Raw genomic sequence first — 72,089 nt, 5'->3', positions numbered from 1 at the left:
TGTCTTTTCGGGCATCAACAGAAACCGGTTCCAACATGTTCCTCTTTGGTCGAGACGCCCCAGTTGCCCAGTATCAATTCACTATTGCGCTTCCGCGCAGTGATGCATAAAATGTATTGATGAAGAAGAGCTGACGCCGTTCCGTGGCATGCTCAATTGCTCATTGCACGGTGAGATGGTGAACAGAACTGATGTACAGAGGAAGAAGCTCAATGCTTGGAAGAAGCTCAATGCTTCAGCGTTAGTTGAGCGTCTCGGCAAGCAGGCGCGGCCGTCTCGTAGCCAGCCGGGCCTCCCTCCTCTCTGCTACCAAAACGACGATTGAGAAAGCATGACCGACCATTTGTTGCTCACAAAAACCAGAGTGCAAAATCGATGCTTACAGCCGCCAAAATGCCAACCACACAACCTACGGGCAAGGTTCCACCAAAGCTACTTACTGCTCCTTTTCACAACCAAAAATTTCGGTGCCAAATAGAATTACCGCCGAGCTACCACACCAACTTACGCAGACCCTCATATATACCAAATTGGAGTGGGCCAGTATCTTTTACTGTAAATTTTGAACGAACAATTTGCGTTGGAAGATCAACAAATCAATGGACTTGACTCTTGAGTAGTGCCTAAGTTAATCTAATTTCCCCCAATCATAAGTGCTATCTTTATGCTTTTCGTATATATGACATGAAACATAATCCTATGTCATCAAACCATATAAACATGATTGAATGGATTAGCTTGTGGTCATCTCATACTGAATTTGAGCTGTCCTGTAAAGATGTACTCTAAGTAGATTCAGAGATTGACTTCTTTGAAATGCAAACGGTTGAGAATAAGCGACAGGAACAATTGTTGTGATCTTTTGCACACTATTTAATGCACACTTAATAGAAAAGAAAAATCGATGTACCTAACTATGGGCCTGTTTGGTTAGCATTGCTTATAAATAAGCAACTTATAAATAAGCAAATAAGTTGCTTATAACCCAAACACTCTTGCTTATAGACTTGCTTATAAGTTGCTTATGCATAAGCAAATAAGCAACTTTTGGGTTGCTTATAGTTGCTTATGGAGCACTTTACTCCTCCTACCCTCATTCTCTCTCCTCTCTCCCCTTTCTCTCTCCTCTCTCTCGTCACCACCGCCTGCGCGCCGCTTCCGCCGGCCGCCGGCCGCCTGCGCGCTGCCCGTGGCCGCTCCCGCCCGCCGGCCGCCTCCGCGCCGCCCGCCGCCGCTCCCGCCTGCCCGTCGCCCGCTCGCCGGCCGCCTCCGCGCCACTCGCCGCCCGCTCCCGCGCCACCCGCTGCCGCTCCCGCCCGCCGCCGCTCCCGCCCGCCCGCCGCCCGCTCGCCGCCCGCCTCCGCGCCGCTCGCCGCCCGCTCCCGCGCCGCCCGCTGCCGCTCCCGCCCGCCGGCCGCCTCCGCGCCGCCCGCTGGATCTCTCGCCCGCCCGCTCGCTGGATCTCCCGCCCGCCCGCTGGATCTCCTTGCTCCTCCTCCCGCGCCGTCGGCTGCTCCTGCCCGCCGCCACCGCTCCCTCCCGCCCGCCGCCCGCCCGCCTCCGCGCCGCGCGCCCGCCGCTCGCGCCCCGCGGCCGCCGCCGGCCGCCCGCCGCTCGCACCCCGCCGCTGCCCAAACCAAGGGGTAGGAGCTGGGCCATTTTCAGGGGTAGAGGAAAATGGGATAGCAGGGGCAAATATGTCAATCCTAATCATACAAGCAACTCAAACCAAACACCTAGACTTATAAATAAGCAACTACAATAAGCAACTTAAGCAACTTATAAATAAGCACCCATAGGCCTGTTTGGTTAGCATTGCTTATAAATAAGCAACTTACAAATAAGCAAATAAGTTGCTTATAACCCAAACACTCTTGCTTATAGACTTGCTTATAAGTTGCTTATGCATAAGCAAATAAGCAACTTTTGGGTTGCTTATAGTTGCTTATGGAGCACTTTACTCCTCCTACCCTCATTCTCTCTCCTCTCTCCCCTTTCTCTCTCCTCTCTCTCGTCACCACCGCCTGCGCGCCGCTTCCGCCGGCCGCCGGCCGCCTGCGCGCTGCCCGTGGCCGCTCCCGCCCGCCGGCCGCCTCCGCGCCGCCCGCTGCCGCTCCCGCCCGCCCGTCGCTCGCTCGCCGGCCGCCTCCGCGCCACTCGCCGCCCGCTCCCGCGCCACCCGTTGCCGCTCCCGCCCGCCGCCGCTCCCGCCCGCCCGCCGCCCGCTCGCCGCCCGCCTCCGCGCCGCTCGCCGCCCGCTCCCGCGCCGCCCGCTGCCGCTCCCGCCCGCCGGCCGCCTCCGCGCCACCCGCTGGATCTCCCGCCCGCCCGCTAGCTGGATTTCCCGCCCGCCCGCTGGATCTTCTTGCTCCTCCTCCCGCGCCGTCGGCTGCTCCTGCCCGCCGCCACCGCTCCCTCCCGCCCGCCGCCCGCCCGCCTCCGCGCCCGCCGCTGGCCGCCCGCCGCTCGCGCCCCGCGGCCGCCCGCCGCTCGCACCCCGCCGCTGCCCAAACCAAGGGGTAGGAGCTGGGCCATTTTCAGGGGTAGAGGAGAATGGGATAGCAGGGGCAAATATGTCAATCCTAATCATATAAGCAACTCAAACCAAACACCTAGACTTATAAATAAGCAACTACAATAAGCAACTTAAGCAACTTATAAATAAGCACCCATAACCAAACAGGCCCTATATTCATGAAACTCATATGCTTACTTTTGCTGAGCTAACAATATGTGGCTGATCTCAAATACTCAAGATACAGATGTACACCTCCGCACAAAATAACTTTGTAGGATCTGCAAGTTCAACAATCAAGCTTATTAATCTGTATTCTATAGCGAAAGATTGCAGCTTGAATTGAATGCTTTGCGACCATGACAGTTACAAGGAGCATAACTTTCTAATACCATCTGCTAAATTTAATTACTCAAAGCTCCTAATAAAATATAATGCTCCTGTCTATCTGATAGTTCTCTGCTACCCAAGAAATTTAGTCTGTTATGTACATGTTATTATGGCACTGAGCGAACTTGCATGCACCAAGAACCTGGCTGAAGGATTTCAACAACTTCAGTGTTTTCCGGAGCTCATCGCCTTCCTTCTCCTGGACAGGACAGGTGACTGCACGCAAAGCATGGGCTCATCTGATGCAGCGACATCCTCAAGGATATGTCACTATGAACAGCACAAACGGAGTTAATTTATGTTATATCAGATACATGGTGTTATTAGGACTGTGCACTTTACTGTGTTAGGCATTACATACTTTGTTCAATCCTTTACAAGTAGATCAGGAACCTAATCAAGTTATTGGGGTAAGCAGCTGCAATTTAATCAAGTTGGGGCAAGCAGCCGCAATTAGCAGCACTTGCTGTGGCGTCCGAGAGAGGCCGAGGTCGACGGCGTGGGCAATCAAAGGTGCACCTAGGCAGCATGTCCTGGTGAAGCCGAGTTGTGGAGGCGCTCCTCAATCTCGTGGAGGTCAGGAACAGCGTCCGCCTTCTCGGCGATGGTGGCAGCATGCCAGCATGCGGGAGCACGCTGGACTGTGCGGTGGGATGTGATGAGGAGGAGCGGAGGCGCTGCAACTGTAACCCCGCGGCCACCGCTTGTGCTCCGAGAAGAGCTTGAGGAGGCGTGGTGGCGGCAGGAGCATAGTCGAAGCCGCGCCGCTTCCCAGCGGCGAGTTCTCTAGAAGGACGACGGAGGAGGTGGAAAGCAACGTCGCGAGATTGGACCATAGGGTGATCCGACGGCTCAAACCTTAGGACGACGTAGCCGAATGAGGCGCGAGATTACATGAAGCAAGTTTCGTTACGTAGAGATGGTTGGCTTGGGACATGTCAAAGGGACCAAACCTTTGGGAAAATGCGTTGACGAGAAGGGGAAAGACAACGCAAGGAGAGGACGCGAGCAGATTACTGCACAATGGAACAGCTAACATGAGCAGAACTGCTGACGTGTATGCGGGAAATTCAGATGCAGGAGTCGCAGTAAAATTAATCATGACCCTCCTTTTGTCGTTACATGGGCCGCGGCTCTCTTTGGGTCGTGCCGAATTTCACCGCGCTTCCCTTGTAGATACATGATTCGAATGACGGACCTCGAAACTCAACAGAGGTTCGCGGTGCCCCGTCTTCCTCCGCCGCGACTATTGTGTACGCGAAAAATATGCTCTTGTCACCTTCTGCGGCCCATGGCGGCCCACGTGGCCTTCTTCCTCCTTCCGCTACTGCGCCGCCGCCTTGCTTCGCCGTCGAAAGTTAGGGTTCGAGCCTTCGAGGTTTTAGAGCTTCGGATTCTGGGTTGCCGCCGGTAGGGTTAGAAGGTTAGGCTTCGGGGTTCGGATTGCCGGAGGTGGGGTCTCCAATGAGCTTCGGTTGTAAAGGGAGGGCCTTGAGCGGCGGCGGCGATGGGTTGTGGGCGGGGTGGCGAGGCGACGGATGCGCCGGTCGCGGGTGGTGGGAGATAGCCGGTGGGCGGTGGAGGAGGTGGGGGAGTGACGGTGAGCTCCCCAGTGGAGCCGCGTTAGGATGGCGGCGGCTGGCGGTGCAGGAGGACGGAGTGGGGGCGACTGAGAGGAGATGGGTGGGAACCGGAGGTGAGGGCGGTGGCCGACGGCAGCGGATCTGGCAGCTCCTGTCGCCGGAGATGGAGGTGGATGGCAGTGCGGGGGAGAACGAGCTGAGCAGAGACGGGTGAGTCTGAAGGCGACAGCGTGTTTTTTCACCTTCGGTGACATATAGTCGCGCTCGTCTTCCTCTCCCGATAACAAACACTATTGAATCGTATTATTAGTTGATCGAGCGCCAAGGAAGCAGCACTCCGGACCGGAGAAGAAATGGTGGCGGCTCCGCTGGGCGGCGCCCGGACGTCGACAGCAGCTAGCGGCGGCGTTGGCGGCGCGGGCAGGGGCTTTTCTGCCTTTCTCGACGGCGCGGCTCCCTCCGGCGGCCGATTTCGTCGCGCGACGGTCAGGGGCAGTTGTGTAGTTAGCCGGGCGGTGGAGACACGTACGTATCGTATTCGTATATGCGGCCGGTGCGCGCGTCTTGCGTGTCGCCGTATGCGTACACGGGCGATTAGTACCGTATCGGGAGTTGACGTACGTGTCGCTACGTTTAAAGGCGCCGGCGGAGCGATGGGCTTCGCCTCCGCGGAGGCACCACACACGTCGACGAAACGAACTATGTACAGCTGATGGCATACACACTGATGACTGTTGTATGGCTGAACTGTACATGTAAATTTAAAATTGTACAATAAAAAATACAAACGTGTACAGAACGAACGAAACGAAACGAAACGACCGAGAACGAGTGTGCTAGACATTAGCACAGGGCATTTTTTTATGCCGTTTTCCCCTTCACCTAAATCGATCAGCAGTTCAGCACCCAACGTCCTGGACAGTGGGTGGACACCATCATCCTAGCTTGTGGGCTGTGGCCAAATTGTTTTTTTTTGAAAGAAAGCCTGTGGCCAAATTGTAATATATTTATTAGTACTACCATTAACTTGAAACAATAATATCTCTAATTACAAATTAGTACACTTTCATAGTCTCCGTAGCACTATTTTGAGTTTTCGATAACTAACTTTTATCGTAATATATTTATAGATTTTTAAGAAAAATTTACTGATTGTATGAAACTAAATTCTAAGATAAATTTAATTACTTATATAACTTTAGATATCAAAACCGGTAATGCTAGCAACCGGCCATCCGGACGCCGATGAAAATATTGGACGCTACGTGGCAAATGCTCGTTCACATGCTCCACGCCTCCACCCACCTTATCTCCAGTCAGCCTTCTTCCTTCTCCACACCACTCATCTCTCATCACGAGGCTCTCGCACGGAGCTGGAGCTCGGGTGGTACGGCCCTTCACACGCACGCGGCCCTCCTCCAAGTAAGCTCACTGGTACCTCCAAGCTACTCCGCGCCGCCGCTTGCCATGCGGCTGCTGGAGGAGCTGCTCCACCGGGGAGGAGTTGCTCCACCGTACAGCAGCTCGAGCGCCGCACGGCTGGGCGCCGGCCGCGGCTCCCCCATGGCCAAGGGCGAGCCGCGCCAGCCGCCAGAGGAGCTGCTCCGTTGGGGAGGAGCTGCTTCGCCATGCGGCCGCGCGAGCGTCAGGGTGTGGCCGGCCGCCGCTCCCCTGTGGCCAGGGGTGGCCAAGGGTGCGCCGCACGGGTTCTCGCTATGTCGTGCTCCGCCAGCCCGCGCCGCATGCTAGGTTGTGCCGAGAGAGCATGTTTCAAACGTACATTTCAAGTGTTTCAGATGTTTCAGGAGTATGTTGTAAGTGTTTCATATGGATGTTACAAAAGTAGATGCAGATGTTGCATATGTTGCAATGGCTATACACGTATGTTGCAAGAGGCTGTTCCAAATGTTTCATCATTTTTTCAGACGCATGTTGCTTTTCAAGTGTTTTCTGGCATTTGCAAGTGTTTTTAGACGAATGTTGCAAGTGTTTTAGCTTTTTCGGACCTATGTTGCAAGTGTTTCATCTGGATGTTGCAAAAGTAGATCTGGTGTTGCATATGTTGCCATAGGACCCCACCTGCCGTAGCTGCTAGGGCGCCGCCAAGCGAGTGCAGATGGTCTCGCGTCCATGCGCGTGCGAAGCAGGGGGGTCGGGGGCGGTGCATACGCGGGCTTCTGAATTGATCATGTTGCGTGCAACATGGACGTAATGTTGCGGTGGGGTTTTTCCTGGGTAGATCTGATGGCTGTGGTTGCCTCCGATCAACGGTTGTGGCAACATCCGATGCTAGAGCCCGGATCGGATGTTCGGGCACTAGTTATCTAAACTAGATATAAAGTGTTTATTTTTTCTAGATTAAACAAAGTAGTTAATGAAGTACAATGTTGCATTGGGAGATGGTCGAAATTAGGTTCATCAATATGTTTTGCTGGTCTTTCCTTTGGCTCCCCTTCTCTTCACCTCTACAGTAGCCACCACTGAATCCTACGCCACCGGCATAGGTGGACCCATAAGGTATGCCGGGTGGGCCTCGGCACACCGGCCCCGGCACACCTTGCGGCCCATGTATTCGACAAGTAGGTACACTCGGAGCAGCGGAGGAAAAAAATGATGATTTGTTCGCTTGGGCATGGCGCAAGCACTGCGGAGGCAAAAAAAGGATGGTTCGCCTAGGCCTGGCATGTGGACCGCAGACTGATGCAAAGAAACTATGATTGGCCTTCTGCCTTTGCCAGATGATTCACCTTCCGTGGCGCAGGACTGATTGCACATTGTGCGATGAGACGATTCGCCTTTGGCGGACGACAGCCTCTCCTGGCGCGGGCGGATGCCGGACAGCCAGGGCAGCGGGGTGCGAGCAGTGCGCCATGCATGGCGATCCGATGATTCGCCTTCCGCGGATTGCGCGACGATTCGTCTTCGGCGGCCTCTCCTTTCACGGGCGAACGGCCAGGGCGCGAGCAGTGCGCGGTGATCGCCTGCCTGTAGTCCGCGGATTGCGTCATTGCAGAAAGTTTGGCAGTGTGTGGCTATGCGGATTGCGGATCGCAGCCCCTGATCGGCGACGCTGCTGCCGCTGACTCGTGGATTATTGGTCCGAGAATTCCGACGGGCGACGAAGGTTTAAGATTAATCTATCTTTTATTTTTTTCTTATTTGAAAAAACTTATGTTCTTAAATATTTTTATTTATTTATGTATGAGTACTTTTTTATTTCAGTTCATGAATTTATTGAACGGACCATCAATCCATGAACATTCTTAAATTCATATATTGTGAGGCTGTGATTTGTAAGTTTTCTACCTGAAAGTTTAAAACATGATTCTATCATGGCATGTTTGTTTTGCTAGAGTGTCCAATTAGTTGTTATACTTACATTACATAGATATTATTTTTTTCAGAATGGTTGGATTATGAAGAAAGGCGGAGATATTGCGTCTCTTTTTCAGAAATACGCAGCAAAGAAGGCAGAAGCTGCTTCAAACACTATCCCAGTTGAAACTATTGTGGAAGAACATAATCAAGAGCAGGATGGAGTGGTAGTTGAAGAAATCGCGGATCCTGTGCCCTCGCCTCCGCCATTGCAACCACCCGCATCACAGCTGCCGGTTTATGACATCATCACCTTCCACATGATCCAGGTGAAAGGCAGCCCATTGAAAGTTATCATGTTAATGATCAAGATGCAATTCGAAGAGCATGTATTATTAAAGGCCCATTCAAACCTATTAATCATGATTTTCGATCAAGAAAAATTGGAGGTAGGGATCGCCAATTCAATTTTGTATGGATGTATAATCATGAATGGCTTGAATGTAGTATCAAGAAGGATTTTGCGTTCATTACAAAACTATATGCAACATCATTACTATGTATTCCTCAATCCATGTTGTGCTCATTGATCTTAGTGATGATATTTCACATAAGGATGATTGGATAAAGATACATTTTGTACTTGGAGCATTTGAAACCTTTGAGTTTGTTTTCTTTGTGCACTTAATGTTTATTATTCTTGGATACACAAATGAGTTATCCGAGTGTTTGCAGAGAAGGGATCAAGATATTCTTAATGCAATCTCCCTTGTTAATGTGGCAAAGAACAAAATGCAACAGTTGAGGTCTGATGGTTGGGACCACTTCCTTGAGAGGGTCACTTCTTTTTTATTAAACATCATAAAACATGATGTTGAAGTTCCTGCTATGGATGGTGATTATGTGCCGTATGGAAAATCAACAAGGTATGCCCATGCACGAAATCAAACAAATGATGATCATTTTAGAAGAGAAGTATATATTGGTGTCATTGATTAAATTAGTCAAGAGCTTGATAATCGGTTTGATGAGATCAATATGGAGCTACTTTCTTGTACGTCAGCCTTCAGTCCTTCCAATTTATTTGCTTCGTTTGATGCACAGAAGGTACGTAGATTGGCTGAATTTTATCCTAAGGACTCCTCCAAGAATGATTTGCTAAAACTTGAATTGCAACTTGATAATTATATTGATGACATGCAACGAGATGATAGCCTCAAGGGTCTAGACAACATCGTTGATCTCTCAGTTAAGCTTGTTCAAACACGAAGGCACAAAGTGTATGATATGGTTTACTTACTTCTCAAATTGATATTGCTTTTACTAGTGGCAACAACGAGTGTTGAAAGGGTATTTTCTGCAATGGTTAAAGTGAAAACAAAGTCAAGCAATAAGCTAGGTGTGATAGTATTTTGGACGATTGTCTAGTCACATTCATTGAGCGGGATATTTTCTTCTAAGTGAATGAGGAAGATATAATCAAGACATTCATATCATTTAATTAAAAAGCAGCGGGTAAACAAAACAGGTAAGTTTCTTTTATACTATATTTTGAACTATTTGTATTTCATTCGAACTATTTATATTTATACTGTGATTTGTTATTTTTTCTATCTTAATATTTGAATTTAAAACCTATCATGTTATTTAGTGCACGTGATTTACCGAATTAGAATATAATTTTATCAAATTGTAAATGATTTTATCGAATTATATAAGATTTTTTTAGCATAAAAATCCTAGGTCCGCCGCTGTCCTTTTCCCTCTCTGGCGTCTCACAAGCGACGGGGAGGATTGGGCCGGCCCCCGCTCTTTCCTTCTGTACATGTTTAGTTGTTTTTTGTTGTTCCCTTGTGTGCTCGGATGAGTGTTCCTCGTCCTCTGGCTGCCGTCGTCGTCGTCTCGCTTATGCTCGCCGCCGTCGTCCTCGACAGCCAGGTTCTACCCAATAAAGGTGCCTCCTTCATCCCCTTCGCTTCCGCCCGTGCCGTTTTGCTGGATCCCCTCCCCTTCGACCCCTTCCTTTCGTCTCTGGATCCGGTGACTTCCTCCTCCGCCGTCGCCTCCATCTCCGCCGGAGGTTACCATGGAGTAGCTGCGTGCTCTGCTCTTTCTTGTCCCTTGCAGGTCTTTGTGGTTGTTCGATTCGCACGCCATCCATTGGCTCTGAAGACGCCGTTCATCTACCCGCCGGTGCCGGTTGCATCTCTATCTTTGGGTTGCCGGCGACTGCCTCCTCTGCCGACGTCTTCATCCACCTTAAGCCTCCTTAGTGAGGCCCCTCCGCCCTGGCTCCAAGCGTCTGTTGATGGTTCCCTTGGGATGCCGACCCCTCTGGTAGCCCGCGCCGGCGAGCTCGTCAACGACGACGATGATGCCTTGCTGCCTGGATCTGCGGCGTCTACGTGCGTTCGCGTCTCTCGGGCTATTTGGGGCCTGAATGTAATTAGGTCCTCTTTTGAGGACCTATCTGTAGTTTTGCTACTCCTTCAACATATACATATGGTTTTATCAAGAAATGTTTTGCTTATAAAAATGAGCTACACAGTGAAAACAAAGCAATGAGGCAATAAGGGCTTAAGAAATTAAAAATGCTCAATACTGTACACTTGGCCATTAAGTTTTAATCAAGTGATAAAGCTTTTAATAAAAGAAAATCTTCTGACATGTGATCAGCTTAGATCGATAATTAAGCTTGCATGCATGCAATTTTCATGGTGCCATAAGAACGGAGGTTTTTAAGGAAGCGAACTTGCATTGGAACCTGCCTACTCAGGTTCAAATTCCACTACATAGTATAAATACTTGTATTTTCTTTAATTTTTACACTTGCAGTGAGGTACCTGCGTACTTTACAAATTTTGTAAGATCTGTCGGCGTAGTACTCTTTGGAATAGTGTTCATCGGGATGAGCATGTGTGTCTGTTATGTTTTCCGAAAAGAAAGAATTTTGAAAAAGAAAATTTCCTGTATACCATTAGAAATTATACACATCCCTTCTGTGCCATTGAAAATTTGAGCAACCCTTGAATACTATTAATTCTAATTTTGATCCCCTATATGCAACTGCCCTCACATTTTATATCACGGAGTTAAAACTTTGAGTTCTATCTCCTCTTTGCTTCCTCCTCCGGTCCTCCATAGTCCCTCTCGCATTACAAATCAACAGTAGCCAATAACATGCTTCCTCCAATCGCCAATAAAATGGATTGATAATTTTAAATCGAGGAGCTGGTCGAGTCAGAGTCCATCTTGTCCTTCTAGGTGCTGGCGTCGAGGCCGCCGACCCTGGCTGCGCTTGCCAAGGCCGGCTGGAACTCCCACTTGCGCGGGGCAGCCATCCTCAACTTCAGTGTCGGCCGGCACCATGGCCGCGCTCGTGGACCTGCTGCTGGACTTCGCCACCGACGGAGGCGACGACCTCGCCTTGCTCGCGAAGCTCGCGGAGCAGCCGGCCGGGCCACGCCGTCGTGGCGAGCTCGGAGCTAGTGCGCAGCTCATGCTCTTCCTCGGCGAGTCAGCGTCACGGTCGGCCGAGGAGCGTTGCTACTGGCGTCGCTGCACGGTGGGAACAGGGGCGAAGCTAGCTCCAAAATTACAGTGGTGCACAGCTTAAGCAGCATAAAAAAATACTACCTTCGTCTTTAAATATATGACGTTGAGAACAAGCTAAATGAACTAATTTACTTGTCCTAAACGTAAGTATATTTAAGAACGGAGGGAGCATGTGGTAGTATTGTTGGAAAATTAGGCAATTGTATGATTAAATTCCGAAGGAAGAATAAAATCTAGCATTCAAATCTCTAACATACTAGGCAACAGCAAGCACAACATCATGTTCTCATAAAACATGCTGAAGTAACAGATCAGATCACGGCGTATGTACTTTGCGGGTGCAGTCGTGATGGGAAGCGGTGCCGACGGAACGACCACGGTGTTGCCGATGGAGCGCAGTAGACGACGCTGAAGACGACGAGCCGCCGCAACGCCGGACTTGGACGGAAGACGAGCCGTGGTGAAGACCTTGAGCAGTCACGCTGAACGCTTCCCAAAAACCTTATTTGCCCTCTCCCAGTGCAGGATCACAAGAGCGAGAGGTTCCGGAGACCTGCTCTCCCGTTCATCGGTGCATGCCGACACTCGGGATGGAGTAGATTACGGTGGCGGCGCAACAACGAGAAGAGGCAAAAACCTAACTAGTACAGACCACCTTAGGGATACCCTAACCTTGGGTCTTCCCGTATAGTAGTCTATATTGCGTCTTTTCCATGAGGGAGGTGGTCCATACAGGAAGGAAAAGCCCCAACACCCTCATCTATTAGCAATATGGGACTAATAGATGGTGTACCCTGTAACGACCTTGGTTAATCAGTCGAGCTAATCTTAATCCGAGTCCCTAATCCCGCTGACTCAGCTCTTCCTGAGCAGGAGCGCTCGATCCGATTCTCAGTCCCGACCCCTGAGAACCCAACCAAAACCGCCGGATCCCTTCTAAGTCCCAAAGGCAGTGTTCCTTTCAATCTTGGAGCTGTGGAACAACCGAGACTGACTGATGGACCCGCAATCTTTCTCCCCGGGTCTCCCGAGGCAGACGCGCCCGAGCAGCATGCGCCCGCTTCAGAGCTCCCCCGCCGCGTGGCTCGATCTCTCCGACGCCCGCCGCCTCGCCCAATCGCCGGTCGCGACAGGATGGATCAACGCGCCCTTCTCCCCAATCGCAGCGGAAGCCCCCTGCAACCCTTTCTGCCTCGCCTCGTCTCGCTTGCGCCCTCGCCGGCCGCGCCAAGGTGCCCCGTCGCCGTCGTGGCAGAGTTTTGCCGCTGCTGCGTCAGACCGCCTCGCGACCCGCGCCCATCATCTCGCCCGGATACCCGACTGCAAGCCCCGAGGACCTCCGGCTTTTTCGCCTCTCCACAGTCGCGCCGCCCACGAACTCACTTCACAACGATTCCGCTCTCGCCAACCACGACTCTGGCAGCGACAACTCCTTTTTCTTGCTTCGCTAGTGATGTGCCCCGGCAATGCCGCTGTTTCGCGCTCGCCCGAGCCGCCGCTCACCCTGTCACTTCGCCTATTGCAACCTCACTTGCGGCGCCTTTCCCCCTGTCACACACCCATCAAATCCGCCGCTTGACAAGACTACGCCCGCCTTCGCCAAATCTAAATCCCGACAAAACTGCGCCTGCATCACCTTGTCTCCAGTGCCCAATGGACGAAGACCCTACCACCAAAGCTCTGTTCCACCGCCCATCGCCGCTCAATCGCTGCCGTGGTAGCGCACTCCATCCTTTTCTTCCTGGTCTTCGTGCTGCTCAAACTCTCTTTCTTCCGTGCAGCTATAAAAGGCATACCAGAGTCCCACTAGAGTTTCCTTCGCCATTGCTGTTTCGCCGCCCCTACTCTGAGTGCACTTGAGCCCTGCCACTTGAACTCTTGAGAAGTTCCCCTCTTCGCTCAAACCCGCTTCTCCTCAATCCACCCAGCTGTCTGTTCCTTCGCGCTGTGCTAGAGCTTTCTTGTTGCCCACAAGAAGCACCGCCGCTGCCGGAGCACCGTCAAACCTCGCCGCCGCCCAAGCCTTAGTGCTTAAGTCCTTCAGCCCAAGTCTATTCCTTCCCGACCCCAAAGCTTCACCAGTAGACCTGAAGGTAAGCTGCCGACCCCTCTCCGGTTTGCCCGACCCCTTTTTCCATCTCGCTCGACCCTGTCTGTTCGCCGACCCCTACCCACCTCGCCCGAGGGCTCGGCTGTATCTTTTCCCTTGACCCGAGGGCATCTGTGTAATATATCGGGGACTCCTCGGTGTTAAGTTTGAAGTTTGAGGACCCCGGCATAGTTATTCCTCAAGTTTAAGGGTCAAACCACAAGTTTATCCCCATCCGACCCTTTTGTTCTGTTCTCCACCAACTAAAGTGAACTTCCCCACATTTTCTGTAGCCTTGCTACAAGTATCTGAGCTTTAACTTGCAAGTGTTGCTGAAATAACCATCTCTACGCTAACTTCTGCATTTGCATTCGTATAGAGTTACATCTCGCCGACGGCGTCTACGAGCTACACCCGGCACCTGAAGACGGAGCTGTAGCAGAGCCGCCAATCCCAGAAGCCGAAGCAGCCCCAGCTGAAGACCAGTTTCCCCCCCTCCGCTTGAAGGCAAGCCCCGAAGCATGAACCCAACTTTCTAAACTTGCACATGCCTTCCTTCTTATGAATGTGCATTTACGTATAGGAGTTGTTTGCAACCCTAGATGCATGACACAGTTCCTTTGATCTGAACACTAGTCTGTTGGGTCGAGTAGTTGCAATGCTTAAATAGGAATAGGTAAAAGCTGAGTGATTTCCTGTCGCTCGCGAGTTATAGGAGTTGGTTGTTTTCCTTCTGTTACAACTATAAGGACAATGGACGGGGCAGGGTTTTGGTTAACTCTTTTGGTGGTCGGCTGATCACCTCGTCTGTTTATTGAATCTGTTAAAGCCCGACAGTGGTGGTGTTCGTGATCAAGTGTTTGAAAGTACTAATCTCATACCCAGTATGGGATGGGGAAGCCTAGTACTTGATTGAACCTGGACGTGAGCGGTCGCTCCACTGTCCTTGGAATGAAGTTTCCCTGCAGCCGCATGTGGTGGCAAGTGTGGTCACAGAACGGCAGAGGCCGGGTCTGTGGAACCTTGCACCAAAGGAAGTGGACCCGACATGGGTTAGGAAATTGATGGGGAAGGCCGACAAAGGAAGCGATCCTCGGTGGTACGCGGATGTCGTGAGGTTAGGTTCACCATGCATGGTTAAAGAACTCGAATCGATTTGTCTGCCTCTCATAGTTTGAGATTGCTTGATCGCAATACTACACTGAGTAATGAAGGAGTCTGATGATGATATGATCTTGATGATGAGCTTATATACATAAAGTTGGATCTATGCTTTCTTAGTGTAAGATGCTAACATAGACTGGTTAATGAACTTAGAATCTAAGCTAAAACTGGAAAGCAAGAACCTAACATAGTGCTTTTGGCAAACAAACCCTCAGCCAAAGAGCCTTGCATGTCTAGAAGTGGTGGAATAGTTTTCCCACCGGTCGGTTAAGTCTTGTTGAGCTTAGCAGCTCAGACTTGTTGTGGCTTCTCTTTTCAGGTGAAGTTGCAGCTTCAGAGCTTGCTGCTAGCACTTGGCCGCCTCAGCTCCCTCCGGGTTGGACGGTCGAATGGGATCCTTCCTCGGACAGCGGGGAATGGGATCACTGATGTCCTGGCTGGCCTCACCAGGGACATCCGACCCCCGACGACCCCCGACGATTAGCTTCCGCCGTGTTTTTGCTTTCCGTTGTTTTCTTTCAACCTTTGTAAAACTCTGATTTTAACTAGTATGTAATACACTGTTAAACTAATGGTGGATCTATTGTATTCTCTGGAACCACTCACCTTCGTGTGGGTTATGCTAATTCGGTCCTGTTAAGTGGTTAAATCGGATGAAATCCGACGGCTCTTCGAGTTAACTTGATTAAGGCATGAAGATCGCATGTTAAGCGACTTATCCGTGCTTTAGTTGAGTTAATCCGAGGTGTTCCACCACATACCCCCTCTTTACGCTAATGAGCCTTTGAGATTTATTCAGAATTATCATTTATATGGGCAAGCCCATATATCTAACAAGTATATGGTAAATATAAGTGTGGCTAGTGGTAAAAATTTTCTATGCACCAGGCAAACTCAACGTAGCTTTGCCGAGGTGGGAATAAGATGCTCGCGCTGCTGGGCAAGCTTCCAGGCCTGGTGCCGGTGCACGACACGGGATAGGCAGAGCATGACCTCCATGGCTCATACGAGGGGAAGGGGAAAGTTCTTTTTTCATCCATGTCACTTACGCTCGGGGCCACGGCTCCATCCATCACGAGCAACGGTGAAATTTAACGAAATGGCATATAAGGGATGAAAAAATAAATTCCAATGGTAATGAAGAGAGGGTTGAATTTTCGATGACATGTAGGGTTTGAACGGCATACAAGGAATTTTCTCAAGAAATAATGTCCGAATTTCAAGAAAAAATAAGGCAAAGAGGGGAAGAAAGTTTCCCGCCACTTGCGGGCGCGAGAAAATAACGGTACTTGTGTACTTGGCAACCTCTGGTCCACCAACCACCATACCTTCACCTCCACTCCATTCTTGTCGGATCCAAAACCTCCCACCAAGCCAAGTTTCGACGAGCGATCATGTCCTCCTTCGATTCCATCACGGCCGTCGTAGGCGATGACGACGGGCTACCGCCCGTCCCCTTCGACCCTGCCGTCATCGAGGACGGTGGCGAGCAGCAGGGCCTCGGCATGCGCCGCGGCCACCGCTTCGCCGCGTCCTATTCGTCCTTCGGCACAGCCGTGTCCGAGGACGACCTGGGCGGTGTCGGAGGCGATGGCGGCGGGTACGGCGTCTTCGGCATGCCTCCTGACTCCAACGGCGGCGCCGCGTACAGGTTCTCCGGGGACGTGGTGAACGGCGTGGAGCATGTCATGGGCGCCCTGGATGTGATGGATGGCGCGGCGCACGGCGGCGTGGGCGGGGGCATCGGCGGCCTCGACGAGGACCTGTTCAGTGGGCCAGCCGACGACGGTCCCGTCCTGCCACCGCCGGAGTCCATGAGGGAGGAGGGCATCCTCCGCCGAGAGTGGTGCCGGTTAGTGATCTGATCGGTTCTTGTCCCATTGCATGCCATCTCAAATTTCCATTCGAATGCCGAGCGCGATTTCTGAACTGAAGATTGCAATCTGCCAATGAATGGCTTGATTTGCAGCCAGAATGCGTTGATGCTGGAGGAGAAGGAACGGAAGGAGAGGGAGCGGCGCAGCGAGATCATCGCGGAAGCAGATGAGTTCAAGAAGTCCTTCCTCGAGAAGCGCAAGCTCACGAGCGACACGAAGCGAACGCAGAACAGAGACAGGGAGAAGGTACGCGCACACACATAACGATCAAATGACGCAATGTATCCTGGATCCTGATGCTTGTGTGGAACCATCAGCTGTCCCTGGCGAACCAAGAGAAGTTCCACAAGGAGGCAGACCGGCAGTACTGGAAGGCGATCTCGGAGCTGGTGCCGCACGAGATCCCGGGGCTGGAGAAGAGGGGCAAGAAGAAGGAGCAGGATCAGCGGAAGCCCGGGATCGTGGTGGTGCAGGGTCCCAAGCCCGGCAAGACTACCGACCTCTCCCGCATGCGCCAGGTGCTCATGAAACTCAAGCAGAACCCACCAGCTCACATGGTGCCGCCTCCGACGCCGGCCAAGAAAGAGGAGGAGAAGAAGGATGGGGATATGGGCGCCAAGAAAGATGGTAATGATGCCAACAAAGACGATAAGCAGACAGCTGGAGACGCCGGGAAGAAGACGGATGCCAGTGATAAGGCTGACCTGAGCGCCAGTGCTGCTGGTGCGACCCCGGCGGCAACTGAAGCGCCGGCAAGCAAGGCAATAGAGCAACTGGTGAAGAAGTGATTGCCATGCGCCTGCTATCTAGTCGTCGTATCATAGTAATAAGAACACCGGCCTGGAATAATGTTCTTGGTTGAGCCGTGGGCAAGTGCTACATTTTTGTGCAGTTTTCTGAGCTAGAAATAGCTAACGAATTTCTACTAGTTTCAGTTTGGTCCTTAAGAATTAGAGGCTGGTATAGCTGTAGATTTAGATAATCTTTTTTCCTCTCTGATCCCTGAAAAGGGTGGAATCATCATATTTTTTTTGTTGTATTCTATAATAAGATGGCATTTGTGACTAGATTTAATTTCTTTTTTTGAAACGACTTAAGTTATCCATAGATGATATCTTCAGGTGATGTGCTTTTAGTTTTTTATTCTACTGTTTTTTTTCTGTACAAGTCACAAACTTTTTTTTATTTTTAACCCTTTTTTTCTTTATTTTTAAAAACAACCTCACCCGGGTGTAATTTGCGCGGGGTGACCCTTTTGGCCGCGCCAGACCGCCTGGCGCGGCAGGAACACGCTGCCACGCCGCATGCACTGGCGCGGCGAGTCGCGGCGCCAGGTGGGCGCTGACGTGGGCGGGGCGTTCGCCGCGCCAGCCCGCCTGGCGCGGCAGGGCCAGCACTAGGGCTACGCGCCGGCTCCCTTCCTCCTCCCTCCCTCCTTTCTTCCTCCTCCAGACACACCACACAACAGCACCTTCCAGCGCCGGCCCCCGCCGCCCCACCCCCAAATCCATCCAAAATCCGGCGTTTTCGGTGGGGGAAAGTAGTGGAAATCGATCCCTGCTTCGTGTGGAAGGTATTCCCCTACTTATTCTCGTATTTTACTGTTGCATTTGGTAGATCGGAGGATGTTTAGGTGACTTAGGGTTAGGTTAGTGATTTGAAATTTCAATGAAATGCAATGGTGTTTTGTGTTAGATGATACGTAGTTCATACGCAATTGAGTCTCTGCCCGCGATATTGACGTGTAGAACTTGTTGAATGCTTCGATTTAGGTATATATTCATCCAATTGTGTGGTTTACATGACATGTATTTTTTTATATCTTTAATTAATTAGTCCCATTTTTGTTTCAGTGTTTGTATTTTGTAGATCGAGTGTTTACATTTTATCAAAATGATGTATATAGTTAGTATGGATTACGTGTGTAAAGTTTATTTGTGTATTAAATTTGTTGCACTTGATTTCCAGGTGAGATGGCGTCGTTTGGTTGTGAATACAAACGGCGTAGGTGGTATGTGCGTTATGTGGGCGAGTCCAATGGTGCTGGTCCCGTACCTCCAGCCCTTCCGGTACCTCTTTGTAGATGTGGCGCGCAAGCAGAGGTGAAACAATCAAGGCATCCAAAGACAGCCGGAAGAGCCTTCTATGTATGCAAATGGACTTTTGATCCACTGCCTGCCGCACCTTGTGATTTCTTTCAGTGGATCGATGGACCCGACAAAAATGATCCTAGGATCCGCCTATTCCCATATCATAGCACAGAGCTTAAACCATACCATCAGTTTAGGCGTTGGGTTCCTCCTCCACCAAACCCACCTGGATGACCGAGGAGGAGAAGCAGGAGGCTGCTTGTAGGCGTGTGAGGGATCCTCCCATGTGCAAGTGTGGTGTTCCTGCTAAGCTTATGCGTCCTAACTTAGGGGATCCACCTAAGTTTACTCCATTCTTTCAATGCTCCCTAAAGACTCATGTAAGTATATTACGAGAATATTAGTATGTCGTTTAGCTAGCAGTTATAATTTTGCAGTATATTGTTCATACTTTAACTTGATGTTATTGCTTGGAAGTTGGATCAGCGTTTTGTAGTTACTTTACATATGAGTAGTTCACGTCATGGGTTTTTTGCAGGATGGGTGGCCGTTGTGTGATTTCAATGAGTATATATACGGCCCAATGGCAATGTGGCCAACAGAGGAGGAAGTGCGGGAGTTTGAAAGTGAAAATGCACCGTGGCCATGTGTGTCCTCTCCTAGTGATAGATGCAAGTGTGGTATATTGGCAACAGAAGGTGTGGTGCCTTCTGAACTTGGATATGGTTCGTTATGTGGAAATGCACATGGCGATTACTGGGTTAGTAACTACTCGTCTCTTATGTTTTATGAAGGTTATAACTTGTTTTAAATTTGTAAGAATATTGAATTGTTGTTGCAGGAGGGAAGGACATGTGATTGGGAAGATTTTTGTGGTCGATATGATTTGTTATTAAAGTTGGGAAATACATCGGAACCATGGAAGTCAAGGAAACAACAAGAAATTAAAGAAAAGATTAGGAAGAAGTATGATGTGCCTATTCCTGATGACGACTTGCTTTGGGGGAAAATATATCAAGATATGGTGCATGAGACTGGAGTGGAACCTAAAGGACTTTATGCAAGGGAAACTATTATTAAGTATTGGAGGCAAAATAGATCCAAGTATCCACGACCTCTAACTGAAAATGAGAAGAGAGAAAATAGGAGGAAGTTGCAGGAGGAGAGGGAGTTGGAGAAACAAAGGTTGAGGGAGGAAAGAGATCGCTTAGGTTATGTGGTTGATCCGAATGTGAAATACCCTGAGGGTTCATGGGAAGAATATTTGCAGCAAGTTAGGGCAAGAAAAAGAAGGATTGAAATGGAAGAGTTACAACAAAAAGCGGAAGAGGCACAGATGGAGACAATGAAGGCTCTTGTTGCCGATTTACCTGTTGGTAAGGTTAATGTCGATAAGAAAGGCAAGGGAGTTGTTGTTGCCGGAGATGATGATGATGATGATGACGACGACGACGAGTTACTATATGAAGGTGACTCGGACTAGATGAACGTGTTGATGTAGCTGGATCATGTTTCTTTGTAGCTGTGAAAACTATGTTCTTTTATGAGAAAATTATGTTTATGTTTATTCTGGGAACTACAATTAGTTGTCAAAAACTATTTTCATTTCCGAGAGAACTATGTCCAAACGCATCAAAGTTTCCTCTCCGAGCTAGTAGTCAGCGCTAGAGTGTGAAAAAAATAGTAGTAGCTTCGATGGGATCGATGATTTGGATGGAGGACGAGGAGGAGTGGGCGGTGGAAGAGGAGGAAGGCATAGCGCTGGTAGAGCGGGTGTACTTGAAGGTATTTGTGATGCAATAATAGTAGAAGACGAAGTACGAATGGGGAAATACGTACCCCTAACATTTAATGCACGTGTGTGTTATTCTTATCCATGATTGCGCACCGGTCTCATCTAATCCTATCACAGAACACTTTGTGGGCGTCTTGTCAGTACCATGTGCCTTGTGTTAAATGTAGCCAGAATTACCGGGCCTACTAATAAATATTATTCTCTATCCTAACCACGGGCTTGCTGCGCCACTCCGCCTGGCGAAGCAGAAATGTGCTGGTGGCAGGGGAGGGGGCTTGCCGCTGAAAGTTCGGTTGGTGGGGGTCGTCCCGCGGCAAACGAAATGAACCGCCAGTAGGGTTCGGGTGGGGCCTTGCCGCGCCAGGCGGGCTGGCGCGGCAGGATTGAGGTGCCGCGCCAACTTCACCAAACTTTCAGTAGGTTTCGGGCGGGGGGGGGGGGGGGGGGGGGGGGGGGGGGGGGGGGGGGCCTTGCCGCGTCAGGCGGCCTGGCGCGGCAGGATTGAGGTGCCGCGCCAAGTACACCAAACTTTCAGTAGGTTTCGGCCGGGGGGGGGGGTCTTGCCACGCCAGGAGGCCTAGCGCGGCAGGAGTAAGGTGCCGCGCTAGCCGGCCTGGCGCGGCAGGAGGAAGTTGCCGCGCCAACTGCACCAAATTTTCAGTAGGTTTCGGTCGGGGGGGGGGGGGGGGGGGTCTTGCCGCGCCAGGCGGCCTGGCGCGGCAGGAGTCAGGTCCCGCTTTCGGGCGGGTGGTCAGTAGGTTTCCGGGGGGGATGGGGCGTCAATTTTAGTAACCTTTTAGTAGGTTTCGGCCTAGGAGGGTGGGGCGTCAGGAGCGCGCTGCACAATCCGAAACGTATTTTTGTTCTGAACATTTACGAAAAAATACACGAACTACAAGTACATCATGGAGCAAACATATAACATTGTACGGAAATAAAAAAACGTAACAACCAACTTAGTCTTTTACAAACGTGACATGAATAAACCTAACAACCAACTTAGTCTTTTACACATGTGACGGTTCCAAAAGTCTTGGGACATGCTAGGTTCAGTGTCATGACCGCCGCTCATCCGGAGGGCTAAAAGGATCTCTTGGGCGACGCTCCCTCCTTGGATTCGTGGGCAGCACATTGGCGCTGCCAACGTCGGTGTGGTCCCGGGAACAACGACGCCGGCGTGGCAACCGGGTACGAGTTGCAGGTTCCTATGGAATAATTGGGCACAAATCATAAAATTTGTATGACACTTCGGGAGCGAACATTAAAATGTATAATTGAATTTGGAGAAACTTGTGAATATACCTGGCTGGACTCTCCCTGCGTCTGAGTCATAGGTGGAGCATCGTGAGAAATCTCCAGTTCCTCACCATATGTAGGGTCATCATCCTCAGACTGCTCACCTTCAGAGTCCTCGCTTTCCTGAGGGGATGCGGGTTCCTTACCTCGCGATCTCCTGCTAGGACCTGCCGCAGTGGACGGTGTTGCAGCCCTGGGGGTAGTCGCCAATGCAGTCCGACGTGATCCTGAAGAAGTACCCTGGACATTGCCCCCGTCGTGCGCATCTGAGGATGTCATGTAGTTCATCCTCATAGCCATTCACCTGCAACTTTTATGAACCCTCTGCCATATATTCACGACTATGTTATTGATGGTTACAAAGATAGTACGAGTATAAGTGAAAATTAGTTTGGGCTTATACCTCTGCAAAAGCACGAAGCAGACTATCACCTTCCCCGACAGCGTGCTCCATAATCACGCCCGCCTCGTTTGAGAGCCTTGCAAGCTGCTGTCCCTGCACGCAGGAGTTTTCATTCCATAAGTGATCAATGTGACGATACTATAATTACAAACCGAAATCTTACCATGTAGTCGTGGAGAGGTGCACGCTCAGGCTGTGTCCCATGGCGTGTCACCGTGTTGTACGCGTCAGCTATGTCAGCGTCATCATCAGACGGTGCATCCTCAATGGGCACATTAGTCCAAGATGGTTTCACTTTGGTTCTCGTCGAAGTACAGTACCATCGTATGTACTCATTGTTTGGTCGCCAGTACGGTCCACCTTCAGGATCGCATCCTTGCTTGTTCTGCCACAGGAGAAGGTACTGGGCATGCTTCAACCTCCAATCATTCTCCTTGTACCGCTTTCTGCGGTCGATACTGCATCAGAAATTAGTGAAGTATTAGTATAACATGTTAATTGCGTTAATTGAATAGCCTCCAATAGTTATTTATTCCTGCGTACCTGTGCAGCTGCCGCGAAGTCGATAATTCCAAAGGACGGCACGGTTGCATCCTCCCAAACTGCCGCATCACCCTATGCGGCATATGAAACTCTACCACGTAGTACAATATCATTGGGGTCGTGCACCTCCACAGCTCTCTGTCTCTGTAGCACGTCGGTGAAAAGACGATATGGCTAAGCTGCTCACGGTCATACGGTTTCCATTCCACCTTCAAAAATTTTCACGCAATACTTATTTCATCTACCATTATACGCAAGTTAGCTTAAAAAACTATGGTTAGCAAATTACCTGGTGCTGCGTGAGAACATCAAACTCGTTCGTGTAGGCCCTGTAGCGCCTATCCGGATTGCCACGAACGGGCCGCTCATGCTTCCACACGTGATAGAACGTGGGAAGAGCATTGTCTCGATGCCATGGCTGGAATTGCAAGTAAGTCCAATTGGTCACATGATACAATAGTTTTTCGAACATTAACGTAGAAAAAGGAATTAGCCGTTGTGACTTACATCGACACGGAGGCGGGAAGGTCAACCCACGGGCATTCACTCCCAAATCCAAATCTAGAGCATATAAGTGCACCCTCCAACATTGGAATCTCTCGCTGTGCGCCGGCAAGCCTCACATAACTGTCTGTACAGCCAGGCAAGAGCCGCTGAGCCCCAACTGTAAGTGGCTATGTTTTCCCAAACCTGACCTAGAATGGGGAGAACCATCCACGATACTGTGTTCCCAGCTGCATCTGGAAGGAGGAATGTACTGACAAAGTGCCATAGCCACACTCGAGCATAGCGCTGCACGACCTCGTCATTTGCTCCCGGAGGACACACATCAAAGTGCTCCCTCAACCATGTCGAGCTGACACCGGACGTCTTCTTCGAGCTATCTCCGCCCTCTGGCTCTGGCGGCATAATCCCAATATGCATCTCGACCATATCATGCCAATTCTCATTCTTTATAATACCTGTCACTGGCTGCCCATCCAGTGGAAGGCCGAGTATCATAGCCGCATCCTGCATTGTGATGGTCATTTCTCCGAAGGGCATGTGGAACGTGTGAGTCTCCGGACACCACCTGTCGACCATAGCGGTCAACAGTGGTCCGTCCATTGGAGGGAGACCCCCCACGACCTGAACAACGATATCCAAGAAACCTGCTCTCTGCAGGTACTGGGCGTACCGCTCATCCCACCTAAGTGGTGAGTGCACCCTAGCCCTGAGTGGTGTCAAATTCTGCAAAACATTATAAGATTATTACAAAATGAGAAGTCAATCCAATTGTGAATAACGGGCTTCTAAAGTGGTAAGTAACACAAATATGATACAAATGACATTTGCAGTATGAAATTGTTTACACTGTACACAAGCGAATAGTAACGATAGGCACATCCTTAATTTATAAGAACATTTCATACGAAAATCTTGCAATTCTCATCCTAAGGTATGCATTCATCAGCAAAAATTAGCAACCATTGTTATACCTCATTTAGGTCCGCGAGGTGGTGCGCACGGTGGTGCAAGTCGTAAGCAGCCTCAAGAAGAGGGTACCCTGGGGCCGCCATCCTAAAGAAACAACAAAAATGATCGTTAGGAACCATGTTGTACGACTCCTTCCAGTCGCCCCAAAGCAGGGCAACAGCGTGTTGCTTCGCCCGCCAAGCCTTCGAATACTTCACACGGTACCCACTAAAGATGAAGATGGACTCCACGAGTGATGGCACCGATGTCTCACTGTCTTTACGGATAATGCCTAGGATACGCCGTCCAAGGTACTTTTCTGTGCACTGTACATGCTCTCGCTTCGGCTGTGACGACCGACAAGTATGCGGTTGCACAACATTTGAAATTCTCCATTGTCCGGTGCTTGAAATTAGCCGAGACCATACACGCCAATGGCATCCTTGCTTGCACATCACATTGTATCTTAAGTTCTTGTCAGAGTGAACTACGCTAAAAGGTCTATGTAACCTCACCGCGTAGTCAGCCAAGAAAAACTTCAGCTCCTCAAGACTATTGAACTTCATCCCCTTCTTAATCACTGGACTCTCACCAATGGACGTCCCTTCGGCATTCACCATACTAGATTCACATATTGCTTTGTGAACCATACTTATGTCCTTATCATTGGGAATGGATGGCAGTTCGACATCACGTTCTTTTAACAACCGCAACTCATACTGGGTGTAAGAAAAACAATCGTCCATACGACGAATGCCTTCTACATCATGTACGGTTGTGGTGTCAAATTGCAGTCCATCCTCTTCATTTTCTACCCCGACGTTCTCATATTCATGCCCACTACTCTCAAATAGTGATTCCTCCTCTACCTCCACACCTACTACCCCATCTTCCTCCAATTCACAATCTTCGGAACCCATAGAGACATTATCAACATCTATATTTGCTTCATCCCTCTCAAAAATGTTATTGGGAAAATCATCATTGGCAATAGCCAAGTCAAAATCACGTTCTGTTTCACCTAACACGTGATGCAACATTTCTGACTCCTGGGTACCATTCTGTTTCACTACCGGCACTTCCTCCCTCATGACAACATTTGGGCCAGGCATACGAACAATTTCGACTATAACCTCCAAACATGCAACATTAGCTTCGTGCACAACATCCTTATAGTGCTTCCAATTCGCATCGGATGCTAACTTCATGAGAACATAATGAGCTCTAGCTTTCCCACAATCAAAACGACCTCTCAAACTGATCTCATCCACTCTACATCCATACTTCGTCATTACACGGTCAACTAAATCACTAAAACTTGGAGGACCATCAAAGAATTCAATTGACTCATTCATATTCTCTAACTCCCCATTTTGTTTCACAACACCACCATCAAAAAATCGAACTAAACGATCCATCTACAAAATACAAACATTTCACCATGTCATATACACTACACATTGCACATATTCAACATATCAACTACACACATTACATATATTGGACAAATTGCAAACAAAAAATACACATATACATTGCACTATACGATTCAATGAATATATCCTTAAATCGACAAGTTCTACACGTCAATATCGCGGGCAGAGACTCAATTGCGTATGAACTACGTATCATCTAACACAAAACACCATTGCATTTCATTGAAATTTCAAATCACTAACCTAACCCTAAGTCACCTAAACATCCTCCGATCTACCAAATGCAACGGTAAAACACGAGAATAAGTAGGGGAATACCTTCCACACGAAGCAGGGATCGATTTCCACTACTTTCCCCCACCGAAAACGCCGGATTTTGGGTGGATTTGGGGGTGGGGCGGCGGGGGGCGGCGCTGCAAGCTCGGGCTCGGGTGTGTCTGGAGGAGGAAGAAAGGAGGGAGGGAGGAGGAAGGGAGCCGGCGCGTGGATCTTGTGGTGGCCCTGCCACGCCAGGCGGGCTGGCGCGACGGCTGCTGCGCCAGGCGGGCTGGCGTGGCAAACGCCCCGCCCACGTCAGCGCCCACCTGCGCCGCGACTCGCCGCGCCAGCGTGGCAGGGGCCGCCGCGCCAGTGCATGCGGTGCGGCAGCATGGTCCTGCCGCGCCAGGCGGTCTGGCGCGGCCAAAAGGGTCACGCCGCGCAAATTTTACCCGGGTGAGGTTATTTTTAAAAATAAAGAAAAAAAGGGTTAAAAATAAAAAAAAGTTCACAAGTCACCAATGGCCAAAATTCCTTGGTGTCCTCTTTCACCAATGACCAAAATTCTTCCTGAGTCTACGATGCAGATAATTCTTTCTAACATTTCCTTGATGTTCTCTTTCACTAATGGCCAAAGTTCTTTCAAGAACAGGATAGAGAAACCATAAGGGACAAGAGCAGTGTGTTTCTCATATATTTAACAACAGCCTCTAACTCTTCAACAGAAAAAAAGATTTAGTTAGTTCTGCATTTTCTTCAACCGTGACTTGCTCACACTAATCCCTGGTATTACTATGAAAGTTGACATAGCGAGGATCTTCTCTGCCAAACAACTTCGAAATTTGACCCCATCCTTTCATTGTTAACCTCAATTTACCTGTGACAGATGTCCACCTAAGCATTGCGTTTGAAGCCCTCTTCTCATAATCAAGGAGTTTCAAATATTTTCTCGTTCAAATACGCATGAGAGTTGTGTATCTTTGTATTAAGAAGAAAATAAAATACGTTACAACGCAGAACCTGAGTTCACACGCAAACATGGCAGGCACATGACTATTTTCTTCCTTCTTTTGTGCATCGGGGTGGCCCACTGATTGCTAGCTATGCCTAGGTATCTATCTCCATAAATCCTCGGAGTTGCATGGAGTTGAATAGCATCCCGACGTGGGTGCTGAGTTGGGTTAAGCTTGGCTCGAGTGCTTTTCGTCTGTAGTCTTCATCCTGAGAAATAACATAGGGGACATCGCAAGTCATACTTCATATGGATAGCCTTGGGTCATGAAATGATTATAATACATTTCTGGGGAAGGTGCCTTCAGTAGCGGTTGAGCAACCGGTATTGCTATTTCGGTACTAAAGAGGGACATTTAGTACCGGGTCAAATAACCGTTACCAAAGGGGTGTTAAAAATAAAAAAAGAAATCCGCGGACCGAAGCCCCGGCCGCACCCCGCCGCCGTTCGTTCGAGCGCCGGAGCCCCGGACGCACAGCACCTGAGCCCCGCACCAGAAGAGAGAGAGATGGAGAGAGGCGGCGTACTTAAGCTGCTCAGCCTCTGCCGCCGCCGCTCCTCAGCCTGTCGGTTTCCACCACCGCCAGATCTGAGGGAGAGGTGGCCGCTACTCCAAGATCCACGCGCTCCTTGCTCTGCCATGCTTGCCGACGCGCCGCTGCCGTGCCCTCCCGCTGAAGCTCCGCCGCTCCTTGCCCCGCTGCCGCTCCTTGCTCCGCCACGCCCTGCCGACGCTCCGGCTCCTCGCCGCACCGTCCCTTCTTGCCTTCGCCGCTCCTTGCCCTGCCGCCGCTCCTTGCTACATGTAAGAGGTGAGGGACAAGCGGAGGGGGTAGGAGAGGGGCGGCGACAGGAGGGGCGGCGATAGGATCTGTGTGGGGGAGAGAGGGAGGGGATTTAGCTAGGGAGAGAGAGGGGATTCAGTAGGGAGAAGAAGAGAGAGAGGCGCGGGTGTGAGGTCAGATGAGGGGGGCGATTGGATAAAGTGTGTGGAGGAGGGTGAGCGTGGGGTCAGAGAGAGAAGGGGGGCTGACGCGTGAGGGGAGGTACCCCTTTAGTACCGGCAGGAGGCTTCACCCAGTACTAAAGGTCACCTGTGTTGACGCCAGATTTTGACACGTATGAAATTGGCGTCAAGAAGGGAAGGAATCAGCTGATGCGGCGAAACACGGAGGTCACGATTGGGAATCGGCCGATTGGTGCTACAGTTGAGGATCGGCCGATTGGCGCTACAGTATTTCGGTGAAGGGAGTTGATGGAAATCGGCCGATTGGGAGGCTGGAGCAGTTGGGCTAATATGGCCCTAAAGTGAACGATGAAGATAAAAAGGAGATCGGCCCATGGGAGCACGGCCCTAAAGTGAACGATGAAGATAAAAAGGAGATCGGCCCATGGGAGATCGGCCCAACTCCGATACGAATTATGCTTGTAAATATTCATTTTCGTTTAAAGTTAGAGATAGGGCCCTAGTCGGTTAAGAGATTGGTTGTAACAAGCTATAAATAGCCGCCTTCATAGATCTGTAATCATCATCAAATCAATACAACAACCTACTATTTCCTTGCACTTTATTTTTAAGCAGGCGACTTCGCTAATACTTTTCCTCTTTTCACGAGTTCATACGGGTTGGCGGGGCTGCATCAACTTGATCTCCGGCCGATTCTGTAAGTTCCGCTTATCGAGTAATATCTAAGCTTTAACTTCGGGCGCATCGTTGTCGTTTCGTTTAGATTTATTCACAAGTTATCGATATTCACTAGAATTCTAGGTTTTACCTGTTGTTCTAGTTTTATCACCAGTTATCCAGCTTGGAATTAGAACTTTTGGCTTTCTTATATCTTGTTGCTTAATTTACCGCTTTCCACATAGCTGATTATGATCTGTTCCTAGTATTTCTACTGTAGCGTTGTTTAGTTTACTCTAGCAGTTTTCCTTATCAACGTTGCTTGGTAATCGGCTCTATTATAGCCGATTTCTTTATTACAACAAATTGGCCGATTCGCTGATAAGCTCTCTCGAGATCGGAACCTCAGCCGATCGAAACCTCTGGGATCTGACACGTTTCTTTCCTTGCCAATCAACAGGTCAGATTGGCTGGCACGCCGCGCGAACCGTACCAGGACGATCACCCGAACAGGAGTTAAGCAGATTCTCCCGGGTCGTGTGTCCGACGCTAGAGATTCAATCGGCTGATTTCTAGCGTCAACACACTTTTGGCACGCCCGGTGGGACAAGGACAACCACTACCATGTCGAAAGCTGTCGAAATCTCTGAAGACAACGTCATCGAGGTGACAGAAGCAGACCTCAAGGATGACCAGAAGGAAGAATTGGAGAAGCAAATAGCACAGTACGGGAAGACATGTTACAATCCTTTAGTCGTACCAGGAGCGGGGAAACCGTTAGGAAAGCTCCGTTTCCAACTCCCCGCCAAATCACAATCGCCGAGGACTCGGGCAAGATGTCCGAGATGGTTCAACAATCCGTCTACCAAGCTTTCATTGATCAATCCCCGGTGATTTCTAATACGGTATACAATGCCGTCATCAGCTCCTTGGCCAACGGCGTGTCCCAAGGATACCAGGGGCCGGCATACGCCCCACCTATCACAGCCCCGGCCAGGAGTTCTCCAAATATAACCTACTCGGCTCCTCAGCCGATCCAAGCTCAGACTGGAGGTTCCAACGCTCTTTCATCGTCAATGCATCTGGGGCATAACGGCGCACCATATCTCCAGCCACATGCACCACCCCAATCCATTCAGTTATCCTCTGTGCAATTGTCTTCTCTGAATTCAATGCCTCAGGGGGCACCATCGGCGACGGCCGTCCAAGATCAATCGGCTGGCCATGGAAGCTCTTCGATCCAGGCACCTTTCCAATCGGCCGTGCGGCCGATGATGCCACAGTATTAGCTAGCCGCGCCAGAGATGGGCAGGGGGGCAGAAACAACGGAAGCGCTTCGGGGCGCTGCACCGATTGTACTATACGATGAAACGGCTGGTTCACTAAGACAACCGATGCCAACTACATAGTCGGCCGCGTCGCAACAGGCGCCGCACGCTCTCGTCCACCACCCGGTCATCCCGCTGCCGATCTACCAACACGTGCCTGTTCTCCAGCCGGTAGTTCATCAACAACAAGCAGACTGGACGGCACGCATTGCAGAGGTGATTCAAGAGCAATTCGGCTTAAAGCCGAAGGTGCAAACCTACACATACAGAACGCCATACCCGCCTACCTATGACTTACTGCCGTTTCCCCATCGGTACAAAGTTCCTGATTTTACCAAGTTTTCGGGGCTTGATGATACCTCAACTGTGGAACACGTAAATAGATTCATCATCCAATGTGGGGAGGCAGCTGCACAAGACGCTCTACGGGTACGCCTCTTTTCGTCATCCCTGTTCGGGTCGGCCTTCCAATGGTTCACTACATTGCCACCCAACTCCATAATTACATGGGCCGACTTGGAGAAGCAATTCCACAAATACTTCTACGCGGGAGTACATGAGATGAAACTCTCAGACCTAACCAGCCTCAGACAGAGGAGTGATAAGCCGGTGTCCACATACGTGCAGAGATTCAGAGAAATCAGGAATAAATGCTACACCCTAGTTCTAACCGATGCACAATTGGCCGATATAGCCTTCCAGGGTCTCCTGCCTTATATCAAAGAGAAATATGCTTCGCAGGAGTTCGAAAGCCTGAGCCAAATCGTACATCGACTGTCCGGCCAGGAAGTACGTCCCTTTGATCCATGGAGGAACTTACAGAAGAAAGTGGCATACTTAGAAGGAGCTGAGTCCGAAGAAGAAACAGAAATCGGCCTGGCGGAGTGGGTCAAAGGGAAGAAGCCGATATCATGTCCGTTTGGGAAAAAGGAGCCGGAGGCATTCGGTTTTGACACATCAAAGGCTGATAAAATCTTCGATCTCCTCCTCCAGGAAAGACAAATCAAACTCTCACCATATCATACGATCCCGTCAGCCGAGCAGCTAAAGAAGATGAAATATTGCAAGTGGCATAATGCCACCTCCCATGATACGAACGAATGCAAAATCTTCTGACAGCAAATACAATCGGCCATCGAGCAGGGCAGGCTCAAATTCGAGGTCCCAACAAAGCCAGTAAAGCCGATGAAGATTGATCAGCACCCCTTCCCCACCAACATGGTTGATACAGGAAGGAACTCACTCCAGACCAAGGTGCTAACATCTGAATCGGCTAAAAAGAGCGGTGCCGTAGACCCCAGAAATCAATCAGCGCCTGAAGACATCAAGGGGAAACAATGGATGGAGGATGAAGGCGAGGGATCGGGAGATACACGCAGGCCCATCACCTTCCAATTTTTGCTCAACAAGTATCAACGGCAACAAGAAAGTTCAAGATTATGGGAAGAGATGATGCGACGACATGAAGATCACTGGCGATGCCCGTTCTTCATCCACTGCTGGGAGAGTAACCTTAGGTTGCCGTCGACGATAATTGCCCTAAGTGCAACGGCCTGTATCGCAACAATCGGCCATTCAGAAGGTCTCGCTCCAGAGATGGAAGGCCAGAGCTGATCAGCAGAAACTGGCGCGAGCAAGAGGACCGACGCCCTTCAGTGCGTGATCGGCTGAGGGGCAGAAGTGACCGATATGATCGGTCGGAAGATAGGCGTGAGCGAAACGATAGGCCGAGGGGCAGATTCGATCAGCGCGACCAACCAGAGGGCAGGGCCAGTCAGCACAACCAACCAGAAGACAGAGTCAGCGCTCACGATTGGCTAGAGGAGATGGCCGATGCTCGGGTGTCAGACGAGAACCCCTTGGGACAGGAACCAGAATGGGAACGCTCCAAACCATCGGCTAAACCGGTAAACCCCAGGTGGTGTCCTGACAGATTGACTAAATCTCAAAAATGAAGAATCCAGTGTCTCTGCCAATAGGAACAACAGGAGGAAGAGCAACAACACATGATAGATAGGAAACACGATAGGCCTCGGATTTGGTGCCCCAAAAGAAACGACAAGGAAGACGATGACAACCACGAATCGGCGGCCAGCATGGTTTTCATTCTGCTGATGGAATTCATGACTCCCGCCGACCGACATAACATGTCGGCGATAGAAGAACAGATGGCGCAATTGGCTTTGGAGCCGATGACAGCCACATTCGAGAAACCCGAGGATGAAAAACGGCAACACCTCAAGGTATTATTCCTCAAAGGACATGTCAGCGGCCGGCCCATCACCAGATTACTAGTAGATGGAGGAGCTGCTGTCAACATCATGCTGTACGCCATGTTCCGGAAGCTAGGGAAAAGTGACAACGATCTGACCAAGACGAACATGATGCTCAAAGACTTCGAAGGTAACGTGTCTCCCGCCCGCGGCGCACTCTGCGTCAACCTCACCATCGGCAGTAAGACTCTCCCCACCACTTTCTTTATTATCAATGGCAAAGGGTCCTACAACATGCTACTCGGCCGGGACTGGATACACGCAAATTGCTGCATCCCGTCTACGATGCACCAATGCCTCGTACAATGGGTCGGCGACAATATTGAAGTGGTCACCGCCGATTCCGCTTACAGCGTCGCGGTGGCCGATGCGCAGCAATGGAGTTGCGAGAACGTCAAGTGCACATCCGGGAGAATTTGGGACACTGATTTCCTAAAGCTGTCCGATTTTGGTCTACAGCCGATCCGAGCAGTCGGCTCCGAAGGTTCAGATTAAATGGATCAGTTCGTCCGGGAAGACGGGAAGCTAGGGCACGGGTTCATGTCGGCCGATTCATTAGAGATGATAGATTTAGACGATGGCACCAGGCCAAGGCTGATGTACATTAGTGCTAATTTGGATCCGGAATACAAATGTAAATTGACAGATTTATTGAAAGAGTTTAAAGATTGCTTTGCTTGGGAATACCATGAAATGCCCGGATTAGACCGATCCATTGTCGAACACCGGTTGCCCATAAAGCCAGGATATCGGCCGTATCAGCAACTCGCACAGCGATGTAATCCTAAGATCCTACCCGATATAAAGGCTGAAATCACAAGGCTAATCGAAGCAAAATTTATTCGGCAATGCCGTTATGCCGAGTGGATCTCCAACATTGTGCCCGTGTACAAGAAGAACGGGAAGCTACGCGTGTGCATCGATTTCAGGAACCTCAATTAGGCCACGCCGATGGACGGAATACCCGATGCCGACGGCCGATGTACTAATAGATGCCGCCGCGGGTCACAAAGTCATCAGTTTCATGGATGGAAACTCCGGATATAATCAAATACTAATGGCTGAGGAGGACATATCAAAAATGGCTTTCAGGTGCCCGGGTCACCTCGGTTTGTTCGAGTGGGTGGTAATGACTTTCGGTTTAAAGAACGCCGGCGCTACGTATCAACGAGCCATGAATTACATATTTCACAAGCTTATCGGCATACTGGTAGAAATTTACATCGACGACGTCGTGGTTAAATCAAAGGGACACCAGGAACATCTGGCCGATTTGCGGCAGGTATTGGAATGCACGAGAAAGCATGGGCTGAAGATGAACCCGAACAAGTGTGCTTTCAGCGTATCCGCCGGACAATTCTTGGGATTCATGGTTCATGAGCGTGGGATAGAGATCAACCGGAAGACCATAGCAGCCATCAATAAAGTCATGGCTCCACAGAATAAAACTGAATTGCAATCCTTGATTGGCAAAGTCAATTTTATCAGAAGATTCATATCCAACCTATCCGGACGTATCCAGGCCTTCACACCATTATTGAGATTGAAACCTGACCAAGAGTTCATATGGGGAGAAGAGCAACGCAAGGCACTACAGGACATCAAGCAGTACTTGGTCTCGCCACCAGTATTGGTCCCACCACAAACTGGTAAGCCATTCAAGCTGTATTTGTCGACCGATGAGTGAGCTATCAGGTTAGCGCTAGTCCAGGAGTTTGAAGGAAAGGAACGGGTAATATATTATGTTAGTAGAAGACTTCTGGATGCCGAAACAAGATATCCCCCGGTAGAGCGGCTATGCCTATGCCTTTACTTCTCATGCACCAAACTCAGACACTACTTATTATCGGCAGAATGTGTAGTCGTATGCAAAGACGACGTAGTAAAATACATGCTGTCATTGCCGATTCTGAAAGGACGGATCGAAAAATGGATTTTGGCTTTATCGGAGTTCGATCTACGATATGAATCGGCAAAAGCCATCAAAGGTCAGGTTATGGCCGATTTCGTCACCCAGCACTGCGGACCAGAAATCGCCGTCATGGAACTAGTACCGTGGACCTTATATTTTGATGGTTCATCATGTGGGGTCGGATCGGGAATCGGCATCGTTCTCATATCGCCCCGGGGGGCAAGTTATGATTTCTCTCTGCCGATAGAAGCATCTGCTATCAGTGACTCCAAGCACATGTAGAAGCTAATAAAATACAAGAGCCTATCAAATTATAAACTAACTGCATCACCAAAGTCATTATAACTTGAAATCAATATTTAGTTTTGCACTTCATAAACTATAGCCTATCAATTTCTAACCACAATTGGAATGCAAATCTAAGGGTACGACGAAATTGGAATCAAGTATCTTCAACCCAGATCCCAAAATGCAGAAATCCCCTTCCTTAGGATGATTGGGGAAAGTAATGGCACAAACTAGGGGACTAACCTGACCATACCTCTTCCTCCTGTCGCTGCTAGGATGCGTCATTCCCGCCACGGGCCATTGCAGATCTATGCCCCGATGCTAGCTCTAGTCTTTGCCACAGCCAACAGGAGCACGGTGCCGGCGAGTCTCTTGTAGTAGTGTACGCCGTGTCGAGAAATGAGAAATATATTCTTGATGCTTTGTCCTACAACTGGCATATGGACCACACATATTAGAAGCAAAATCTATAAAATGTATCCTTTCTAAAAAAATGTACATAGTTCATGTCTAATTGGTAGTGCTGTCTCATCACTTTCAAGAGGTCACAGGGTTCGAGCATTTCTATGGCACTCTTTCCCTTTTATTTTCCTTCCCTTTTTTCATCTCAAAGACTCAAACTAACATAACTTACCAAAACTTCGGCCACCAACTCACCTGAAACTTACATGTGGGACCTGATTGCGGTAAAGAATTCCCATTCGATCGGTAACACGTTCGACCCATGGGAGGAGAATGTTTTCCTTTTTATTTTACCACCCTATTTATTAGCTTAAATTACATGTGGGACCCTAGTTGGTGTATGACATTTTCGCCACTACTAGAAATAGTAGCTTCCATGACGTTTAACGTATGATATTCTCAAACTTCATCATTGAACATGCCAGATCTATGATGAAAATCTCAGGTTTGTTATAGATCATCGGCAGGAGCCCTCAACCACTATAGAATTATGACAAAAAAATGCACGTCATAGAACAACATCTCATATCGTCACAAAATGGTGCGCCACCAACATCTCATATCTGTAACGCTAGCGACTTGTCATAGAACCGGTGGGCCACATGTAGTGTGGGAACCCATAGGTCCACTTGTGATGCCAAACGGTCTAGTGTGTCGACGTGGCTACCACGTGTAGCGACGAGGACTTGTCGATCCACGTGTTAGGGCCGTGGGTCAAATATGTCAACGCGGGGTCCACTAGATCGGTGGACCCAGTCATCCACGTGTACGAGTGCGAGCCCAGCAGGCCCACGTGGCTAACATGTGTAAGTGTAGGTCCCGGTTGATGGGTCTAACATGTCTACATGATAGCCACGTGTGGTGACTGGGACCCAATGGTCCACGTGTCAAGGGTGTGGGTCAAATATGTCAATGCAGGGTCGACTAGAGAGGTGGGACCTAGCCGTCCACGTGCACGAGTGTGGGCTAGCAGGTCGATGTGGCTACCATGTGTAAATGCTGGTCCTGTTGGGTGGGTCCCGGTAATCCATGTGTACGCTTAGTGGGTGCAGAAGGTAGTCGTGGCAGCCACGTGTAGATATGGGGCCTGCTCGCTCGGTCCTGTGTGTCCACATCATGGCCACGTGTGATGGTGGAGCCCGTAGATAATAAGGCCTTGACCTATTTCAAAGCCAGGCCCAAGATGAAATTTTTGTGGAGCCGCTCCAGGTTTGGGTGAACCACCAGGATCTACTCAATTCGGCCCATGAAGAGAAACAGGCCCATATTGAATAACAGGTTTGCCGAACGAGCACTAAAAAGCGAACAAAATTTTGCTGACGCACGGGTTCGAATACAGGCCAAAGGCAATGCGGTAGTTGCTATCCACCACTGTGCTACAGAAGTGTTCTCTACTAACTCCACACTCGCATTCTTTTTGAACACTCGAATACTCACACATGGGTGCGATGGTTCCTATTCCCACGCACACTCACCAAGAAGATGGTGCCATTCCCGAGATGCAATGTCGCGTTAACTTCCCGCTAGTCGGCGGCAGTTCCAATAGGGGTTTTCAAGAACTCCTCCTCATCGTTGTCACCAGTTCCCATGTCAGTTCACAGAGGGGACTTCAAGAACTTCTCCTCTCGTCATCCTTGCCATTTCCCAAAGAGGGGTTTTTAAGAACTCCTATTGTAGCCCTAGCTCGGCCCCCTTCCCCACCTCCTCCTCAAGCAACGTACGTTGCGCCGCTCTGCCTCTGCAGCCCTCCGGCTCACCGTCGTCCACACGCCACAGCTCCGTCCATGCCAACGCATGAGCCCTCGGGTAGCCTCGTCACTCTCCGCATCGTGCGATGTCAATGCCGGTAATCATGGTGGCGAGGTGGCACCCCCCGTCGCTCGCGGTGCTCCCTACTGAGGTGGCTATTGAGATCGCCAGCCACCTCGTGGCGACCTTGGAGTGGCCCATGGACGACCTCCGCAGCCGATGGATGACCTGTTCGTTCATGCGCCACATGTGCAGTGACCGTGCCATCGGTCGGGGTGTGGCACTAGACCGGTTCAGATGTGCAATGTTGTGGAACGAATTCGACGGGTACAACACCCTCGTTGCTAGCTTGATCCAAGTCAGAAGCCCGAAGGCCTGCTTCCTCACTGGGATCCAAGTCGTATTCGGGGAAAACCATAGCCCCCCCCGCCATGCCTCGATGATCTTGACCGCGCCGCCGCGGGCGGGCACAATGTGGCAGCCTATGTGGTCGCCCTCTCCCTCTACAGGGACAATGGCGGTGCTGGCGATGATGACACTGCAAGGCAGTACATGAGACGGGTCGAGGGCGGAAGAATCACGGGTGGTGGCGGCAGAACAAGAAGGATGAGGATGCTTTGCAACAAGGGTGTCGGCTATGCCGCAAGTAGGCTGCGAACGTGATCCACCAAATGATGTGGTGCAAGTGGGGCGAACCGCTGCTGCCAACACCGGTGTGCGGTGATCTTCTATGTGCTGGTGGGTACTGTGGTGTTCCAAAAGGATGGGAACAAAGGACTCTGTTTTGCAGCGAGGACTGTAGGATTCTCCACGAATTTTTTTTTTCGAATGGGCACTTGGAATATGAAACCAATTCACTCTTTACAAGCAACTGTGAATTAGTGTAGCCTTTTCTTTTGTGTTGCTTTTGCTTGATGAGGTCCAGGACTGGTTGGCGGACCTGTAGCCAATATTTCCAATGTAAATATATATATGATTGATGAAGATCAATCTCATGTTACCATCAAAAAAAGTAGTAATTTCAACACATCAGGCAGAAAATATAATAAAACAGTCATCATCAACAACAATTCAACAACATTACATGAATTTCAGTACAACAGCTTAACCATCGTATGTCCAATCAAAGACATCAGCACAATACACATGGGTAGCAATGCAAACTACTATAGATCATCGTCTTCAGGCACATCATCTACACCATTGCCATTGTCGTCAGTGTCACTACAATACTATAAGACAGTGTCATCTTCATCCCCACTATCTGCAGAAATGTTAACTTGCTTCTTGTTTCTTAGAAGGTCTGCTAAATTAACTTCAAAGATTGTGTTTCTCCATCTTGCTCTTCTCGGTGCATATCAGCATTAGCATCACCATCACCTTCATGCATCGCACGCTCTTTATTGGAACAGTAATCATCTTGGTGTACGTCAGCATCCTTTTCTGGCACATTATACATGGCTTTATGTTCAAATTTCTGCACAACTCGCCAATCTCTCCCTAAATGATTGTCCTGCAAGTAAAATATCTTTCTTGATTGTGTCACCAAAATAAAAGGGTCAGACTTGTACCAAAATGACTGGATGTTGATGGACTTGAAATGTCCATCATCTCTAATGCCTACAGTCCTACCCTCTTGATTGTACCAATCACATCAAAATAGAACCACTGACCGACAGAATTCCATATTAGAGTTATATTGCAACTCAATTACCTCTTTCGGGACACCAAAAAATTCAATTTTTTGGCTTCTATGTGTCCCCTCGTTCACGACTCCACTATTCTGTGCCTTTAGGTTTTTCTCAAGGTCAACAATGCTATAGCGGACTCCATTGACACTGCAAGCTACACAGATCTTGACTCGGAGATCAGGACCACATGAGAGTGCATACAATCCTTTGCTGACCTCATTAGGTTTATCTTTATGCAGCTTCGTGATCTACAGCCAAACATATAAAGTCGAGTCTAGTGTAATGTCAGTGACTTCCATAAATGATAATATGCCATTAACTTACATGATTCTTAAACCATGAAGCAAATTCTTTCTCTTGCCTTTTGTCAACATCACGTCCCCCTTCTTCCTCCAACAATATATTCTCTATGCATGTTGCATGACAAAGTTTAAACATTAGGAATAAATAGAGGTAAATATATGTATGTGTGTGTAGATATAAATATAAATAGGCACAAAGTAAATGATACGTACTCCAAACACGGCTCAACTTCATCACAGCTATTTAGTACATACCAAACTATCTTGTGAAAGAATTTTTTATCGATGTTTTGTACCCGATCCTTGCCAATAAGTTTAACACCATGCATGAAAATAGAGGTGTCACCATCTAATGGCCCATCAAATTCAGGACTTGTGTCAATATCGTTCGTGTACATAGAACAAAATGCCAAGACTTCACTTTCTATGTAGGCTTCAGCAATTGATCCTTCAGGCCTAGCCCTATTCCTTACAAGATTCATCAACATGCCAAGCCGCCGTTCAATTGGATACATCCAGCCATACTGTACATGAACTCTAAGCAGTGCCTCATCACGTAGATGGACTGCCAAGTGCACCATCACATCAAAGAAGGCAGGAGGAAATATCTTCTCAACCTTGCATTTGATCAGTGGGATCTCTTTTTTCAGGTGTTCCACGACATCTGTCCTTAGATTTCTACTACACAGCTCCCGGAAGAAGTTCTCGAGCCTTGCAACTGCTTCATATACATCATCATGCACAAGTCCTCTTAAGCCGACAGGTATGATTCTTTGTAGAAGGACATGGCAAGAATGAGTTTTCAGCTTGCCTTGGACCCTTTGAACCATCTTGACTAATGTATCTTCCTAGGTTGGCTGCATATCCATCTGGAAACTTGACACCTTTGAGGAACTTACAAAATACACTTCATTGTGCAGACTTCAATACGTAGCAAGCTTGTGGAGTTTTCACCACGTTACCATCCTGGTAACGGTGCAAATGATGTCTTATGCCCATATCCGCCAAATCTATCCTAGCATTCATGGTGTCCTTTATCTTGCCCTCCAATTTCAGCAATGTGCCAAGGAGGTTGTCACATATATTTTTCTCTATGTGCGTCACATCAAGATTGTAGGGTAGCAGCAGGTCTTTCCAATAGGGCATCTTCCACCACCCAGCTTTGCAGTTATAAATTACTCATTGTCCATCCTCTCCATGCTTTCTCTTGTTACCTTCATCATTTAAACTTGGCCTAAGATTTATGACCCTCTCTAGTTTCTCAACGACCTCATCTACAGTGAACTTTCCTAGTGCCTCTTGGTTTTTACGCTTCCCATCGAAAGCTATGCTTCTCCACCAAGCATGTGTCATTAGAAGGTAACAACGGTGGCCAATGTAGCCTAACTTATTCCTTAGTGGCCGTGACAATGGGTATTTGTCACAATGAATACATGCATAATAAACTTTTGTAGTTCGACCTGACAGGGTGCTTAATGCGGATAGTCATTTATGCTCCAAAGCACAGCTGTGCGCAGATTGAACTTTGAACGTTTGAGAGCACCATATGTACTGACACCACTCCAGAGGTTAAGAAGTTATTCTATAAGAGGCCGCAAGAATAAATCAAAATCCTTTCCTGAAGATCTTGGACCTGGGATCAGTAAAGACATAAAGTAGTTCAAAGCATTGACACATTGCCATGGTGGAAGATTTAAGGGCATAACAAGCACTGGCCACATGCTATATGTCGTGCTAAAGTTGCCATACGGATTGAAACCACCTGTAGCGATGACAAGTTTCAAGTTCCTTGCATCCCTTGCAAATTCTTTTATACATGTTGTCAAAGTGCCTCCCTACCTTCCCATCTGCCAGATGGCTCATTTTGCCATCAATGGGTGCCCTCCTCGTCTTGTGCCATTGCACGTCCTTAGCTGTTCGGCTTGAAGCAAACATCCTCTTCAACCTTGGCATTAGTGGGAAATGCCTCAAAACCTTACGAGGAACATGCTTGCAGCCATCCTTATCTTCCCATCTAGATTCATCACATTTTGGGTAGACATCCATTTTGGCATACTTCTTCCTGAACAACACATAGTTATTATAGCACACATGGATCGTGTCATATCCAAGGCCCAATTCACAAATATATTTCTTTGCCTCATCATATGTTGAAGGTAATTAGCATTGAGGGAATGATAAGGACATCAGATTCAATATTTCATTTAATGTTGTATTGCTCATTCGATAGCGTGACTTGATACGAAGCAACCTCACAACAAAGGACAATCTTGAGTGCCTAGATCCTAGGCAGAGAGTCTGCTTCAAATCTTGGAGGACTCTAGTAAATTTTGGCTCCTGTCCATTCTCCTCTGCGGTTATGTACAATTCTGCTATCATCTCTAGATCTAGCATTTCTTCATCAATATTGTCTTGCTCATCCACATTAATCCCATCATCATGGTCAAATTCATTCTCTTCAAACCCAAACCCATAATCATATTCATGTCCATGCACCTGCTCTGAAAACTCAACAATCGCAGCATTTGCAGATTCCCCATGATGAGTCCACCTTGGATATGCAGCTATCATTTCATACTAAAGAAGGTGGTCATGAACATCAGCCTGAGCCAATTCACTCTGGTTAAGACATCAAGTGCATGGGCAAGGTATATGGATGTATTCAGTGAATCATTGCTTAACAAACTCCATGAATTGTTCCACTCCATGGGTGTAGGAAGGTGTGAATTTTCTCCCATTAGTTATCCAACTTATATCCATCAATCCAAACTTCTATTCAAAACTAACAGATGAAGAACTAAATTCATGTGACAAAATTAGATCTATCTATGGAATCATATTTTTATGGTTGGGGAAGGGGTACTTACTTCCTGGAGGGTGGATGACGGAGTGGCTGGATTGGAACTTTCGGAGGAGGCCTCCGCGCTGCACGCCTGCGCAGCGGACTAGCGGACTAGCGGTGGCAAGGAAAGTGGGATCATGGAGATGTCTCCGTCTAAGGCGCCGGGGACACCAGGACACCTCCCCGGCGTCGTCAACTAGGATCCACCTGGCACTGCCGCTGCCGAGTATGAATGGGGATTTGGAGTCCTACAAACTACACCTTCGTCTACGGCGGGATGGCAACCTGCCGGAGGCCGTGGCATCGAATAGTTAATCTGAATTGTCAATGTGCAGGTGAACAGCTAGGAGGAATCGAGCTTCAATAGAAAAAGCCCCACGTTAAGTTTTTCAGCCCATCTAACACAAACATTCATCGTATTTATCGTTTCAAGTACTGTCAGAAGTATTTCAAATTGAACTCCAGGTGCCTCCAATAAGATCCAAAAATTTAGATAAAAAATATATCCAAGCTCATATATACCATCATAGCCCAAGTACTAGTGATAGATGCAAAATTTAATTATTTGATATGGATAATTCAACCATCTAAGTCTAAGCTACTACAAAATAATTATAATAATATCTAAATTTTGTTAGAAAATTCTACAAACTAACACAGCAACCTATTTTAGGTCCATAAGCCTATCATAAAAAATTCAAATGGTTTTAATTAAGTGGGGCTATACATGTTCACAAATGAATACAACTCCTACATAGTTTACTATAACTTAAGTCAATCTTTCAAGTTTGCATAGCTTAAAATAATTTTGAACGTATATACACCTCAAATTTGGACACAACCTCATATTTACCTTAGTATTAGAAAATATGATGTTATATTTGCAATTGTTATGCAAAATCATTTGTTTATTTTTCTACTTAGGTGTAAGAAACTAAAGGATATGTAAAAGATCTTAGAAAGAGTACCTAACTTGCAAACATACACCATTAAATGGAAGAGTGTGTATTTAGATAAAATTAGGAAAAAGAATCATCAAATTCGGAGTTCCTATGAGGGAGAAATACCAATTACAAGTTTTAATTCCAGATTAAAAAGAGAAATATGGACTATTTACGAGTTCTTATGCCTCTTAGCCAATCACGTCCTACCATGTGGAGCAGTAGGCCCATTTTTTTCTTACGAAATTCTAAGAACACTGACATGTGGGGTCCATGGGTTAGTTGGACATCACCGTCCAAAATTTTCACCGGGCGCCAACTTTGCCGCCGAAGCCGAAAACATTTCCCGCGAAATGTTCCTTGTACCCTCAAGCAAAAGACACACCGCTACCCCATCCATCAAGGGTATTTGTGACAATCTCCCCCCGCGTCCCATATCCGTATCCCTTCACTCAAATCCGCCTCCACCTCTCGCCTTTCAACTCTGCGCCGGTAGACTCCAACATGCCGGCACTCGACCCCTATCCTCCATTGAAGGCGACCTCGCTGGAGCTTCAACCTCGTCGATGATGCTGAGCGCACCAGAGCTGCTTCCCCATCGGCCACTACCACCACACCGGATCTACTTCCATGTCGGCCACTACTGCCACACCGGATCTACTACCCCTTCGACTCTGCTACCCTGTCGACGACAACCACTACACTAGATCTGCTACCCCATCGACGACAACCGCCCCACTGAATCTGCTACCCCTTCGACGATGCCCGTCACACCGGATCTGCTACCCCTTCGACGATGCCCGTTGCACTAGATCTGCTACAACGTTGACGACGACCACCTTATCGTAGCATCCTCACCATCCTCGACGCCTCGCAGCAAGTGGTATGCAAAATCCATCTACCTTCTGTGGTTCTAGGTAGTGACACATTCATCCATGGTTCAGGGTTGGAGGTTGTAGTGGGTCTGTATTCTAATTTCAATCATGAATATGTAATGAACCTAGGTCACTAATACTTCAAATCTATTAACACATGTTAGAACCTTCACAAAATGAATATGAAAGAGAACGGGAAGAAACTATCAGGAAGAATTTAAGAAGAATGGAAGAACTTGGCATTAGTGGTTTATCATCAACTCTTAATTCATTGTCAAGAAAAAAAACAAGTGAGGTTTATCATTAGCTCTTAACTTGGTCTACATAGTAGCATTTCAATTGTTGCATTAATTAAAAAAAAATACAGCAGGACCCAATATAAATGAAGGAATAATTTATTAAGTTATAGGTACTCAAACAGCCATTCAGCTGGGCAGCAGCTCCAGCTGCTTGGGCTTGCAGCTGCAGCTGAAGCCACAACAAAAAAGCAGCATCGAATAGGCCTGATGATACATACTTAGAGGGGCCGACAACCCTAGCAATTGAGGTTCATCTTCTATCTTTGCGGGGATGGGGGATGCTTAGAAGGAGCACTAGATATTTCCAATGCTTAGAAGGAGCACTAGATACTTCCAATGCTTAGAAGGAGCACTAGATATTTTCAATGCTTAGAAGGAGCACTAGATATTTCCAATGTAGGGACTACATATCTCCAATCTTAGAAGTGCTTTTAATTTGTTCACATGCTTACAACTTCTAGTTTTTGAAATCTGCAGGTCCCTGTGCGGACTGGGTGTAGGAAGGCCTATGCAAAGAAGAGGAAAACAAGTGGTGCCATGGCTCCTGGAGGTAGACATTCTAATAGGGTGAGGTCAATCCTGCCAACAGATGTCACTCTTGGAGCTTCAACAAGGTTACTGAAAAGGATGCAAACATTAGGACCATGTGAAAAGCCTGTGCAGGAAAAATTACCACTAGTTGTAGAAAGCAATAGTGGTGATGAGAATGTTGTGCACGAAGAATTGCCACCAGTTATAGAAAACAATAGCGGTGATGAGACCGGTCGGAATGACTCAGAATACCATTTTGGTACATCAGGTCCAGAACAACAAGAAGCATCCAAAATAAGAACAAGAACTACAGGAACAGGTTGACGGCCAAGTTGACGAAGAAGTAGTTGTAAGTCCCTGTACATGCTTATTTGCTTTTCTAGTAATTAGCTAATTTGCTCGATGTTTTGAATTTTAATTTATCTTGGTTGTCATGCTCAACAAGTTTGTACCAACATTGAATCTCTACGTGGTCAATTCACCAGCATCCATAAAATATACATGTTTACCTATAATTCTATCCATGTTCATTAGGTTTCTATTTATGCAGCCAAACTTACATGATTCTTAAACCATTTAGCAAATCCTTCTTCCAGACTTTTGTCCTTTCTCCAATACTTCTCTGTACATGCTGCATCACATAGTTTTAACATTCATGGCTGCCCCTGTCTTTTAGTGGTATGTTATATTAACACTATTTAGTAGCAGTTATCCAATCTGCCTTTGTTCCTAGATTGTTGAATATAATCCTTTTTTTACTATCATCAGTAAACTAATAGTTCATTTTTGGATATTCTAGACGTCAATGGAAACTATGCGAGCACAACCTATTGCTGAACGCCCCTAGTATTGCTTCTCAGCTCCTGGATAGTTCGTCCTTATGAAGATCTTGAACCTGAACGCCCTTGGTATCTCTTCTCAGCCTTGATCCTGTGTGTGTAACTATTGTCAGCACTTGGCATTCCGTCATGACCTCTGGTGCTTATGTTATGAACTTATGTGGTTCTGAACTGTCAGTGAACTAATTGTGGTGGTGTCATGAACTTATTTGGTTGTAACTTCATTGTGGTGAACTTTCTATGAATTGTGCTGTATCATTTGGTGTCTGTGATGAAATGGTTATGTATGAATATGGACCTCTATGATATGGACATGTGTAACATCCAGAAAATGGAACGTGGTGATCCAATAAGAAACTGACATGTGTACTAATTAGTACTTGATACGTGGGCCAAACAGAAAAGAACACGTCATAAATAGAATAGCAAACGTGGACTGATAAGACATAACACACGGACCAATAGTAAAATAGCATGTGTAACACTAATGAATAGACATGTGGACAAATCGGGAAAGGACACGTGAACCAATAGAAATAAGACACGTGGGAAAATAGGAAAAGGACACGTGGACAAACGGGAACATGACACGTGGACAAATGTGAAAATGACACGTGGGCAAACCGGGAAAGGACACGTGGATAAATGGGACAGTGACACATTGACAGACAGGAAAATGACACGTGGACACGTAAGACATGTGGACCAATTGAAAGGACGACACATGTCAACACAAGATGGTGACATGTGTGTGAATAGAATAATGACATGTGGAGTTGTGTCATCTCGACACGTGGCCTTATGCTAGCTAGCCACGTGGTTGTCCTCTTTACGACACGTGTGGCCTAACACGTCACCTGCCAGCATGGACGAAGCCACGTCGCGTGCCAGCGTGTCCGGGACACATCACTTGCCAGCGTGGACAGCGCCACATTACCTGCCAGCGTGGACGGGGACACGTGTATCTGAAAGTTCAGTGATGTTTCTATGACCTGTCATAGAACGAAACATGGTTCCATGATCAAAGGTTTTTCATCACAGATAGAACCAGTTCTACGACATGTTTTGGGCAGTTTCTAGGAGATCCTTGTCATCATCGCTGCCATCCATCCATCTTACCTCCTTGGGTTGGCTGGTTTCGACTCGACAGGGTAGAATGGTCGCGCTGCTGGTGAGAGATGCAATGCGGAAGGGGCGGCTGAAGGGAAGCCATCAGCCTACTAGGTTACTCCTGGTATAGGATTGGGAGCCAGAGCCACGCTAGCCCGTGGCAAATGGATTTGGGGACGTTAGGTGGCTGGAGAAGTGGGTGCTAGCACCGGCGATGGGACCTAGGGGCTATATGTGGCTGCAGTGGTTGAGGCGGCGAGGGGCTCCTATTAATTTTTTTCGAATAGAACCTTTTCATTGCTGTTTGACATTTTATCTTATAATCCACCTTATTCAGTTCTATATATGTAACCTTTAGACAACTTAACAAAGAAATCTTATATTGAATTATTCTTTTGGTGGCTTGTTAGTATTTTGCATCTGCTTAATTTGTGCATGGACAAAATAGATGCTGTGTTTTTCTACCAATTTCCACTTTGTATCTTGTTTATGACCCAGATTAATGCGACGCAGTGGACCTTGGCTATCTTGCAACCTGTTCTTAGCGTTCCAATTAGGACTATTATTAGGTGACAAATAGTACTCGCTCCATCCTAAAATATAGTTACATTTAGATTTAGAGATTTTCATACAGACTAATTAAGGAGGAGGTTGAAAGGTCTAATTTTCATTAAGAGCAACTAAAGTGGATCCTCTAAACAGTATTTTATCCCAAGTTTGGAGGGATAAGTAAAAAAAAATTAATTCTAGCATACGCTCTACTAGGCTCTCCATTTCGGGTAGGCCTTCCAGTTTCTCCCTCTATCCTCCATTCTTGGTCCTTAAAATAGAGAGAACACCCATGGAGAGCTATGGCTGAAGTTGGACATATTTTTTGGTCGAGAACACCCATTTGACATTTGGTGGATTTAGTTTGAGAACTATTGTTGGAGTTGTTAAGCTAACCAATACATACCACGACTACAGGCGCGCATCCCGCGTGATTGTGTGCATTCTGCGTTGGCAGCACTGCGTGCCTTTTTTGTTTGCATGCAGCACAAAAACAGATCGGCACACCAGTATTTACATGCCCATGATATTGCCACATCAATTCATTTGCCGAATTGGCCAGAGTTCTTCCGGCACCCTTTTTTAAGGCCGGGAACAAAGCTATAAATTGCCGAGTGCCCCAGGCACTCGGCGAAACCCTAAAAACACTCGGCAACGTGTTTGCCGAGTGTAACACTCGGCGAAGAGCACACGGCAAAATTTCACTCGGCAAAGCTAATTTTCCCGAGTGTCTTTGGTCGGGCACTCGGCAAAGAGTGTGCCGAGTGGAAAAAAACACACGGCAAACAATTTTTTCAGAAAAAATAAAAAAAAACATACCCCGGCCACCGGGGGCAGCTCCAGCTGGTCGCCGCCGCCGCCGCTGCCGCCGCCACCAACGTCGTTGCCGCCATCTCAACCATTGCGACGCTGCCACCATCCGCGGCAGCTCGAAGCCGCCGCCACGCCCGATCCACCAGCTCCGGCTGCTCCGCCGCCGCCACGCCCGGTCCACCAGCTGCTCGAAGCCGCCGCCACGCCCGGTCCACCAGCTCCGGCTGCTCTGCCGCCGCCACCACCGCCTGCTCCGCCCGCCTGGGAGTGCGCCGCCGTTGCTCCATCCCGCCGCCACCCAAGCTTCCTCCCGCCGGCCCCCCTCCCCGTCGGGCCCTCTGCCCGCCGCCACCCGAGCTTCCTCCCGCCGAGCCCCCTCCCCGTCGGGCCCCCTCTCCACCGCCGCCTGAGCTTCCTGGAGAGAAAGGGGAGGGAGCGGCGGATCCGGGGGGAGGTGGCGGCGCCGGATCCGGGGGGAGGTCGCGGCGCCGGCAGATCTGGAAGGGGGGGAGGCGGCGGTGCCGGATCCAGATGGGGTGGCGGCGCCGGCGGATCCGGCTTGGAGGGGCGACGCGACGGCGACCAGATCTGGCCCGGAGGAGGGGCGGCGCGGCGGTGGCCAGATCTGGTTCGGAGGAGGGGCGGCGTCGAGATGAGGGAGAGGGGAATGGGAGGGGGTGGTGGAAACGAGGGAGGGGGAGTGAGGAGGGAAGGGGAGGGGCCGGCCGTCAGCGGGGAAGAAGAAGGGGAGGGGGGAGGGGAGGGGCCGGCGGCGAAGGGAGGGGCCGGGGGTGCGGAGGAGGGGATCAAGGCCGGGTGGCAGGAGGCGCGGCGGGGGGGGGGGGGGGGGGGGGGGGGGGGGGGGGGGGGGGGGGGGTCTGGTGCGTGAGGCGGACGCTGGGGGACTTTTTAGGCGGCGGGTGGGATTTTAGGCGGGGTTTTTTGCTTTGCCGAGTGTCTGGACCGCAGCACTCGGCAAAGAACTATTTTGCCGAGTGCCCAACGGGGAGCACTCGGCAAAGTTTTATTTTTCCTATTTCCTTCTTTTCTACAATGTTTTCTTCTACATTTGTTTTGATAAACTCAACAATACCTCATCAAATTCACTTAACAATATGTATTTGATTATTCTACTCATATTATTTCATTATTTTATGCAGTTATAGCTCCAATTCAATTTATATCAATTAAAATTTTATAATTACACTTAATACATTAAAATTATCAAACGGTTCCAAAAAATTACCAAAATTTCACATGAAACAATATACATTCTCTATTTCCTATATAAAATGTTTTGTAGTCAAATCTAAATTCGATCATCACTTTGACTCCAAATCTTATTGAATCCTTCTCAACGGTACGATTCTTCTTCTGAGATGCTTCGGATTGTAAACATTGTATGTGATAAAATGTGCGAAACTTTCTTAATTTTTTACCACAACCTCCACATATGATACCATCACATCATGACAAATCTCATAATTTTCCGACTTCGTTTGCCTTTTTTAGAATTTAAAAATCAATCGATCACATGCTTGTGGTTATGTTTCCTGAACAAGATGTTTGAAATTTCTTTTCATTTCATGGGCAAGGCCTCAAATTGGGATAAATAACATAAATATCATTTTTCTACTCATTTTATTCTATAATTTGAATCACTTGCAGTTCAAATTTGACTTATACCAAAAATTTCCTTGAAATACAATTAATTAAATAAATATAGCAAATAAATTCAAAAATATACCAAATTTTAACATGGAGTACCACATGTTGTATGTGGGGAGTAGAAAAAATTTCAAGGTGAAAAGAGGGAAATTTTTTTTTGCCGAGTGTCAAAAAAAACACTCGGCAAACTCCCCTCTTTGCCGAGTGTTTTTTTTTGACACTCGGCAAACCCCCTTGTTTGCCGAGTGTTTCTTTTGACACTCGGCAAAGAAGGGGGTTTGCCGAGTGTTTTTTATTTGACACTCGGCAAAGCTCCGATTTGCCGAGTGTTTTTTTTTGCCGAGTGTTTTTGGCTTGACACTCGACAAAGAGCTTGTTTGCCGAGTGCTCGAAACAAACACTCGGCAAAAAAAAATACACTCGGCAATTTTGAGGTTTCCCGTAGTGGAAGGTCAGTCGCCGATTTGGTTTGGTACCGGTTGGTTAAGGCACCTGGAAGAAAAAAATGATCATAAGGGTATTTTGGTGAGATTATATGGAATAGGTGGGCTGGGAATTCTAAACGTATTTATATTTGGAATTTTTTTGAAATTTTATTGTAGGTATATCTTGGACGGAGGGAGTAATGAGTAACGCTACAAGTAGCAATTCTGAGTTCAGAAATAGACTTGTAGCAATATTTATGTGATTCTCCTTTGTTCTCAGCAACATTGATTGGGGAGAATAATAGCAGATCGTTGCACAACTGACAGCGATTAATACCGCAGACCAACAGCAATAATTTTTAGCAAAGAATACCTCACGGCAGAACAGATAGGAGAAGAAACGATCCACACTAGAAAATGGAATTTTCCTATGTGCTACTTATTTATTTTAAGTTTTATTATAAGGTACCCGTTGGTACTTTCAGGTACTTTTTTATTAAATTTTTGCTAGCAGTTGATCTTAGAAAGATAATAAAAAATCAAATTAAATTGAGTACAGGTGTATGATTTTTGATACTTGGTCCTACCTATTTTTGGTACTAAACATATTAAACAATGTCATGAATCATTTTCGTTGCCAAATGTGTGTGATCCAAAAGAAGTATTCCTTCAAAGCAACCATTATCATCCAAAATTTAAATAATTGGGTAATATACCAACATTGAAAAGATCAATTCAAATCAACTGTAATGCATCCATGTTTCTTCACCTAGTATCAGAAATATCCTTTATGCTATATGTATAATATTTGAAGTGGAAAATGGTTTAGACAGGAAAAACTTGGCTTCAATTTCTTAAAGCCTCTGCGTTTCCCGCTCGTGCAATTTTTATTCAACAACGAGGGTACATGCCAGATATTTATTTCATTCACACACAGGTTCACGAGATATCTGACTTACTGGATACAGTAATTAACACTGAGCTGAGCCTCTTAAGAAATCCGGTTTGCTTCCGAAAATTCGTTAATGACTCTCTTTATCGCCCATTCCTCCATAATAAGTCCACAGTGCTCCGCCCCATGAATCTTAATGGACTTGAATTGCTTCTTTTGTCCTGGTTGCCGTCTCATCTCTTTGTCAAATGCCAACATACTAACCAAATTGACAAGCCCATCTCCATCTCCATACACTAGTTCTGGGAGCTGTCATAATAGTCACTCTCCCAGTACACCAGTTGCTCTGCCGTCCTAATGCCTACTCCATTAATGCATGTTATGGGCACCATGGGTGCCTTGAAGTATCTCATCTTTGGAACCATCCTCCTCCTGAAAGGCTGGACACCGTCGCTGAAACCGATGGCGACAAGGAAATCCTCCATGTCATATGCAGAGTAGTTTCTTTGCTTGGTGATCACAAGTGGCTTGTGCCCGAATACTTTTGGAGACGGTAGATCCACGGTGCCAGTTTCGAAACTCCTCCACATCGTCCTTATAGACGACTGGGTAGCTCCAACGTAGCCAAAATCTGCTGGCCCAGAAGCAATGGTACGTGCCTGCTGTAGGAAGCCTGCAGAGAGCACTGGCGCCACCAGGATAAGGTGGTTGATGTACTTGTTCCTCCAGGCCAGCGGAGCGTTCCTGACGAACTCCAGGACGACGACCATTCCTCCGTAGCTATGCCCAAAGATGATGACCTTCTTGTGGTGTTTCTTGCTCGCGGCCTCGACGAGCGACTTGAACTGTTTGAAGTAGCACGAGTAGACCTGAGATTGCTGGCCAGGCACTGGAGGAGCGTAGCGCCAGTCGTAAGGAGCTCCAAAGAGGGTATCTCCGTCGCGGTATCCGACTATTTCCAGGGCTTCTCTGATGGAATCGACGCACCGTTTCCTGCAGAGCTTGGAAAAGAAGTAGTATTACGTAGCATTTGAGCGGATCATGAGCTGATTGCATTTGAGTGCATATCATTCAGATGGGTTTGGCAGGGATTACGTACGGGTAAAGAGGATCCTTGTCACGGAACCCTCTCGCGGAGCCGAAGTTGAGGACGCGCGTCTCCACACCGGGCAGGTTCCGGTAGTCGTTGATGGCAGGGTCGTAGACGAGGCGCATCTGCTCCACGAAGCAGTCAACGTAGTCGTGGGCCGCCAGGTCTGAAACGTTCTTCCACAGGCCAAACCATTCATTCCCCTTCATTGCGCCGCAGCGTGGCGCCGACGGCTTGTACGCCTCGGTGAGCCGCGCCTCCAGGTCGTTGCAGCTTTGCCCAGGCACCAGGACGACCGGGTGGAGCTCGCCGCTGAAGCCGGCATCCTTTGGCCGGTGGCTGGCCGAGAAGTACTCCCGGAGGGGAGGGGGAAGCAGGAGAAGCAGGAGAGGAAGGAGCAACCGCAGGAGTGGATTAGACATGGTCTTGGTGTCTTCCGTGTTTGCCTGGACGTGTCCTACATATAGCGTGAAGGGCGGATTTGGTGCCGCGTGGGACGACTCAGCCGGTTATCTGGACAGCGTCGCGCGTGTTGAAATTGATGCGCTGGGTCTGAGCAGGTAGGAGTTATTTGGGCAGGACTCTGACACCTTATCTGTGCTGATTGACACGGAAGTATGGAGCACGGAACAGAGTGAGAGGGTTCCAGACCGGACCGCTGGGAGATGCGTGGAGTAAAGTGCATCTGTGATGCCATTTAGCGCGTTACCGAGCGCACGACTTAGGGCGTGTATCTTTTTTTTCGGGTTCAACTTATTCAAAGACAAGCATAATAATGAAATCACTTGTTCGATGTTTTGAGGAAGAAAAGAAATGATCATTATAGTTTCATCACTCCTAGAAAATGGTTTTTAGGACTGATTGAAACGACATTTGTAGGGACGGGTGCGTTACCGGCCTGCATCCTACTTTTCGCAGCTACAAATAGCTGTTTGCAGGAGCGGGTAACATGTTCGCCTCTAGAAAGCTATTTTCAAGGACGGGTCACGCCATCATCCACCTCTGTAAATATATTTTTAGGTACGGGTGACGCCATGACCGTCTCTGAAAATAGTTATTTGTAGGGACAGGTGATATCATTACCCGCCCATGCAAATTTGTTTTCCAAGGGTGAGTGACGGCATGACCCGTCCTTAGAAATATTGTTCCCATAAAAAAATCAGTAATTTGTTTTTGAATTTAAAGAGACTTTCAGCCTAACAAGCTAGTGTGCAACCCAAAACTATTGTCATCCACGTAGAATATGTTACATAAATATAAATTAAGCATACAATATAATAGAAAATAGAATTTATACTTAGAGTGCACATTGACTACATATATTTTCCCACTCACCAAGGCTACTCACCACATAAATTAGCGTGTATTGATAAGGATGAGTGTGCATATGTGTATGTGAGTGTTTGTGTTTTGTAATGTATTTTGTGAAATAGAAAAATAACATAATTAGTATTTTACCGCAGCAACGCACGTGCATCCTACCATTATTTCTCAATCATACTATATTTCTATTTTTTGTTCAGTCTAACTTTTTGTGGATTCGTCTCTATTCCCAACGTCCGACTTCGACTTCGACCCATGCAGATTCGGAGCTGACTCAATGTAGTTTTGGAGGAAGTCGGAGCTGACTCAATGTAGTTTTGGAGGAAGGGTCATATAGAGCCTATTTGGTATGGCTCCAACTGCAAAATTTTCTAATTCTACTGCAAAGTGCACCTGGAGCTAGCTCCACATGGAATTGGAATTAGAGAATTGGAATTAGAGTTGTCTGGGGTCGCGTTTGGCCAGAAGGGTTCCTCCAGCTCCAGAAATAGGATTTTGAGAATGGATTACCATTTTTACACTAGGACCTAGACGTTAGTATATTGCACTCATCTTGATCCTCCCGTGCCCTCGTGGCAATGGCTTGTGCCCTCCCAAACTCTTCCAATTTTTTTGTCCTTTATATCATTTTACAATGCAACATATCGTCACCATGAAAGCTTCATCCACAAATTAAACAAGGAACAAGAATCAACGATCGTAGCACTAACAATTTCACACACGCCGATAGCATTGGAACTAGGCCAAGCAAAATCGATCAAGGGAGTCAGAATAGACTATTCAGTTCAATCAATCAAAAACATTAGGCAATCAAGAGCGTTAGGCATGGAATCGAGGGAATTATTGGAATAGCTTATCGTATCGCTGAATCAAAGAGAAAAAGAAGGAATAATCAAAGACAAGATGAATCTCGGTTCTTCCTTGCCACTGCCGTGGACACCTTTGGGTCAATCCTACCCACGACCACACAAGATGAATTTTGTTGCCTCACAGCTCATCAGGCGCCTTGTCCTCCCACCAGGCTATCCAAAAAGAACAGACCAGGTTGCTCTCCCTCTATTCTTCAGCCAAAGTCGTCGTCGCCACCTCTGGCCGCCGGGTTGGGCAACGCCACGCCTTGCTCACGCGTCCTTATAGCTGGGAGATGGGAGGATAAGGTGACCAGCAGGAATAGAATACGGATCGTATTTGCAACTCGCCAGCCATGGAGGCAGGCTAATAGCACCAAATTCGCCCGTGGTAGCCACATTACCAAGCCAGTATCCACGTTGAAGGTTTAATGCCCACTTTGCTAGGGGCTCCAAAATTTTTAGGGCCTGATGTGAATGGCCCACTTTCACTGGGCTATGTATGGGCCTAATAACCACATATATATAGGTCCATAAATCTTCAGTAATGCTTAACTTAGGGCGTCCCACGCCCAAACCCTAGATTGGACATCGCATCAACCATTGATGTCCCCTCGCGCATCCTATGGCTACAAAAGGCAGGCCCAGGAAGAGCTATGCTCAAGTGGCCAGATCACCCGCTCCTGAGCCACAAGATTCAACCCAGCGGCCCGTGTGGAGGCCAACGGTATTCTCCAGAGTCAGTTTTGCCTCTGATGGGAATGCACTACGTGCCACTAGCAGTGGTGGTGTCGCTGGCAATGGGATTCAGGCTGGCCGGAAATCTGTGTTTGATCATCTTTGTTCCATGCCACGTTCTCACACGGGGGAAAGTTTGAATGTTCAAAATTCAAATCCTAAGCATGATTGTAGCGATCCTTCCCTTCTTTCCTATGCCAGATGCCTTTCCCTCGAGCACCTTGCCAAAAGCGGTTGGCGTGATATACGCTGCAAATCTTGTTTCCGTTATATGGCCATACAATGCAATCGTGCCTAAACAGGAAACTGGCGCCATACATATACCGGCCCAAGCAACCTGAAGGCCCACATAGCCAGCATCCGGAGGTTTCTAGGGAGAAAGATATAAATGCTCAATCACCACCGACCAACCATTGCTCCGCCTCTTTGTCTCCTCCGAGGCAACCCAAAAAACACCACTTGTCCTCGTCGTCTCTGCCGGTTGCCATGGCCAACTTCGCCATTGATCCCCACCCTCATGCTCGCCGGGCTTTGAGGTGATTCCTCATGACCGATCAACTCTCTCATTCATGTGTCTACACATGGACAGTGTTGTTCGTGATTTATGCCTGGCTATTAATTTTTACCGTTGTGACAATAGTGAGCCTTCTGAGCAAAATTTTGCAACTGTGCTGATTTTTCACTAACTCTGAAAATCTTCCCCAGAAAAGGTAAGAGATATATGACTTTGCTATTCTGATCAGTTTACCTGTGCAGCGAGATATATGGAAACCTTTAAATTATTAATATAGTGTTGCTTGTAATGATCAAGTATTCATATGCAACAATACATCACAAAATATATAGGTTTTACACTTGTTTTTTCTGGTGATTTTGAAGCTTGAGCACCACAGGATCCTTCGCATGGTCACCATGTAAATGAGAGATGTAGGTCAATTGCATATAATGATATAGTATTTAGAACAAAACAAACATAAAGTAACATTTACGGTTCTTTCGAGACACTCCTTATCGGGTGAAGGAATCACTACAAGAATTGTGTTGATCTATGAAGAAAATTTTATGACACATTTGTTCTCATCATAAATCTATGATGTTTCTAGATGAAAACATCATAAAGTTTGACATCCGATCAAATTTAGTGACAAAGTTACGAAACATCATAAAATGTGCCACTATAGCCAAAAAGAAATCATCACTCGATGTTAAATGGTGGTTTTGTGACGATATAAGGACTACAAAAATATCATAAACCAACCAGGGTCCCACATGGGAGTTTAAGATGATAAATAGGGCGGTAAAATAAAAAGGAAAATGTGCTCCTCCCGTGGGTCAAACCTGTTACCGATCGAATGGGAAGTCTTTACAGCAACCAGGTCCCACATGTAAGTTTCAGGTGAGTTGGTGACAGAAGTTTTGGTAAGTTATGTTAGTCTAATATGAAAAAGGAAAGGAAATAAAAAGAAAATAGTGTCGATAGTAAGGCTAGAACCTTTGACCTCTTGAATGTGCTGACAACACTACTACTGAGACATGAACTATGTATGTTTTTTTCGAAAGGACACATTTTATATATTTTGGTTGTAATAAGGGTCCCTTTGGTTAAGTTGTGAAGGTGCTTTTGCTTTCAAAAAAAGTCAGAAGCTAAACCAAAGGGGTGAGCTTCCAAACCGCTACTTGCACAAAAGCAACTTTTTTTAGTTCATTCTCCACAACCACCCTCGGCGTGCTTTTTCCGACTGTGAGGGCGGACGTTTCACAAAAATTATCTGCAATGCCACCGCTTATGGGCGTACCCCTTCATTTTTCTTTCCCACCAACACCTCTGTTGCTCTCACTCCCCACCCGCACCTCCTCTCATTCCGGCCCAACGCCTGCTGTGCTAGGGTTTCGCCTCGCCCTCCGGCGGTGGTCCGGTGTGCCCTTTGGCGGTGGCGCTGCCCATCTGCCTCCCCTTAAGCTGACGGCGGCGCTCCACCCACCAAATCGAGCATCCACGAACCTTGTCATCCTCCCAGCGAGCCCACGGTGGCGCCCCTCATTCACCTCCCTTGAAGACGGCGGCTGCGACCTGAAGCTGCCGCCGACGGTGCCCCTCGTTCACCTCCCTTGAAGATGGCGGCTGCGCCCTAAAGCCGGCGGCAGCGGTGCCCTGAAGCTGGCAGTGACACTCCTCCTCGTCCTCCCCTAGAGCCCGTCGTCCACCTCCCGATCTGCACGGCACCAACCTCCCCTTCCAGATCTGGTACTAAGGTAACTTCGCCTCCCCTTCTAGACATGATAGCAAGCATTTTATCATCCATCTGTGGAAGTAGCTTTTCTGTGTTATTGTGCACAACATAAAACAAGGTTAATATATTGCTTACTGGTTCCACCTGCATCTATGTTTCCATTGATTCATTTAGAGGAACTAGTGTGGGTATCTAAGTTGGAACTTTGAACGTATGGTCTGGGTGGAACCATCAACCAAGCATACAAATCTGCTCCGTTTTCTGGGGCTAGTAATAATGAGGAAAATAGTGGGGATTATAGACCAGAAGCATGATACTGACTTGTTTTTTTTGCGAGTATGATAATGACTTGATCACTAGCTGACAAGAAAAATAACCAATTGCTTCTAGATCCTCCTTGCAATGGATTATTTCCTATAGTTTGCAAAAGCATGAATTGTGAAAAAGGTTGAAATGCATGTATGATGGTTTTTTTCCCACATGGATTAAAAAAAGCAAAAATGCAGTGGATCGTATGGTTTTTAACTTAAGTCGTTAGAAGAAAAAAGCCCCTTCACATGACAACATGACAGTACATCTTTAGCCATAAAGGTAGTCCAGTCAAATCAGCCCCTGATCTTTTTGTTCTGCTTTTTCTGAATTTAGTTTACCTTTTAACTTTTTGGCAATAGTCCAGTCATAGCAGCCCCTCATTTCTTCTAGCCCAAATGCTGCTCGAAGGGTTAACTGACTAGCAAGGGTGAAATGCTAGAGTTCATCACGGTTGAAATAATTTGGCTAGCGTGAATAACTTGCTTGTGTTAGTTCTACTATATGCTGACACATCACTGTTTTCTTAACTCTCCTAAAAAGATGGCTGACAAGGTAGATTGGTGTGATGCCAATGTGAGGCATTTTCATTGACATATGCAAAGGAGAGATAGAAGCTGGGAATAGACCCTTGGGATTGTTCACTAGGACTGCTTGGAAAAATCTGGTAACTAAGTATGAAGAAAAAACTAGGCTAAAGCAAACAAAGAAACAATTGAAGAATAAGTTGGACAATATGAAAAAGGAATATACATGGTTTATGGAGTTGAAGAATTCTGCCATTGGTCTTGGATGGAATGAGGCAAAGCAAACTGTTGACTGCTCCAACGAATGGTGGGATGAACACCTAGCTGTAAGAATTGTGTAATGTCCTTTTTTCATTTACAATTACGCATTTTGAGTATATGGTCTAACGGGTTAACTTTATCTATTTAATTTCAGAGATGCAACAATCCTGATAAAGGTATCAAAAGCAATCATGTTAAGTTCAGAAAACAAGAACCGAAGCACCTTGATATGCTTGGAGTTACTAACACCTATAGCTCGCCATCGCCTGATCATGATGTTATCGTTGTGGATCCTGAAAACAAGTGCAAGCACAGGTTGTCTTTATATGTGAGGTATAATTGGACATTTTACAACCCTGGGCGCCGATATGCATGCTGCTGCAAGGTAAACAATAACTTATTTCAATTCTAATAAACCTTGCTTCTAATTTTGATGTTGGTGTTGTAAATGGCGAATTGTAGGAACGTAATCGGTGTCTGCAGAATCAAGGGATAAAATGTGCGTCATTTAGGTGGGTTGATCCTAAATGGGATGCTAGGACTAAAGGTATTTTGGTGAAGCTGATGAAGAGGAAGGAAAAAGCTGAAGAGGAAGCAAGGTCGTGGGAAGAAGCATGGAGAATTGCTAAGAAGGAGGCCAATGACACAACCTATGAGCTGCGCTTGATGAAGCGATACTTTGGGGAGGCGACCAATTCCCTAATGAACATGAGGAAGAAAATGAGAAATAATGCATTGCTGAAGAAAATGAAAACCCTAACAGCAATTACGATGCAAGGAAGTGGAAGGAAGAATACACAAAGGCTAGCATGGAGCTTGAAGAGACTGCCGTTGAGCTACAGAAGGTGAAGGGACACCTGGAACAGGCCACCAAAGTGGATCGCCATCCTTTGTAGCGTTCTTGGGCAATCTTCCATATCTTCTTCTTCGATTCATCTCTGTTCTCAATCTCCCATGCATTCTGTTAGAAAGAAAACATATAAAAATATTTTGAACTTGTTATGTATGCTACATTCATAACATTTTTGAACAATAAAGTAGAGGGAACACTAGCTACCTGATCAAAGAGATAAGACATATTCCCACCAAATGTATTCATTGGCTACTGCTATATGACACTAAAATGAATAAAGATGGGTCATTAACATACCATTACAAATTCTATGATATCATTCTTGACATCTTCCTTCACATCTTTCCATTGTGTAACTCCAATTAGTGGAGTCCTCATCCTTGTAAACATAACAACTTCATCCATAAATGTACATCTATTTTCTCTACAGGGAGCACCCAAATTTTCAGAAAATTCGATTTTAAGTTTCTGAGTGCGACACATCAATCTCTTTTCCATTGCAGCTATCTTTCAAGCTACCACGGCCAACTTTCTTGCCATTTACTTACAATAACATAAGAGAAGCTTAGACTATAATTACTGCTGAACAATACATTAAAGAGTGAACTTTTGAAATGGATGTTGCTTTAAAACCTTTTGTCTTCTTTGTTTTCCTAGCATGAGGTGACCATTGTGTTTTTGGCGACGTGCTACTACCATTGCTCTCATCAGGTACTCCTGTAGGATGATCTTTACCTTTATAAGTCACTGAAAAAAATGAAAAACACATGTACTTAGTAGATTCACAATTTTCATTAGAAATAAGAAAATCCAAAGGAAAAAATAATTACTAATTTGTTTCAGATGGCCTTGCTCCCTTAACCATTTAGTGTATATTTTTATTGTGTCATCCCTCAAGACATCGCATAGAACTGCAAGTTACCAACAATATTATGAGAGTAAAGAGTACAATAATTATAAGTACATGTGGATAGTGTGGGACAAACATCATATATACCAGTATCGGAGCCTTTGTCTTCAAGCCAATCTTTGTATGCATCAATCGATTCATCACTGCCAAGACTATCATCATCATCACTATCATCACCAGGCTCATTCTCCCTCGATCGTTTCAGAGGTGTAATGTTTACATGTCGTTCTAGTTCTCGGTTTTTTGCGATCAACAACCTGACTTTCCTTTTTGAAGCCACATGCTCAAGCATGTACTCTACATCTGTGGTAATCAATTGGCTCAAGAGTTGCTACATCAATTCCACATCTCTTCTTGTAGTAGTAGTAGTCCCGCACACCATACCCAAGCTGATCTTTGAAACTTACCAAGTTGAAAAATGTTACGTCAGTCTTATCAAGACTTGCTTGGATGATGCGCTCTCCTCCATCTGCCTTCTTGCATTGGATAGTTATAGTCCACATCTCACTTGTCAATGGGGCTCTGTATGCGCACATAAACATGAATAAGTTAGCATGAATAAATTCAGTTGTAGTATATGCATACTATTCCACATCTCACCTGTCATTGCACGATTACATTAGACTAGTATATGCATACTATTTCACAAAATAGTAATGGTAAAATAGCATACTAGTATTCAGCTCATTAATTTATGACTTGAGATGGATCAACTATTCTTTATTATTTTCAAAAATAATAATGCGATTCTTTTACAAATTTTGGGGTTGAGATAGATCATCTCATCTTTACTTTTTTATGTTTCTATGATCAAAATAAAGGACGAACCAATGCACAAAAGGTGAACAGACCAAAACTAATTGGTGCACTTGTATACTCATCAATATAATTGTTCATGGACAGACATAACTGAAATTAATGGACACACAATGGAGCTCTATATGTGTATGTAAACATGAATAGGTTAGCATAAATAAATTCAGATGCAGTAAATGCATACTATTCCACATCTCACCTGTCACTGCATGATTACTTTCTACTGGTATATGCATACTATTTCACAAAAACAATAATGGTAAGATAGCACATCAGTACATATTCAGCTCATTAATTTTGGTTCCAATGAAAATAACAAAACTGAGGCAACATCAAATCATTGCATATGCATGTCTTCCAACAAACCCTAGTGGTAGGTAGTATACATGACTTTGGCATGGAGAGGGTCGTATCTACAGGGGGGCTAGGAAGCTTTAGCCTCCCCTCCTGCCAAGAACTCCATTGGAACCAAAAGGAAGAAGGGGAAGAGAAGTGAGGAAAAATAAGAAGAAAATGAGGAAGGAGGGGTGGAGATGGAGAAGGAAGAAGAGCCTAGCCTCCTAGTTTCTGCATGGATATGATGGAGGCAACATTAAAACCTTGCATATTCATGTCGTCCTACAAACCCTAGGGGTAGGTACACATGATCGTGGACATGGAGACAACATCAAATCGATTGCACACTATCGATTTCCAGCAAAAAACTAGTTGGCACTATAGGTGGATACGCACTTTTTTCGCCCGCTGGAAGATTCATCTGGTTGTCTTCAACAACTTGTACATCCTCGATTGTGACCCGACCTCATGAGCTGTTGGCTTGTGCATCACCGGATCCAGACTTGGAAGAAGTCGTCATCATGGTTGGATTCGCTAGGCAGATCCAAATGATGGTATTTTAGTGCTCAAGTGGTGGTATTCAACTCAGAAAAATCAGTACCATCAGATGTTCCGATGGTCCACCAAAGCAAGCGGTGGAGTAACCACCGGAGCAATTGGTATAACGGAAAAAACATGAAAAATCTTCAAGTGCACCAGATGATCCAACGGCTTGTATTTTACATGTGTCGAAGCAAATGGTAGATGGGACGAAGACAACCCTAGGGCACAGGATGTTCTGATGGTTAGAAGTTGGAGGCGTTGAATGAAACATATTGACTTTGTGAAGTACCAAAGAGGTTTCGGCCAAAACTCCTTCAGCACCGGATGTTCCGATGATACCATCGGATGAGGCATCGGATGAATTTTGATGCGCTAGTAGAGAACTTGGGTGCGAGGAGGCCAATGGCTAGTTGCACCAAATGTTCCGATGCTACCCAAATTGACACCATCAAAACATCTGATGCACACTTTAACTAGCCGTTGGAGCAAAACAATACAGAGGAGTTCAGGGGCTACATATAGGCTACGAACTTGCCAGGAGCTAACCTCCACGTCCGGCCTTCCCAAATGCACCTCCTCGTCCGACCTTCCTGCGCGCTAATTGACTAACAGAATAACAAACTCAATCTATCCAACACCGGCCGCGCAACAAACTTGCATGCACCCTGTGCCTGTACCTAGGACTCAAACAACGACCCAACTAACCAGTGCCGCAGCTAATTAACCTGCATGCACGCGCGCTCGTGCCGCACCACCGCACCGGCACCCGCGCACAGACTCGACCGCACGCATGGACACACCAATAGTGTGGTTTATTCCTAACAATCACCCCCCCTAACGCCCAACCTACAGGAGTGTCGGCTCGTCGTCGTCGATGTTGGTGAGGAGGGCCCTTTCCTTCCTCGACTCGGGGTAGTCCCTCGCGATGTGCCCATGCTTGCCGCAGTTGAAGCATTTTCCTCGGTTGTGGCGCTCCGACCGCCTGCTCGACCCCGAGACTGTGCTTGCACCGTCGTCATCCTCGTCATGGCCGTCGTCATGGCCAACTACCTTCTCGTTGCTGCCATGGCACGCTGCATCACCACACGCCCGCTCCTTGCGCCACGGCGCTGACGGCGATGCGCTTCCCACTGCTCCTCGGTGAGGTACAGCCGCCCGACGCCGTCCGCAACTTCTTCAACATCAGCATTCTCTGCTACGCGCAGCCAGCCAATGACCTCCTCCACGGACGTCATGTCGAAGTCCGTAAACATCTCGATCGCCATGGCAACCTGCTTCATCTTCTTCGGGACCACACGCAGGATCTTCTTCACCATGCGGCTGTCCTCCATCGCCTCGCCAAGTTCGCGTAGGCTGGCGACAAGCCCATTGATGTGCATCGCGAAGTCATCGACAGACTCCCCATCGCGGAACGCGATGTTCTCGAGCTCCTTCAAGAGACGTTGCACGCTCGCGGACTCCACGCGGTCAGCAGCGGCAACTCGACAGTGGCGGCGTTCGCCACCGTGACCGGACGCGATGAGCTGCTAGAGCCGTCGTCATCGCCAAGGTCACTGCGCGGCTTCTTCGGCCCGAGCGATGACATCTTCGATCACCTTAGCTCTGAATACCAAATGTTGACTTCACCCAGGAACTCTCTATCTCTCTCGCTCTCAGTAACTCAACTCGAGCATGAACTCAGAGCAACAATGGCGACGAACGCCGCGGTCGTGAACCGGCCTGTATCTTGGCGAGCTTTATTCACTGGACTTGGCAAAACAATACAGAGGAGCTCAGGGGCTACATATAGGCTACGGACTTGCTAGGAGCTAACCTCCACGTCCGGCCTTCCCAAATGCACCTCCTTGTCCGACCTTCCTGCTCGCTAATTGACTAACAGAATAACAAACTCAATCTATCCAACACCGGCCGCGCAACAAACTTGCATGCACCCTGCGCCTGTACCTAGGACTCAAACAACGACCCAACTAACCAGTGCCGCAGCTAATTAACCTGCATGCACGCGCGCTCGTGCCGCACCACCGCACCGGCACCCGCGCACAGACTCGACCGCACACATGGACACACCAATAGCGTGATTTATTCCTAACACACCCGAAGCTCGCGTCGGTAACCATGGAAATGGCCAGGGAGATGAGTGGGTGCTTCATGGGTGCAACCATCTTCGGTGGGATGCTGAGATCAAGTTTTGATATTGGTACCTGGAGCCTTGCCCTTGCAACCTACCGAGAGTTCAGGCAGAGAAATCGTTTTATTTCTTGTCTAAATCCGGTCGATCCTTGGGCTCTGTCCAGACCAATATTTCTTCCAACCGTGAATAGAGTATCTCCTGGATACTTTGTAATTGTCAAGGGCTATCAGACTGCCTCTGCCAATGGTGATAGCGCAGCTCCAAAGTTTTCTGTGCAAGATGTCATACTTGGACGTGCTAGGCCTCAGGGAAAGTTTGCTGCTCTTGCGTGGAGATCACACGTACCGCCGCACTACAACTACGTGTTTAGTTGTGAGCAGCGGATTCCAGTGAGTGCGGTCTCTAGGAAGAAACTCAGAAGGTTTCGACGTGATCTTGTTTCTAATTGCAAAAGATTGTTGCCCTGCTTTGTATGTATATATGTACATATGCCACCTCTTAATTAAATCGAACGTGAGGTTGCTGAAATGCTTTTCGAGATGATTAGACCTTCAAGATGTATATCTTGCGCGCCACATTGTGTTGAGTACAGTAGGTCAGTCACAATGGCTAAACATCACTGATGCTACAATTCTAGAACTGTGAAGTCGGAGACGATTACAGAATTGTTGTGCCACGTCAAGTCTTGCTCTCCCAGGAACAGTTGAAGCGCCGTCAGATAAGAAATCACCAGTGATTTTGTGTTGCCGAATATGCATGTTTGATGTTTGTAAGCAGTGGTTCTGAACTTCTGAGCTTCCGAATCAGTAATGCTGGCTACACACTGGTTCAACTCATTTGGTACAAGAGCTTTGTACAATTTTCATTTATTTTAACATTTGTTTTCGATTGTCTAACAAGAATACAAGGTAGGTGTGGGGGAGGTCTTGGTGATGTAACCTAAATGCGCAAGTTTTGTCTTCGAAGTTTTCTTTTATGTACACAAATTACGTGCAACCAGAAGAGGGCACAAATGAAATGCAGAACATCCTGTGCTCTCCGTTAGTGTACTGAATGACTAGGTTACATTGCCTGTAACACAGACCTTCTCTATGTTCCAAGAACTTGGTATTGTCAGCTTGTTCTGCAACACTTACCCTGCCCGTGCAATTCTTATTTATTAATAGAATGACGACTACACAGGCCAATGGTGGAATCCATCCACACACAAGTTCACAAGATATCATACTTAAAGCACATAGTAGCACCCGGGTGAGCCTATGAAGAAATTCGATTTGCTTCCAAAAATTCTTGAATGACTCTCTTTACTGCCCATTCCTCCGTAACAAGCCCACAGTGGTCCGCCCCATGAATCTTAACGGACTTGAATTGCTTCTTTTGTGCTGGTTGCCGTCTCATCTCTTTGTCAAATGCCAACATACTAATCAAATTGACAGCCCCATCTCCATCTCCATACGCTATTTCTGGGGACCTGTCGTAGTCACTCTTCCAGTACACGAGTTGCTTTGCCGTCCTAATGCCCACTCCATTGATGCATGTTAAAGGCACCATGGGTACCTTGAAGTACCTCATCTTCGGGACCATCCGCCGTCTGAAAGGCTCAACACTGTCGCCGAAACCGATGGCGACAAGGAAATCCTCCATGTCATATGCAGAGTAGTTTCGTTGCTCGGTGATCACAAGTGGCATGTGCCCGAATACTTTCGGAGATGGCAGATCCACGATGCCAGTTTCGAAACTCCTCCACATCGTTCTCAAAGACGACTGGGTAGCTCCGACGAATTTCATATTTGGACCAAAGGCAATGAGCTGTGCCTGAATTAGGATGCCCAGAGAGAGTACAGGCGCTACCAGGATAAGGTGCTTGATGTACTCGTTTCTCCACGCCAGCGGAGTGTTCCTGACGAAGTCGAGTACAACCATTCCTCCGTAGCTATGCCCAAAGATGATGACCTTCTTGTGATGTTTCTTGCTCGCGGTCTCGACGAGCGACTTCAACTGTCTAAAGTAGCGTGAATAGACCTGAGATTGCTGGCCAGGCACTGGAGGAGCGTAGCGCCAGTCGTAAGGAGCTCCAAACAGGGTATCTCCGTCGCGATATCCGACTCTTTCCAGGCCTTCTCTGACATAATCGACGCACTGTTTCCTGCAGAGCTTGCAAAAAAGGTGTCATTAGCGCAGTGTGCGTCATGAATTTTTTTTTAGAGCTGACAGGCATCCGCCCTGCCCCATTTTATAGAAAACAAGGCACACCATTGTTTTATGCGTTTAGTGCGTCTTGAATGCATCTAAGATCCAACATTCTTGAGTGCGCAGGATCATGAGCTGGTTTCATCAACGGGTGAAGCTACGTTGAGCATGCATGGTGGGTGCAGATGCACCCACCCCAGCAGCCAAAAAAAAAAACCCTACAAACCCGCTGGATAATTACCGTGAATCCGTGATGCACATGCACCCCCTTCGTTCGGTCTAACCTTCTGCACCCACAGCGCAATGGAATCTGGCTAAGGCAACAGCAAACAAATAGGCCAACCTCCCTCATCTTTCCATCGTGCGGTTCTTTTATGAGATATTTCGCTCTAGCTCCGCCACTTGTGAGCAGTGCATGGCGTTCAGATGTATCACACACTAACTGATACATCTCTATGCATGAGTGATGGATTTGGCAGGATTACGTACGGGTGAAGAGGGTCTTTACAGTGGAACCCTCTCGCGGAGACGAAGTTGGGGACGCGCGTCTCCACACCGGGCAGGTTCCGGTAGTCGTTGATGGCAGGGTCGTAGACGAGGCGCATCTGCTCCACGAAGCAGTCAACGTAGTCATTGGCCGCCAGGTCTGAAACGTTCTTCCACAGGCCAAACCATCCATTCCCCTTCATTGCGCCGCAGCGTGGCGCCGACGGCTTGTACGCCTCGGTGAGCCGCGCCTCCAGGTCGCTGCAGCTTTGCCCAGGCACCAGGACGACCGGGTGCAGCTCGCCGCTGAAGCCGGCATCCTTTGGCCGGTGGCTGGCCGAGAAGTACTCCCGGAGGGGAGGGGGAAGCAGGAGAAGCAGGAGAGGAAGGAGCAACCGCAGGAGTGGATTAGACATGGTCTTGGTGTCTTCCGTGTTTGCCTGGACGTGTCCTACATATAGCGTGAAGGGCGGATTTGGTGCCGCGTGGGACGACTCAGCCGGTTATCTGGACAGCGTCGCGCGTGTTGAAATTGATGCGCTGGGTCTGAGCAGGTAGGAGTATTTGGGCAGGACTCTGACACCTTATCTGTGCTGATTGACACGGAAGTATGGAGCACGGAACAGAGTGAGAGGGTTCCAGACCGGACCGCTGGGAGATGCGTGGAGTAAAATGCATCTGTGATGCCATTTAGCGCGTTACCGAGCGCACGACTTAGGGCGTGTATCTTTTTTTTCGGGTTCAACTTATTCAAAGACAAGCATAATAATGAAATCAGTTGTTCGATGTTTTGAGGAAGAAAAGAAATGATCATTATAGTTTCATCACTCCTAGAAAATGGTTTTTAGGACCCATTGACATTTGTAGGGACGGGTGCGTTACCTGCTTCCTGTGTGCGTTACCTGCATCCTACTTTTCGCAGCTACAAATAGCTGTTTGCAAGAGCGGGTAACATGTTCGCCCCTAGAAAGCCATTTCCAAGGGCGGGCCACGCGATCACCCACCCCTGTAAATATATTTCTAGCTACGGGTGACGCCATGACCGTCTCTAAAAATAATTATTTGCAGGGACGGGTGATATCATGACCCGACCATGCAAATTTGTTTTCCAAGGGTGAGTGATGGCATGATCCGTTCTTAGAAATATTGTTCTCATAAAAAAATCACTAATTTGTTTTTGAATTTACAGAGACTTTCAGCCTAACAAGCTAGTGTGCAACCCAAAACTATTGTCATCCACGTTGAATATGTTACATAAATATAAATTAAGCATACGATATAATAGAAAATAGAATTTATACTTACATCATAGAGTGCACATTGACTACATATATTTTTCCACTCACCAAGGCTACTCACACTACCGGGAACAGTAACTTCGCCGAGTGTAAAAAGTTTGCCGAGTGCTTTCTTTCAGGCACTCGGCAAACCACCTATTTGCCAAGTGTATACAGGCAGACACTCAGCAAACATTTTACACTCAGCAAACCACCTGTTTGCCGAGTGCCAAAAATAAGGCACTCGGCAAACGACCACATGGCACTCGGCAAATACACGACACTCGGCAAATAAACAGCACATGCTTCGCACGTGCGCCGTCCGTTACCGGAGTGGACCGGCCGTTAGTGCTTTGCCGAGTGTCGGACGCCGACACTAGGCAAAGAAGACGTTCCTAAGTGTCATCCACAGACACTCGGCAAACAATAAAGTTCGCCGAGTGCCCCACCCCAGACACTCGGCAAACCAGGAAGTTTGTCGATTGTTTCTGTTGGCACTTGGCAAATAAAAAAAAATTCCCACCTTTGCCCTCCACACTTTTTCTACTCCCCACATAGGACATTTGGTAATCCATCTTAAAAGTTGGTCTATTTTTTGGTATGTTTGCTATTTTTAATGAATTGATTCCATTAATAGGAATTTTTTTATTCAAGTCAGATTTCAACTGCAAGTACTTGAAATAATGGATTAAAATCAGTGAAAAAATCATATTCATATTATGGAGTCCGGATTGAGGTCTCAACCAGGAAATGAAAAGAAAATTTTGAACATTGTTTTTAAAAAACACGACCACGAACGTGTTGTTGAATGGTTGTTAAATTCTAAAAACGGCAAACGAAATCTGAAAATCACAAGATTTGTGAAGATGTCATGATATTATGTGTGGAGGCTGTGGTAAAAAATTGAGAAGGTTTCACCCAATTTCTAACATACGATGCTGATAAACCGACTCATCTCCCGAAAGGATCCAATAAGATTTGGAGTCCAAGTGACACTTGAATTAAGGTTTGATTTCAATTCTTTTTGTATAGGCAACATACAACATAGATTGGTTCATGTCAAATTTTGGAAATTTTTCGGATGCGTTTGATATTTTTTATTGATTAAATGCAATTATAGATTTTAATAGATATAAATGCAATTTGAGCTATAACTGCATGAAATAATGGAATAATATCAGTAGAAAAATCATTTAACCATTGTTGAGTGAATTTGACACGGTTTTGCCCAAGTATATTTGAAAAAGATCAGTAAAACACATGATTTCATATATACTTTGCCGAGTGTCTGGCAAAAACACTCAGCAAAATAGATGCACGGGCCCACTAGCTTGAGCGTGCTTCAAATAAAAAAATTATAACTTAACTTTGCCGAGTGCCCGCGATCTGGCACTCGGCAAACATTACGACATTGCCCAGTGCCAGATCGAGGGCACTCGGCAAAGTACTTGGCCGGTGCGAAAATTTTGGGAGAAAATTAAAACTTCCCTTTGCCGAGTGCCCCGTACCTGGTACTCGGTAAACGTTATGACATTGCCGAGTGCCAGATCGCGGGCACTCGGCAAAGAACCGGCGTTATCCCCTCTGATTCCAACACTTAGATGCTAGACGACGCCGACACCCAAACTTACTCCCATCTGATTCAACTTCCTCCTCCACCGCCGCCCGTCGCCCCGCCCGCCGGGCCTCCCGCCCGCCGCGCCCTAGCGCCCCGCACCTGCCCGTCGCTCCCGCCCCGCCCCGGCCCCGGCGTCCCGCCCCCGGCGCTCCCGGCCCGCCCGTCGCCGGCTGCCACCGCCCCGGCCCCGGCACCCCGCCCCGTGGGCCGCCACCGCCCCGGCCCCAGCGCGTCGCCCCGCCGGCCGCCCCACCGGCGGCCCCACCACCGGTGCCCCCGGCCCCGGCGCCCCACTGGCTGCCCCCGCCCCAACCCCGGCGACCCCGCCACTGGCGTCCCCGCCCCGACCCGCCCGTCGCCCCCGGCCCCGGCACCTCTGGCCCGGCGCCCCTGCCACCGGCGCCCTAGGGCCCTGCTGCCCCCGCCCTTGACGTGCCCGCCACCGCCGGACGTCCCCTCGCCTCTCTAGGCCGGCGTCCTTCACCCTCCCGGTAATCAATCTTTGTTTTTCAAGTTACAATCAGAATTAGAAATTAGTTTTTCAAGTTACAAAATTGGAATTAGAAATTAGAAAAGAGTAGAGATGTGGTAGGTTGAAATAGAAATTAGAAATTGCAAAAGTAATTATTAATTAATGAAGGATAAGATAGAGAGGTGGTAGGGCTTTTGTTTTAGAAATTAGAAAATGATGTTTGGCTTGGGAATCTAAGGTATAAGAACTGTATGTGGAAGTCGGCCATCGTGCCGTTTTATTTGATGCAGGTTATGGAAACCTCCACGTGCAGGGGAGGTGCTGCCGAAAATTTAACTTGACAGTTGTATGTTCTTTTTTTGCAGGAGAGGCTACGTTACCGTACTCGAGCCGTCACTTTGTACGATAGCAAGGTGAGTCATACCATGTTATTTTTGAAGTATGTTTACTTTATTTTGCACATCTTCGTAATTATGTTTTGTTTATCTATGCTGATTGGTTTACTCTTGGCAAATGCAGGTGATTGAACAATGGTGGGCGGTACGAGGAAGATCGCAGCACTTTACGAAAAATTAAAAGCTGCAACTTCTGGATCAGGTACAAGGTCAAACGCATCGAGAGTTCGAGGAAGGCGTCGAGAGAGGGGTGGAGGCAGGGGTGACGCACAGGTTGAGGAAACGGAGGGGGCACAGGTTCTGGCTAGAGGCAGGGGTCGGGGCAGGGGTAGAGGAAAGGGTAAAGGGGTGAGGCTCCCATCGCCTGTACCTTCGTCGTCGTCGGAGGAGGAGGTACCTTCCGGGCACGCCTCTAGTGATATGGCAGAGGTACAGGAGGAGTAGGAGCGGGAGCGGGAGCGGGAGCGGGAGCGGGAGCGGGAGCAGGAGCAGGAGCAGGAGAGGGAGGAAGGGGAGGAGTGTGACAGTCCGAGTAATTAAGAACTTAAACCAAATAATCAACAAGGTGATTAAGAAGCAAATCAACGCTAACTCCAAATTTCTGAGAGTTAAGGTCCAAAAATGCCTCAGATTTTGAACCAAGTGTTAAAACTCCCTCTTGTTGAGAATCGCTTGTGAAGCAAATAAAAACAAATTTTATATAAGAACTTAAATTTTGGCCAATATACTAGTGGTATCCCTTTTCAAGTTGAACACCTTCCACTCACAGCACTTCTTCTGATTTTGAGCAGAGGATGTTCCAAATTCGAGTAGATGATCCGTCAACTTTCAAATCCAATTCCGCAATAGCTTTGACCGACGTTCCACCAAAGGTCCTACCATCCTATCTTCAACTTCATCGAGCTTTTCCTTATTGATCTTTATAAAAGTCATAGCACATACCTTGTTCCGGAACTTTCACTTTTGGAAATTAAACCGCGTTGTTCAAACTTGGTGTGAGAATACGCGTTAAACCCGGCACCTTCATCACGACACATATCATCATGCATATTTAAGCATCATGAACATCTTTTTGTGTATCGTTGGCCTTTATAAGCATCATTTGTGCATACATGAGTGTTTTGGCCATGCATTGTTAAGTGCTCCGAATTTTGTTATATCGGTCTTCATCCACTCCGCTATGTTGGGCAATCTCCTCTGTTGACGATCAGGGACGTCGGGGGCGGCGACGTAGTGGTCCCACATGTAGGCCGGCTGCTGCTGTCCAACGTACACCACCAAGCCAGGGAAGTGAACCTTACATAAAAGGCCAAGGATCCCGTTGGCCTTACGGTTGTGGTCACCCCCACTGAGCTTAATCCAACTCCTGCACAAGTGATTAATATAAATTATTAGTTTTTGTAACTTTCAACATAGGAACATTATTGAGAATATTTAAAGTTACTTACTTGGTCCCAACCGGTTTAATCAGCGGGCGTAAATGCTCAGGTATCGGACGCTTCGGGAGGGATGAGGGACCTCGCAACCATATCTTGGACTGGGCATCCCCTGCCTCCCCGTCCCCCTCCTGCTCCTGCTACTCCTCTTCCGCCTCCTCCTGCTCATCGTCCCCAGAGGCGTGTGCGGAAGGTAGCTCCTCCTACTCCTCCTCCTCCTCCTCCTCCTCCTCCACCTCAGGTTCAGGCGACGGGGGCCTCGCCGCTTTACCCTTCCCTCGAGGCCTCTGGACCACCACCACCTCCTCCTCCTCCTCCTCAACCCTACGTCGAGGCTTGCCTCGACGCCTCCCTCGACCGCTCCCTGTAGCGGCCAGTCTCTCGCAAATCGATGTGAGCTTCCTGATACCGCCCACCATTGCTCAATGACCTGCAATTAAAAAGAGTAAACCAGTCAGCATAGATAAACAAAACATAATTACAAAGATATGAAAATTATAAATAAATTAGTACGACTCATACATGTATTAGAAATAATCATCATGATCGGGATTAGCTGGATCATAAGTCTCATCATCACTATCACGCGTGTCGATATAGTCAAGCCCGTGCTCCGAAGGAGGAATGTCATCATCACTGTCATTAGCTAATTGTAATCATTGAAGTAATTCTAAGTCCTTCACATTCTGAACCTCGTCTCCACCGTCCTCTGCAGCAACCCTTTCGTTTTCTACTTCCATTCCGATCGCTTCGGTTAAATCTATCACAAAACTCCCTTTGAGACCATCTTCTTGGAATAACTCTCCTTCGTACGTGTTGGGATCTATATTGTAATATTCATTGTTTGGTACAGGTAGTTTACCGTGTGGCGATACCTTGTACACAACATCCCAACCCTTAAGACAGCTGTCGGTTTGGCACGGGTATGACAAATAATAAACCTGCGTGGCCTGTTGAGCCACAATATAGACATCGTCTCCTGGTAACATGGATGACTATCGAATTTCGACTAGCCCAAGATTAGGGGCCCATCTCACGACAGATGGATCAAACCAATGGCATTTGAATATAACTGGATTAAGAGGTTTGCACCCATGAAAAGTTAGTTCG

The 72,089-nt window shown here is 47.6% G+C and overlaps 2 protein-coding genes and 2 pseudogenes across 2 annotated transcripts; 1 reads left to right on the top strand and 3 right to left on the bottom strand.

Annotated features, from left to right (window-relative positions):
* The first annotated feature begins 15,966 nt into the window (after positions 1–15,966).
* Positions 15,967–17,555, top strand: LOC117845849 (clathrin light chain 3). Its single transcript, XM_034726933.2, has 3 exons — positions 15,967–16,463; positions 16,581–16,734; positions 16,806–17,555. Exons 1-3 carry the CDS (start codon positions 16,006–16,008, stop codon positions 17,274–17,276), a joined length of 1,083 nt encoding a protein of 360 aa, XP_034582824.1. The 5' UTR covers positions 15,967–16,005; the 3' UTR covers positions 17,277–17,555.
* A 20,023-nt stretch (positions 17,556–37,578) lies between these two features.
* On the bottom strand, positions 37,579–44,546 carry LOC140221831 (uncharacterized; annotated as a pseudogene).
* A 5,572-nt stretch (positions 44,547–50,118) lies between these two features.
* LOC117845777 (lecithin-cholesterol acyltransferase-like 1) lies at positions 50,119–51,725 on the bottom strand (annotated as a pseudogene).
* Positions 51,726–64,243: 12,518 nt separating this feature from the next.
* On the bottom strand, positions 64,244–66,215 carry LOC117845368 (lecithin-cholesterol acyltransferase-like 1). The gene is made up of 2 exons (XM_034726394.2): positions 65,785–66,215; positions 64,244–65,251 (listed from the first exon to the last, which is right to left on the bottom strand). Exons 1-2 carry the CDS (start codon positions 66,195–66,197, stop codon positions 64,363–64,365), a joined length of 1,302 nt encoding a protein of 433 aa, XP_034582285.1. The 5' UTR covers positions 66,198–66,215; the 3' UTR covers positions 64,244–64,362.
* Positions 66,216–72,089: the final 5,874 nt, after the last annotated feature.

This window comes from Setaria viridis, chromosome 2 (assembly GCF_005286985.2).
Source record: "Setaria viridis chromosome 2, Setaria_viridis_v4.0, whole genome shotgun sequence".
Lineage (NCBI taxonomy): Eukaryota > Viridiplantae > Streptophyta > Magnoliopsida > Poales > Poaceae > Setaria > Setaria viridis.
This window is presented reverse-complemented; position numbering and strand designations above follow the sequence as displayed.

Coding starts and splice junctions, on each gene's coding strand:
- LOC117845849 (XM_034726933.2), top strand. CDS start 16,006: ATGTCCTCCTTCGATTCCATCACGGCCGTCGTAGGCGATGACGACGGG. Junction 16,464..16,580: donor CTCCGCCGAGAGTGGTGCCG/GTTAGTGATCTG, acceptor CTTGATTTGCAG/CCAGAATGCGTTGATGCTGG. Junction 16,735..16,805: donor AGAACAGAGACAGGGAGAAG/GTACGCGCACAC, acceptor TGGAACCATCAG/CTGTCCCTGGCGAACCAAGA.
- LOC117845368 (XM_034726394.2), bottom strand. CDS start 66,197: ATGTCTAATCCACTCCTGCGGTTGCTCCTTCCTCTCCTGCTTCTCCTG. Junction 65,252..65,784: donor TGTAAAGACCCTCTTCACCC/GTACGTAATCCT, acceptor CAAGCTCTGCAG/GAAACAGTGCGTCGATTATG.